The 72,089-nt window shown below is 41.4% G+C and overlaps 3 protein-coding genes and 3 pseudogenes across 3 annotated transcripts; all 6 read left to right on the forward strand.

The window, feature by feature from the left end:
- The window catches only part of LOC133367875 (olfactory receptor 8H3-like), a 4,668-nt pseudogene extending 3,960 nt beyond the window's left edge, over nt 1–708 (forward strand).
- Nucleotides 709–5,292: 4,584 nt separating this feature from the next.
- Nucleotides 5,293–6,225, forward strand: LOC133367876 (olfactory receptor 8S1-like). The gene has a single exon (XM_061591965.1). The coding sequence runs from the start codon at nt 5,293–5,295 to the stop codon at nt 6,223–6,225; it is 933 nt and encodes a 310-aa protein (XP_061447949.1).
- Nucleotides 6,226–18,652: 12,427 nt separating this feature from the next.
- LOC133367878 (olfactory receptor 1G1-like) lies at nt 18,653–32,051 on the forward strand (annotated as a pseudogene).
- LOC133367877 (olfactory receptor 5A2-like) lies at nt 20,240–21,160 on the forward strand (annotated as a pseudogene).
- Nucleotides 32,052–49,110: 17,059 nt separating the features above from the next.
- On the forward strand, nt 49,111–50,043 carry LOC133367879 (olfactory receptor 8S1-like). The gene has a single exon (XM_061591966.1). The coding sequence runs from the start codon at nt 49,111–49,113 to the stop codon at nt 50,041–50,043; it is 933 nt and encodes a 310-aa protein (XP_061447950.1).
- A 5,502-nt stretch (nt 50,044–55,545) lies between these two features.
- LOC133367881 (olfactory receptor 8S1-like) lies at nt 55,546–56,478 on the forward strand. The gene has a single exon (XM_061591967.1). It carries the CDS (start codon nt 55,546–55,548, stop codon nt 56,476–56,478), a length of 933 nt encoding a protein of 310 aa, XP_061447951.1.
- The last annotated feature ends 15,611 nt before the right edge of the window (nt 56,479–72,089 follow it).

Here is a 72,089-nt window from a genome sequence, read left to right on the forward strand (position 1 = left end):
TCTAGAGCTGCTGCTGTACCACAGAAGGAGAGTGTTGTTGCTACACTCTGAGGAGAAGAGCTTTTCCTGACTCATTCTAAGATCCTTACATGAGAAAAGAGTATAATTCACAAGAGTGACTTTGTTAGCAAAAGGTGCTGCACTACAACTCAAGATGTGTGCTTCGACTAAGTTCTTGTTATGCAAAGTTTCCCAATAACTTTTCCACAACAGTTTACAGAACAATAACTCAGAACAAATAATAACCTCAGTGACAGCTGCAGAATTGGGTAAGTATGACACTGTCAGGAGGACCCCAAAACTGGCAAAGCATTAGCAGCTCAAGTGTGAGCTCATTCTCACATTAGGTTGTTGCCATGGGACACTATGACAACATTCTCACTTTGAATATCCCATCTCTTTCAAGTCAAGGTTTTCTCCCCCTCCCAATATACAAACAAATAAATATAGAGGCACCACAGAAGTACATGTATTATTTAATTAGAAAGTGGGAATTCAAAACAAAAACAAGAATAAAAGAAAAATATAAAATTATAAATTATAATTGTAAAATTATACCATATATAATTGGTAAATGTACACCTCCTCCCTTTAATATTAAACTGATGTATGTTTGTGTTTGACTTTTGCTTTTCTTTGCTTTTCTTGAAGAGCAGACTCATCAGCGTAATGGCTTTGATTATAAATGGCTCCCCAATGGGATTTTAGATTACTTAGAGGAATGTCCTGGGATGAATTCCTGAAGGAAATATGAAATGGCATGATATCATTCATTAATCCCCCATATTGCTCAATAAAAGCCTCTTGAATCCTTAGTGTGGAACGAGAGCAATCTAAAATTGGACCCAAGGCATACCACCTTATTCAGCGTACCTTATGATTCAGGTTTTGTGGTGGAGAAGGCTTAAGAAAAAATAATTCTTCAAAAAAAAGAAAGAAATTCTTTGAGACTTTAAATGTACGACATAGCTGGAGTAACAGTGGATGAATCTTACGTAAGTAACAATCCAATCATGGAAGGTTTATCATAGGATGAAGAAAAAAAACTTTCATTGTAAAAATGAATGTATGGTCTTATGGCATCATAGCACAACTAACCTCCATGGAAAATTAAGTGGGCAGTAATTGTTGGCCACATGTATATAAAGGAATTTGGCTTGAATGTATTGCTGCCTCCACACCATTATCATCCATTCCAATCAGGAATAGATTAAGGACACAATCCAAACCCAAGATCTGCCAGGATGAATGAGTTAGGATTTGACTGATCTCCAGCTCTGCCAGCTGGTCCCAAGCTCAGTGGAGCTACAATGGTGTAACTTCCTCATCCCAGCTCATTCAGCGATAGACCACCTTAACTTGCTTATGCTGGCTCAGCCAGGGATCAGCCAGTGGAGTTAACACTGGTTTAACTTATGTTGGCATCAGCCCCCAAAATGGGCATTCCAAGGGAGTGGTGTAGGCCGAGGGAGGATGCTGGATCCTAACTCCATTCAGCTCAGTCATGTGACCTGCAAAAGTGCCTGAACTGAGCTGGGAACTTTCTGCCCCCAGACTCCATCTCCCTGCCTCACCTGAGCTCTGAGAAAGGGCCAAAGGGATTTTTCTTCTCAGACTTAAGCATTCTGGGTGGTCAGGAAAATGCATGTGCCACCACCCCAGTTCTCCAGCTGTGGTGGGAAAAGGCAGCTAGAAAGACGTTTTTGATTTTTCTTTTGCTTTTAAAAATATCTTTCTAGTTGCTGCTGTAAACTACTTCACCCAGAATGCCACACGCTAAAGAAGAACATTTTTCTCAGAGCCCAGGTGCTGACAAACCCAGGTGCTGGAGATGGCAAAGAAGCTGCCAGTGATGCTGCTGCTATTGCAATGGCAAGGAATACATTTTTAAAAAACAGTAAAAGAGGCGGGCAGGGGAGATGAGGAGGAATGAGAGTGGCCAATGGGAAGAGGAGGACAAAGAGAATGGGGGACAAGCAGTATCAGGGGTCATCAACCAATGTGCATGGGCCTTCCTCAGATGTTCCTCTCATACACAGGTAAGCTGCAGATCAATCTGTTGAGCTATTTTCAGAGTATAAGCCATTGCATGTGCCACCACCCCAGTTCCCCAGCTGTGGTGGGAAAAGGCAGCTAGAAAGACGTATTCGATTTTTCTTTTGCATTTAAAAATATCTTCTAGTTGCTGCTGCAACCATCTAGTAAGTTCTTTATGTTAAAAGCATGCAGATTTTTAAAAGGATGCTTTCTATAAACTATAGCAGAGACCTGGGGAAGAATGGGTCTTGCAAAAGATAGCATGTACAAAAGGGACATGAACTCGCAGAAGACCATTCTGCCTACCCCTAATTAAGATCACAGTAGATAATATGAGCTAGAGAAAGGAATGGTCTGAGTAAGGAAACTACAAGTGTACAGGAGCTTACTCTTACACATAAGAACATAAGAAGAGCCTGCTGGATCAGGCCAGTGGCCCATCTAGTCCAGCATCCTGTTCTCACAGTGGCCAACCAGGTGCCACTGTGTACCTGGTGTACCTGGTGTACACCAGGTGTACACAGACTTTATACATTTTATATCTATAATGAACATGGTTTGTTTGTTTTTTGGAAGGATGATCTTACAAAGTTGGCTTTGACTACAAAGAGATTGCCAGAGAAAATTAGATAGAAGAAGAAATTGCATGGGATGATTTCTAGAAAAAGAAAATATGGCATCACATCACCACCCTTTCTATACTTTGTTGCTCAATAAAACATTCTCCAGTACTGAGACAGAATGAAGACTGAACAACCTACGAAAGATTTGTGACATTTATGTGTCTTGAGCAAAGGAAGGTAACTGATTATTTAAACTCTTAATGTGATTTGACCAGAGCTTGGAAAAGTTACTTTTTTGAACTACAACTCCCATCAGCCCCAGCCAGCATGGCCACTAGATTGGGCTGATGGGAGTTATAGTTTAAAAAAGTAACTTTTCCAAGCTCTGGATTTGACTCAAAATGAGATTTAGTATAAATCAAGGGTAAATCAAGACTCTAGCTGCCATGATCCCTAGCCAGCAAGTTCAGTGAAATTCAGCAACTGGTTTCCTGGGCATGATCTCAATGAGCAAAATAATATATGAGTGGCATTTCTTTTTTCTTTTCTTCTGTTTAACACAAAAGTTATTTTATTTATTTATTAAATTTATTAGTCGCCCATCTGGCTGGTTATCCAGCCACTCTGGGCGACATACAGAATAAAACATATAAACACATTAGACATTAAAAATCGCAAACAAGGATAATAAATCCTAGCCAACCCCAAAAGCCTGCCTGAAGAGCCAGGTCTTCAAAGCCCGGCGGAAACTCATCATAGAAGGGGCATGGCAGAGATCATTTGGGGGGAAGTTCCACAGGGTGGGGGCCACAATTGAAAAGGCCCTCTCCCTAGTCCTCACTAGTCTAGCTGTTTTAACTGGTTGGATGGAGAGAAGGTCTTTTGAGGCTGATCTTGTTGGGTAGCATCGTTCTGATGCTGGAGGCGCTCCTTCAGATAGACTGGGCCGAAACCGTGTAGGGATTTAAAGGAAAAACCAACACCTTGAATTGGGCCCGGCAAGCAACTGGTAACCAGTGCAACTCTTTCAGCACTGGAGTGATGTGATCTCGCGAGCAAATACATAGAATCACTTCCCAAAATTATTGTAAAACGGATGGATCTGTCTTTCTCATACAATTCTAATCAAACCTACACAGCGTTGCAGTACTTGCACGTCTGGATTCACTATTGGTTAAGTAGCAATCTGTTTCTGGTGTCTTCATTCAGTGTACTGTGTGTTTCAGACTGACTCAAATACAGTAAACAGGACAAGATACCCATGTAAGTAGATACTCAATATTATCTTCAAGACTCCTGCGTCTTGCACAGTGAAACAAGAAATCAAAGTAAACAATCAGAATTAGGAACATACGAAACTGCTTCACACTGAGTTGGATGGTTGTCTCAGTATGGTCTACAGTGACTGGCCATGGCTCTCCAGGGTTTCAGACAGGAGTCTCTCCCTGCCCTACCTGGAGAAGCCAGGAATTGAATTTGGGACCTTCTGCATGCAAGGTAGATGCTCTAACACTGATATATGATCCTTCCCCATTCGCTCAAGAGTGCCCCTCTGAATTCCTCTGGTGAAGAAATGTTGCACATTCTTAGGTCACCAGTGAATTAAACCATAGGCAAACAGACACAAATAACATGCTACATTTTGAGATTCCTTCCTGGACAGACCACCTAAGAAGGACTAAAAGAGTCTTGATGAGACAAGCAAATACACTAATTCTTTCAGTCCTTCTTAGATGGTTTGTCTAGGTAGGAATCTCAAGGCACACCTTGTTATTTGTTATTTGTGCGTTTACCTAAGGTGTAATTCACTGGTGACCTAAAGATGTTCAACCCTTCTGATCTCTGAAGAATTCTGCGATCTATGACATCTTCTGTGAATCCCTTCCAATTTTTTGCCCATGCAAAAGCCTGCAATATGCCTCAAAATTTCACTCTGAAGAAACTTAAATGTGCGCTGTTATGATACATGTAATGAACATACTTTGTTCCTGTCCCTTTCACAGCTGTATGGTAGGCAGAAATACAAAAGGATAAACCAACCTCTGAATACCTACTTTAGGAGAAAGCCCAGCTGTTGAATATTTGAATAAACTTTTCTCCATTTGTAAAAGTTGTGATATCTGTAAAATTATCCCCACTCAACTTTCTCTCTGTGGTTCTGAATGCCTGTTCTTGTACTCATTATGGAACTGATCAATAAGGAATCTTCCTTTCACCCCTCATTTTACATATCACTTTGTGCAGACAGTTTCCTTTCCCTTACTTAAGTTCACTTGATTTATCCCCCACTCACCATTATATACTAGCATGTCCATTGATACCCCCCAAAATCCAGTAATTTTGATGTGCTTATAAATATGAGTACATCAAGATTATTTTTGTGCAGTGTCTTGTCAATGTGAGTGTGGGGCTGCAGATGTGAAATATCTACAGGAGCAATTATTTCATGATAAACACCTTGCCTATGTTCACGCATCTTTCACCTTATTAGAGTGCAGTGCTCACCATAACTACTCAGAAATATGTCCTACCAAATCAATAGAGCTTACTCTCAGGTAAATTTGGTTAGGATTGCAGACAGGATTTCCTACATTGATGCTTTTATTAGCCATTGCTCAGAATTTACTGCACAATAAATAAATTCTATTTGTTTTCCATTTGCACAGATATTACAGTTGTTGAATAGTTTGAGATGGAAAATCAAACTGTAGTAACAGAGTTCATACTCTTGGGACTCTCCAGAGATCCACACCTACAAGTGATTTTCTTCTTCTTGTTCCTGATGATTTTTTTGGTAACACTATTAGGAAACTCAGCAATCATACTGGTGACCAGGACTGAATCTAGCCTTCAGAACCCCATGTTCTTCTTTCTCAGTCATTTAGCTTTTGTAGACATCTGCTATTCATCTCTTGTTGTTCCCAAGATGTTAGAAAACACCATAGGAAAACAGAAAACAATTTCCTTGGAAGGATGCATGGCACAGAGTGTCCTCTTTTTGCAGTTTGCTGGTGCGGAAGTAGTAATCCTTGCAGCAATGGCTTATGACCGATATGTTGCTATATGTGACCCATTACATTATACAACAATCATGAAAAAAGAAATTTGCAGGTATCTCGTGAGTGGAGCCTGGGCTATGGGTTTCTTGTATTCATTGGTGAATGCCCTACCTTTGTTAAATTTGCATTTCTGCAAAAGCAATATTATTGACAACTTCATCTGTGAACTTCCTTCAGTCTTGGTCCTGTCTTGCACTCAGGCCCTCACCAATTACATTGTTCTTCTTATATCTGTGTTGGTCTTTGGTTTTGGTCCCTTCCTCCTCAAACTCATCTCATACACTTACATCATTGCCACCATCTTGAAGATTCGCTCGACGGAAGGCAGGCGAAAAGCCTTCTCCACTTGCAGCTCCCACCTCATTGTGGTGGGATTATTCTACATGGCAGGATTTTGCCAGTACATGAAGCCAAGTTCAGAATCGCTCATCTATCTGGACAAGGTGACATCAATGCAGCAGGGTATATTAACGCCCATATTAAACCCAATCATTTACAGCTTGAAAAACAAGGATATTCAAAATGCTCTAGCAAAAAAGTTTGGAAAGTGTAAGTTTCTTAAATAAAGTAAGGCTCTATTCTCTAGAAAAATCTACAGTACAATAAGTTATGATGTTAAGGTTGTATAGCAGTCATGAGGAAGCTTAGCAGTCATGGAATAAGCTCATGGGGTCTGAACTGGCGGTGACCGACCAGGAGAGAGACCTCAGGGTTGTAGTGGACAGCACAACGAAAATGTTGACCCAGTGTATGGCAGCTGTGAAAAAGGCAAATTCCATGCTAGGGATAATTAGGAAAGGTATTGAAAATAAAACAGCCGATATCATAATGCTGTTGTATAAATCTATGGTGCGGCCACATTTGGAATACTGTGTACAGTTCTGGTCGCCTCATCTCAAAAATGATATTATAGAGTTGGAAAAGGTTCAGAAGAGGGCAACCAGAATGATCAAGGGGATGGAGCGACTCCCTTACGAGGAAAGGTTGCAGCATTTGGGGCTTTTTAGTTTAGAGAAAAGGCGGGTCAGAGGAGACATGATAGAAGTGTATAAAATTATGCATGGCATTGAGAAAGTGGATAGAGAAAAGTTCTTCTCCCTCTCTCATAATACTAGAACTCGTGGACATTCAAAGAAGCTGAATAGTTTTATCATGTTGTACACCGCCCTGGGAGCTGCTAGCTATAGGGCGGTTTAGAAATGCAACTAAATAAATAAATAAAAATAAAATAAAATGAATAAAATAAAAATAAATGTTGGAAGATTCAGAACAGACAAAAGGAAGTACTTCTTTACTCAGTGCATGGTTAAACTATGGAATTTGCTCCCACAAGATGCAGTAATGGACACCAGCTTGGATTCCTTTAAAAGAAGATTAGACAAATTCATGGAGGACAGGGCTATCAATGGCTACTAGCCATGATGGCTGTGCTGTGCCACCCTAGTCAGAAGCAGCATGCTTCTGAAAACCAGTTGCCGGAAGCCTCAGGAGGGGAGAGTGTTCTTGCACTCGGGTCCTGCTTGCGGGCTTCCCCCAGGCACCTGGTTGGCCACTGTGAGAAAAGGATGCTGGACTAGATGGGCCACTGGCCTGATGAAGCAGGCTTTTCTTATGTTCTTATGTTCTTAGAAAATCACCATCTTAAGGGCAAAAAAGGAGAGCTGATGCTTATTTTAAAAATGTCTTCTCTTATCACTCGAGGTACACCCTGAAAAGCAACGAAACTATATAAGGTCTGGTCAAAGAAAATAAAAACGAATCTTTGTGATATACAGTCAAATTGTCAGTACATGTTATTTGCAGAAGAAATACTTTTTTTTTTGGTTGTTGCAGAAGAACATAGAAAGCAAGGTCCACAATTCCACACTGCAGGGATGAGGAGCCTGTGGCCCACTATATAATGTTTGACTCCAACACCCATCAGCCTCAATCAGCATGATGGTCAATGATGATGAAAGTTGAAATCTAACATCATCTGGAGTGCCACAGGTCCCCCATTCCTGCTGCAGTGACCAACAATCTGTCCCTGGACATTCTCACATAGGATGTAAAGTATGTCTGTTGACAAGTCATTTGATTTTCTACTTCGCTAACCTGTTTTCTATAAAATGGACATATGTGAGAGGAGAAGAGTGGCAACTGAATTTGGTAGCCATGACTTAGATTCCAATCACTACCTCACATATAATTTGGGTTCCTGGGAAAGTCTGTTGCTTCCATCTAGTCTGGCACTGTGAATCCATTCAGTAGCCAACCAGCCAAATGCCTCTACGAAGCTTGCTAGCCAGGTTGAAGTTCAAGAACCTATGTCTTGTCTCCAGCATCTGAGCCACATAGTTAAACTGTCACTGAACATAAGGCCAGGGAAAGGAGACCTGTGTCCCTTCAGATGGTGGATAACATCTGTCATCTCTGACAATCGGCCATACTGGCTGGGGTAATGTGAAAATTATGTCTGGGGAGCCACCAGTTCTCCATCCCTGCTATGAGTATAGCTGGGTTGTGAGGTTTTATGTATCTTTTGGTGACGAAACCTGAGATAGGTTGTTATGGTATGTGGGACTTTAAAGGTGGGTAGGACATTATAATCCATATCACTCTCATTCATAAATTTATACTACTTTGTTACAAAGTGTGCATTTAAATATGTATTAAACATACTTTTGAGCATGTTTTCTCTTAAAATATGCATTTCTAAATACATCTTATTGCAAAGTACACATTTCCAAGTGTATTTGATATCAAAGTAAAAACATTATATATATTTTGATACTTTTTTTTAAAAAAATCCACACATTAATCCAATAGGTGCCATTTGAGACATTTTGCATTGTAATTTGCAAATATATTCTTTATTTTTATTTATTTATTTGTTTCATTTTTAAACCGCCCATAGCGAGTGGCTCTCTGGGCGGTGTACAAAAAGATTAAAATACAGAATATCACAATATTTAAGCATTTCTTCTACAGTATCCACATATTCTACAGTCATTTAAGTTATGGTGGCTAGCTAGCTAGCTAGCTAGATGGGGGAAATGCACACCCAACTATTACAACTGACCATTTATATCTGCTTTGGGGACAATCTTTGCAACTTTATCCATGCTCTGTATCCACATGAATGGCAAAAAAAGACATATATAATCATTGCCTATGATTTCTCTCCCCACTCCCACAACATCTTTGGTCGATTTCATTTTAAACAAATTAATTTTCCTTGGAGTCTAGACATCTTATGTTCTAGAGAATGAATCTTTCTCAAAGGGCTAATCATGCTTACACACTAGGTATACTTCTAAAAATTTCCAATTTCAAAATGGAAATAATTGTGAAGTTTGGTGACAATAACATTCTAGTTATTAAGACCAGCATGGACATTTTTGTTTGTTTGTTTAGGTTTCTGACTTTTCATATTGAAATTGCCCAATCCTTTTTTAGGCAGATATAGATTTGTAGAAAGTTCCCCATTGGAGCTGCCTACACACCCTGTTGGTTTAATCATGAGCTATGCCACCTAACAAGATTGGCCTCAAAAGACCTTCTCTCTATCCCACCAGTCAAAACAGCTAGACTGGGCAGGACCAGAGAGAGGGCTTTTTCAATTGTGGCCCCCACCCTATGGAACTCCCTTCCAAATGATCTCCGCCAGGCCCCCTCTACAATGAGTTTCCGCCGGGCCGTGAAGACGTGGCTCTTCAGGTGGGCCTTTGGGGTGGGCTAGATTTTAACATCACTGCTTTTAGATTTTAATGTTATTGTATTGGTGTGTCATTTTGTGCTATTTTGTTTATTTTGTACGTCACCCAGAGTGGCTGGATAGTGACTAAGAAAATCAATAAAATAAAAATAAATAAATAAATAAATATCTTCGCAACCTCTTCACAACCTCTAGATAGCAGTCCAATTCATCAGACACTCATCAGTGTCTCAACTACCATGTTCCTTCTTGGCACCTTCTGGTACTACCCCTATTTTATTATAGATGAGGACCAATTCTTCTGTCAAAAATAGAGCCAAATGACCAAATTAAAAATAAAGATTCATTCATTCAAATTAAAATTCCAGCCAGGACATGAAACGTGGGTCCAGTTTGTCATCCAGAGTTTATATACAAATTCCTTCCCAGCCCCTCTAAAGAGAGACGATCCAGTGTACTCTTTTACTCAGGTGAGTGAGTGAGTCACATGTACTTTTTTTCCTGCCCGATTGGTGAGAAAAGTAGGAACAGGGTCTTTATGTAGTAAGAGCCTTAGCTCAGTAGTAGAGCTTTTGTTTTACATGCAGTAGGGTCTAGGGTCTATCTCCAGCAAATTCATGTAGGGCTACAAGACACCCCTGTCTAAAACACTGGACAGCTGCTAGTAGCCATTGTAGAGAATACTAAACTAGATGGACCAATTGGGCTCACTTAGGATAAGGAAGCTTCCCATGTTTATTGGCTCCTTCACTTCATCTGCTGGAGGGTTGGGCCAGGGAGTGCCCAACTGCCCCTGATGCCCATCACCCTTTTTCACCCAACTTGCTCGAGGGGCTGTTAGGCCAGTGGGGCGATATCTCTTCTTACCACTATGAGGATCAGCTGTTTCATGCAGTGGCCCTCACATTATTTTTTGGGGCACTCAGGATTAGGGAAGTTGTGGCAGGGCCCAAATCATACTAGTCTCTACATGCCCTCCTCTGGTCAGATGTCAGTTTGGAGGGTGTTGTGCCAAGATCCAGTTAGGGTGGTCTAAGACGGATCAATGGCATAAAGGGTGCAGCATAGTGTTATCGTCATCTCCAGAGCCCAACATCTGTCCAGTGAGGGCATTGCACTGTTTCTTGGAAGCGCGGGGCACAGAGCTGGGTTATTTATTCATTCATGAGGGGGATCCCCCCTCACCAGGTTTCAGTTCTGAGCGCTTACCAAGCTAGCGTTGCAGAGTTTGGGGGTGGACTCTGTAAGGTTTGGGACTCATTCTTTCAGGATTGGGGCTGCTACCATGGCAGCTAACATTAGATTTTAACCAGTGTGAACACAGGCCATCAGGAGATGGAAATAGAGCATGTGCAAGGGTTACATTCACCTCTTGGATGGGACAGAAGGGCCTGAGGCCTTACCATTTGTAATTATTTTGGTTTTGGCAGGTTGCTGGATGGGGACAGAGCAGATGTGCATCTTACTCTGTGGCCACAGCATGGTCCTCTGGGCGGGCTGTAGGGCCGTGAAGTCACATTTTGGTTTGCAGCCAGGCCTCAGTCGGTGGGCCATGGCGCAAAGGCTGGGCTGGTGAGGGATGCACTGAGATGGGCTCCTGCTCATGTTGTTCGAGCTGTGTTTGGTGTGGACAGTTTCACATATGGTGGTCATTCACCTGGGCTGGAATGACCTCTGTTTACTTAAGGGCAAGGCCCTCTGTTTGCAAGCATGTGAGGACATGCAATTGGTGAGGCAACGTTGGCCTCTGGTGCAGCTGATATAGTCAGACATACTCCCTCACAGGGTCTGGCATTGTTTTGGGAACCCAAGGAGTACTGATAGGGCATGCAAAAAGGTCAACCAGCAGCTTCGGTTGGACCTTCTGGCACACAGGGGGTTGGCCTGTTTATTTATTTATTTATTATTTTTTAAATGGAGAATAGGAATCTTCTGTTGGGCCTTTAAAACTCAAATAAATGATAGCTCTTATAACCTATAGTTAAAACATTAAAGACTGACTGCCAACAGCTGCCACAAAATGAAGTTACATACCATATCAGATGCTATTCACTAACAGGCAAAAAACCTTGCGGTTTAAGAACATACTTATAGCCCACAGCTATTCTACCAAACTTTAAAAAGCAGGGAAATTGGGCAGCTATAGTGAATGCACCTGGGGAGCAGGAGGCCTGAACTCCTCTCTGAGATATTGGACTGCCCTATAAATTGGACAAAATGCATACACTATTTGGGTTGGTCTTTCACAGTCCAATCCACTTCCTGTGTAGCTTGGAGGAATTTGGTAAAATATGCCTCTGAGCATATGGTGAGTGTTGGCAACACTTGCCATCTCCAAATATAGAGAATTATATTTTTGTATGTTTGTTGGTGTTCTTCTTACTTTGCTTCTTTTCTCTGTTATTAATGTTTCTACAGAGAATCTACACTAGAAAATTTTATTTCCCTCATTATTCATCCCAGAAATCTGTGTCAAATTTATTTTGATTAATTTCAAAGCCTTTTCTATTGGTCAGTGTCATATGATGGTGAAGACAGCCTTTTCTGTTTCAAATTGGACGTTATGTTCTATTTCTATTTTGGGTGCATTAACAGTGGAATTTGGACCTGCAGTTTAATGAAAGATCAGACTGATTACAATATGTTGCTACTTCAGCAATGACTAGCTGTTGGAAAAAAGAGGATGCATATTTTCAGCCTGCTATGTTGAAACCACTTCATTTAAGGCAAGGTGGGCACAGTCAATTAAAAACATAGAGCACACCTAGCATTTTGCTAGAATATATTTCAGCTCCCACTGTTTTATCTTGTGCAAATTGAGACACTCCTGAGGTCCACTGGAGGCTATTCTGTAGAAGTCATTTTTTTAGTATAAATTTTGCAAAGAGTTGCTGTACTTCACATATTCACAGAAATGGAAACAAAAGAAAATGATTTCCTATAGGAAACGTCACTAAAATTGCAAAGGAAATCAGACATATTCAAAGTGACCATCTGAACATATCAACTGTCTTAATAATGCTGCTTCCTTCCTGGTAAAACAAGATCAGTACAGCACATGTCTTCTTTCTATTATTTGGGCTGATTGCAGGTGTTGCCACCACTCATCATATGCTCAGAGACACGTTACCAAATTCTTCCAAGCTACACAGGAAGTGGATTCGACTGTGAAAGACCAACCCAAATGGTGTTTACATTTTGACCAATATGTAGGGCAGTCCAATATGTCAGAGAGGAGTTCAGGTCTCCTGCTCCCCTGGTGCATTCACTATAGCTGCCCAATTTCCCTGCTTTTTAAAGAAATGGGATCCTGTCCAAGTTTGCTGAGAATGGATGGATCATTTGCATGCTTATTGAGTTCAGTGAGATTTACTCCCCTGCAATCATGCTTAGGATCGGTGAAACTGACCACAGAGGATGGGGAGGGGAGGAGGAGGAGGAGGGAGGGGAGGAAATGCAGAGGGGAGGACTGGGAGGGGAGCAGGCAGGATGGGGAGGGGAGGAGAAGGACAGGCTTGATCAATTGCATGTTTATTAAATTCAGTGTGATTTACTCCCGTGCAATCATGCTTAGGATAGGTAAAACTGACCGGGGGGGGGAGGGATGGAGGGCTTGAGTGGGCAGGGGAGGAGGAAGGGAGAGGAGAGGGTCAAAGCAGGCCTGATCATTTACATGCTTATTTTCAATGGGATTTACTCCTATGCAATCTTGGTTAGGATAGGAAACACTGACCATGGGGGAGGAGGAGTGGGAGTGGGAAGGAGAGTATTGGAGGGGGGCAAAGGAAGGTGGAGGGGAGGGCAGGTTTGATCATTTGCATGCTTACAGAGTTCAATGGTATTTACTTCCGTGCAATCATGTTTAAGATAGGTAAAACTGACCATGGGGAGGAGGAAGGGGAGGAGAGGGAAGGGGAAGGAGAAAGAGGGGATTGGAAGGGAATGGGGAGGGAGGGGCAAAGAAAGGGGAGGGAAGGGGCAAGAGGAGGGGATAGGAGGAAGGAGAAGGGAGGGTGGGTTTGATCATTTGCATACTTTTTGAGTTCAGTGGGATCTATTTCTATGCAGTCATGTTTGAAAATGAAAATGGACTGCCTTCAAGTCAATCCCCACCTATTGTGACCCTTTGAATAGGGTTTTCGTGGTAAACGGTATTGAGAGGTGATTTCACTATTGTCTTCCTCTGAGGCTGAGAGGCAGTGACTGGCCCAAGGTCACCCAGTCATCTTCATGGCTGTGTGGGGATTCGAACCCTGGTCTCCCAGGTCGTAGTCCAACACTGACCCAGGGAAGGGGCAGGAAGGGGGAGGGAAGGAGACTGGGTGGGTGGGCACTGGGCAGAGAGGAAAACCCTTTCCAAAAGGAAAACATTGTGAACAGTATTGCTGCTTTTCAGCATTTCCCCCACTTTTTTATTCTACAGCAGGCACATGTAGCCTCCTACCCAAATGTAAACCAAAGCTTTCCCTGGCCACATCCACACCAGGCCTTTATTTCACTTTGGACAGTCATGGCTTCTCTCAAAGAATCCTGGGAAGTGTAGTTAGTGAAGGGTGCTGAGAGTTGCTAGGAGACGCCCTTTTCCTCTCACAGACCTTCAATCAGAGTGGCTGACTGTTAAACCATTCTCTCAGGGGAATAGGAGTCTCCTCTCAGCACCCTTCACAAACTACACTTCCCAGGATGCTTTGAGGGAAGCCATGACTGTCTCACATGAAATCAAAGTCTGGTGTGGGTGTGGCCCCCTGATTAGCCAAGCCCAGCAGCTGTGAGGCTTTTAAAACTCTGACAATTGGTTCTTACTGAGCATGCTCCGCACTATCATTGGTTCCCAGCCAAAATTTCTTAAATTATTTAAAAATCAGCCAGGCATTTTTTAAACTTTTAAACTGCAGCAGATGAAGGTCAGAGTATGGGGCAACGTCAGCATTAGGATTACAGGTACTCTGTGAACATGGCTGATTTTTAATGAATTTCAACAGATTATAACTCTCAGAGAAAAAAAGGCCAAAAGGGCTCTGAGGTTTTTCTCTCTCTTTTTACACTTTGAACTGTCTATTCTCTCTGACTGTTTTGTGTAACGCCATGAAAATTGACAGGGTTGTTAAGCAAGCGTTTCTGAGTTCAAGACTATAAGTTATGTAAGGTTTTGTTTTGAAATGAGCTTATGGGAAGCATCAGAATGGCATGAGGGGGTATTTTCAATTTAACATTGTGGAATGTGAAAAATCCCTGCTGGCTATAGTAGTGGCTGTATAATCTAGAGCTGCTGCTGCTGCTGCATCACAGAAGGAGGCTGGTGCTGCTGCCCCACTCTGAGAAGAGCTTTTCCTGACTCATGCTAAGATCCTTACATGAGAAAAGAGAAGTATAATTCACAAGAGTGACTTTGTTAGCAAAAGGTGCTGCACTACATCTCAAGATCTGTGCTTGGACTAAGTTCTTGTTATGCAAAGTTTCCCAGTAACTTTTCCACAACAGTTTACAGAACAATAACTCAGAACAAATAATAACCTTGTGATAGCTGCAGAGTTTGGTAAGTATGACACTGTCAGGAGGATCCCAAAACTGCCAAAGGATTAGCAGATCTGAATACTTTATAGTAGTAAGTTTATTGTTCATAGCCATTGGCTGCCACAATACATATAAAACGATTACACTTGTCAAAAAGATAAAACATACATCGACAAAGAGTATGATATAGATATCTAAAATGAATTTAAAAAAATTAAAAAACATAATAATTAAGGTTGAACAATTCAAATGTTCATTCTAGAACCATTTACAGATTTGAAATAAGCAAGTTAAGGTGATTGGTTTTGGGATCTCACTCTAATCTTAGCCACTGCTAAGGCGAATTTGGCTACTTGTGTAGTTATATATGGATCCAAGCCAGCTAGGAGTATGCAGATTTGCTCCATAATTGATCTATCTGAGAGGGTTAAAAGAATAGGCTGGAGAAATTTAAGCCTTGGGGTGACATACAGCAAGCAGGTTAATAAATAATGGCCAATGTCCTCAATTTCCCCTGACTTGCATGGACATAGTGTTTGATGCATTGGAGTATTTGTGTATCTTCCTTCCAGAAAGGCTGTAGGCATTGTCTGAAAGCGAAGAGCTGTGAACGATTTTCTTAAAGATCTAGTAGTTCAAAAAAACAAAATAATGTTCCATCCCAAAACTTGTTTTGAACAGAGGATACCATAGGGAGAAGGCCGAATGAGTAACAGCATGCAAGTCCCATCTTTTAGAGTAAAGATATTGTTGCGCGCCTCCCCCAATCTCCGAGCGGTGAGATTTCGGGGGTCCCTGCGCCCATCCAGGGTTTGGTTTCCTTTGGGAAGAAGGTCAGCGGAGACTGCTGGAATTCGCCCAAGGACTGCACCCATCATAGGAGCTGCATCCCACCCCACAAGACCATTATGGGGCACCCAAGGGACAAAGTCACTTGGGGATTTTATCTCACCCATCTCTCCAGGCGCTGGTAGCTTCTCTTGGACTTGAACTCCCTTCTCAGGTTTCTCCTGCTGCACCTTTTCTTTCACAGCCATTTCTCCAGGCACTGGGAGCTTCTCTTGGACTTGAACTCCCTTCTCAGGTTTCTCCTGCTGCACCTTTTCTCTCACAGCCATTTCTCCAGGCGCTGGCAGCTTCTCTCCAGCCTCTAGTTCACCTTTGTCTGAAGCTTTTTCTTCCTCCTGCACTTTCTCTTCCACAGCTGGCACACAGGGAGCAGAGAAATCTATCAGCAGCATCTCTTCTCCAGCCTCTATTTTACTTTCTTCAAAGGCATCTTCCTCTTCTTTTTCCAGCCTGTCCTCCTTCAAATCTTGGGGCTTCACTTCCAGCTCTCTGCTGTTTCCCCCCCTGGCAGGCTCCTGGACAATCAAAACTTCTTCTTCCTCCACTACTGACTGCAACTCCTTACAGCCCACTCCCTCCAGCTGCCCATCCACTTTCTGGATCTCTTTAGCCACCTCCATCTGGGTGCTCTGCAGCTGGACTCCTGGGTCACCCTTGACCCCTTGTAGTGGCTGATCAGGCAGGGCTCTCACCTCCTCACATGGGGTCTCCTTTTTCTCTCCCCAGATGCTTTCAAATATCTCTCCCATTCGTTTCCAATGCTCCTGCCGCTCCCGTTGCCTTTGCTGCTGGTCCTCCTGGCGTTCTTTCTGCCTTTGCTGCTGGTCCAGCTGGAACATCAATCTCATCTGTTCCAGGAGAAATGCTGTTCTCCCCTCCATCTTGACTCAGGCACACCTTGCTCCCAAGGCTTCTTTTAGGAAACTCAATCCCACTTTTGACACCAGTGTTGCGTGCCTCCCCCAATCTCCGAGCGGTGAGATTTCAGGGGGTCCCTGCGCCCATCCAGGGTTTGGTTTCCTTTGGGAAGAAGGTCAGCGGAGACTGCGGTGTCTTTATGAAATATGGTTTATTTATTTACACACATTCCAACCTGAGCTTCAGAATGGAGGGGTTCAAGGCATCAGCAGTCTAATATCCAGCTTTTCCATCTAGGTGCAGGGGCATCCTATCGCCACGATCCAGGGAGCCAGCCTCTCCGCAAGCCTGCAGCCCTAGTTCTCCAGTACACCCACTTCCAGTTCCAAACACACTTCTTCCCGCCCAGGAGTGGGGGGGAGGCTCTCCTCCAGTAGAGTTTAAAATGACAAAAAGGATCTTCCTAGCCCCTTTCACCAGTTGCCGGGCAACTAAATAGGACCATTAACTACCTAGCCACTCTATTTGATTAACAAGGGAGACTCATCTGGCTAGCAGAGCCAGCCTCCCAGGCATAGGATTCCAAATCAGAGGCTGGAAAAGTGACCCACAGAAATCATCCATTCCAGCCCCCCCCATGCTCATAACAAATATATTATTTCCTTAAGAAGGGACTTAGCTCACTGCGATGGAATAGTAGGTAATATATCTATGCTTATCCCACACATCGCAAGTATTATCTTGGTCCTTTTGAACCACGAAAGCAGAGATGGATTTTGCATTTGCTCAAGTAAGCATTTCTTGGGGAGGCGCGATTCACTCATGCAAGCCAGCTTGAGCCAGTACAGGGCAAGGGCAGAGTGTGCCATTGATTGTAGTGAGTAAAGTCCTGTTTTGGTCCTCATTAGTGCTATTGGAGTGCCTTGGGGTACAGTCAAGATGGATCTTAGAAAGGAGTTCTGAATGAACTCCAAAGGAGAAAGATTTGCATACCCCCAAATCTCTGCTCCATACAGGAGCTGGGGCACTATTTTTTTCTTATAGACTTCTAAAACCGGAGCAACCAGGCCCCCGCCTTTGATGTTATAAAAGCAAAGGAGCAAATGAGTGGAAAGTGAGGCCTTCAATTTAACTGCTGAAAAATGGGGTTTCCAAATGAGATTAGCAGAAAATGTCAAACCTAGGTATCTGATACTATACTGTTGTTCTATCTTTTTGTCATTTAAATTCCAAATATGAGTTTTCCTCTTCCTGCCAAAAACTACCACCTTCGTTTTGTCATAATTAATCACTAGGTGTTCCTTACCACAGAAGTTACCTAAACTTCTAATTAGCCTTCTCATCCCAATTTGTGTGGTTGAAATTAAAACTAGAGATTAGCAGATCAAGTGTGACCAGTCGCACATTAGGTTGTTGGCATAGGAGATTATAACAACATTCTCACTTTGAATATCCCATCTCTTTCAAGTTAAGGTTTTCTCTCCTCCCCCAATAAATAAATAAATGCTAGCGGCACCACAGAAGTACATGTATTCTTTAATTATAAAAGGGGAATCCAAATAACAAAAATAAAATATATAAAATTATAAATTATAATTATAATATTATACCATATGTAATTGGTACATTTACATCTCCTCCCTTTAATATTAAACTGATGTATGTGTTTTTCTTTTCTTTTCTTGAAGAACAGACTCATCAGTGTAATGGCTTTGATTATAAATGGCTCCCCAATAGGATTCTAGACTACTTGGAGAAATGTCCTGGGATGAATTCCAGAAGGAAATACGAAATGACATCATCAGTCCCCCATATTGCTCAATAAAAGTCTCTTGAATCCTTAGTGTGGAATGAGAACAATCTGAAATTGGACCCAGGACATCCCTGTGACTCTTTCAAAGCAAATAACCTTATTCAGCATGCCTTTGGGGGGCTCTAAGCCCCCCGTTTCAGCACTCAGTTTCAATGAAAAAGGCAGAGAGAGATAATGTTTCCTCTTTTCTCTTCTGATTCAGGTTTTGTGGTAGAGATGGCTTGGGAAAATTAATTCTTCCAAAGAATATGAAATTGTTTGAGACTTCTCTTTGAAACATTCTTTAAATGTATGGCATAACTGGAGTAACAGTGGATGTATTTTAGGTAAGTGACAATCCGTTTCTGAGCTTGTCTGGTGGCTTCAGTGATTTCTCAGTGCCTTGGCTGGATATTATTCAGAGTGGCAATCATGTCAGAGACACAAAATATTCTGCTTCTGGCCACTATGGAGATTCTTCTTTAAAATAATGTCTAATCAACCAAGCAGTATTGATGTAGTTATGTCACAGTTCTCCACTTCCATAGACTGAAACAAAGCACCAGTAGGAGTCGTAAAAAGCAAAAACCTGAATATTTGGCTTGGTATTTGCTTTAGGCAGAATTCAGTGATAACTCAAGGATGTTGGGTATATTCCAGTTGTGCTCCTCCATTTCTAGAAAAGCTTATTTTATGCAGCCGATATAACTCTGCTTTCAGAAAAGGGAGACACTTTTTTTTGCCAATTCTCCTCTGCAGACTGCTCCATTGCTTGAGAGGTTTTGGGGATCCTCCAGTACAGGGTGGGTGGAGTCTTTCCAGGAGTATAAGAAAACCTTTATTTATCAAGTTGGAGCAGCATCTGGCTGCAGGTGCCACCAGGGTATGAATATTGGTATCATATAGTCATCTGGAGATCTTCACTCTGGCTCCTATGTAGCTCCTTGCTGACAAATGGGCCAGTGAAAAAACTAGCATAGAAATAAGTAAGTACATCTTAGCTGCCCAAGAGTCCCCCCCACACATGTCCTTGTATACCAATTAACACCACTGATATATGAGTGGCAAACTGTCTCTAAATGAACTATGGTCTTAGAGGTAGATCTAGGGACTCTTAGCACTTCAGACAGGAACTTTTGCTGTACCGATTCCAATGTTGCAATGTCCAAGTGGGCTGATACTGGTGCTCCCTATAACATCTTCCCACCTAGACCAGACAAAAAATGAAGGGTAGTATTTTCTGTTACATTGGACGCCAGAGCTGTAGCTTTTAGGTGTGCAGTCCAGGTTCCTGAGCTTTTAAATGTCACTTTTATCCAAGCAGGAAGTTCCCTTTATTTGCCTCCAAAATGTGATTTTAGGTGAGATATTGTGTTAGTTTTGCTTCTTACATCCTATCAAACTGTAGCACAGTATGAGGATTCTTTATCAGACATAGCCTCAAAAAAAATTGAATAAGAGGCAGATGAAACCCATTGAGAATTTGGGGAACTGTGTTGCCCTTTCTTCCCCCCCCCCTTTTTTTACCCCAGATGAAACTGAAAGGGACCCCCGTCTAAGAAATATTGATAGTCTTCGTGTGTGAGAGTATTTTCCATTTCCTCAACATTCTTTCAATATCTTGCCTTTTCAGAAATCTCTATAATTACTGTACAATTGCAGTTTAGGCGAAGCTTTGCAGAAAATCTTTTCTTTTTCTTTTTTAAAGTGTAAGTAACTCTAGTTCTATTACTGTAAGATGTCAGTTGGAAGATTACATTCAAGCATAACCCCAATCCAAATCATTGGTTTTTTTCTCTAGAGATGATCATGTTTGTTGATTTTTAACTTTTTCTCATTTTATAGACGTGCATCATCAAAATAATTGCCAATGGGAAACCAAACTGCTGAGTGCTACTTTTATCTTCTCGGCCTCTCCAACAATCTGCAGCTCCAGATTTTCTTCTTTTCCTTTTTCTTGTTGATCTATCTGCTAACCCTGGTGGGGAATATAATGATCATGCTGCTTGTAAGGACCAGTACTCATCTTCAGAGTCCTATGTACTTCTTCCTGAGTCACCTTTCTTTCCTTGATGTGTGTTATTCATCTGTCACTGTCCCAAAGTTGTTGGAGATCATCACTGCCAAGCAGAAGACCATCTCTGTCAGTGGATGCTTCACTCAGGCTTTCTTTCTTTTGTCTTCAGCTGTTACTGAGGTTTTTATTCTCTCTTCAATGGCTTTGGACAGATATTGTGCTATATGTAAACCACTGTGATATATGGAAATAATGAATGTGGCATTCTGCCAAAAACTGGTGGCCAGTGCATGGATGCTTGGTTTCATTTATGCACTTGCAAACATCTTGCCACTGTTGAAGTTACGATTCTGTGGATCAAACATCATAAGGCATTTCAGTTGTGAGCTGCCTTCCATCCTCTCTCTCTCCTGCACTGAAACTTTCTCAAACAAAATGTTCTTTATTTCTGGGAACACAGTTGGGATGGCATCCCTTGTCCTCACGGTGCTGTCTTACATTCATATCATCTCCACCATCTTGAGAATTAACTCCTCGGAAGGGAGACGTAACACTTTCTCTACATGCAGCTCCCACCTTACTGTAGTTACTCTCTTCTACGGAACAGGTTCCTTCCGATATCTAAAGCCAAGCTCAGCTTCATCAGTACTTTTGGATGAAATATTGTCTATTCAATACTGCATCCTCACGCCTTTGCTAAATCCCATCATCTACAGCTTACAGAACAAGGAAATGAAAGCAGCATTTAGGAAAGTATTGAGACTAAACTTTTGATATTATCTTCCGATTTAAAAGATCCAATGTGGTATAGTGGTTAAGGTGTTGGACTATGATCTGGGAGAACAGGGTTCAAATCCCCACACAGCCATGAAGCTCACTGGGTGTTCTTGGGCTAGTCACTGCCTCTCAGCCTCAGAGGAAGGCAGTGGTAAACCCCCTCTGAATACTGCTTACAATGAAACCCTATTGATCTGCCTGTTTGGAATTACAAATATGGCAGTGGGAGGCAGTATCAAGCACATGGCAGGCCACATCCTGCACTGTGCAGCTCTGGCATGGAAGAATTTGAAAATTTAATTATTGAAAAGAAGAGCTGAGAGCTCCTTTAGGACTCATTCAATCTAAAAGGGCACAAAGCCATCCATTCACTAGACGATTAGCAGGGGCAAGGAAGAGGGCTTTTTCTGCGGTGGCCCCCTATATCTCTAGACCTGTTGACATCTTACAGTCCATCACATTTCACTTTTATGGAACATTGTGAAAACCTGTCTATTTCAGATGTCTTTTAGATAGGCAATACCATTCAACTGTGGGGATCCTTTACTCCTTTTTTTAATGAACTATTTATTATAGATTTTTTAATTTCAATTTGCCTCTAGGAGTTTCAGGGGCAGAATGTTATTATTGTACAGAGGATGTTCTTTTAATATGTAGGCTGCCCTGAAAGAATTTATGTTCAGAAACTGGTATATAAATGTTTTACATTAAATTATATAATAGTGACATTGAATTTGGCCTGAAGCTGAATGGATTTTTTTTTTTTTAGCAAGTGCATGTTTTGGGTGTGTGTTTGTAATGTTTGTTTCTGGGAAGCTCTGAAACTTGCTTGCTGAAGATGGTTTGCAGTCTAATTCATTGTATTCTTAATTACAGCTTCTTTGTTCTCTTAAAAACAAGAAGATTATTTATCTTTGCGTGAGTGTTTCTTTAGAAATAGAAAAGAATTATATACATTTTCCTAAAAGACATCTTTGCCTGAGTGTTTCTTTAGAAACAGAAAATAATTATATACATTTTCCTAAAAGACGTGATGAAACCTAATGCAGAAGAGTAACTTAATTGGACCAAAAGGGGCAGCATCCTGGTTTCATAGTCCCATAACTAGTTCCATAATTAGGCCTGAACACAGGCTGGAATGGGTCAAGATAATCTGTTTCATCCATGAGTACTTGCAATTGCTGCACCACAACCCTCTCAATCACCTTCTGTAAGAAGGGGGTATTTGCGACCAGTAGGAATTTTCGAAAACCAATGGGTCCAGAATGGGGTTTTTCAGGAGCAGTCGGATCAGCACCTCTTTCAGGGTGGCTGGAACCACTCCCTCCTGTAATCATGGATTGATCGCACCTTGGATCCACCTAGTCAAACCACCTCAGCAAGCTTTAATAAGCCAAGAAGGGCAAGGTTCAAGAGGACACATTGCTGACCACATCATCACAAGCACCTTGTCCACATCATCAGGCCGCATCAACTGAAACTGTTCCCAAGAACTACAAACTATATCAGAAGGACAGGGAAGGACGTATTGGTGGCGGAGTCGCTCTATACGTGAAAGAAGGCATTGAATCCAGCAAGCTCGAAACCCCAAAAGAGGCAGACTCCTCCACAGAATTGTTGTGGGTGGTGATACCATACCCCAGGAGGGACTTAATACTGGGAACGATCTATCGTCCCCCTGATCAAAATGCTCAGGGAGACCTTGAGATGAGATATGAAATTGAGGAAGCATCCAAACTAGGAAATGTGGTAGTAATGGGTGACTTCAACTGCCCGGACATAGACTGGCTGCATATGTGTTCCAGTCATGACAAAGAAGCAAAGTTTCTAGATATTCTAAATGACTATTCCCTAGACCAGTTGGTCATGGAACCGACCAGAGGGACGGCAACCCTGGACTTAATCCTCAGTGGGGACCGGGACCTGGTGCGAGATGTAAATGTTGTTGAACCGATTGGGAGCAGTGACCACAGTGCTATTAAATTAAACATACATGTAACTGGCCAATTGCCAAGAAAATCCAACACGGTCACATTTGACTTCAAAAGAGGAAACTTCACAAAAATGAGGGGATTGGTAAAAAGAAAGCTGAAAAACAAAGTCCAGAGGGTCACATCACTCGAAAATGCTTGGAAGTTGTTTAAAAACACTATATTAGAAGCTCAACTGGAGTGCATACCGCAGATCAGAAAAGGTACCGCCAGGGCCAAGAAGATGCCAGCATGCTCAACGAGCAAAGTCAAGGAAGCTCTTAGAGGCAAAAAGTCTTCCTTCAAAAAATGGAAGTCTTGTCCAAATGAAGAAAATAAAAAAGAACACAAACTCTGGCAAAAGAAATGCAAGAAGACAATAAGGGATGCTAAAAAAGAATTTGAGGAGCACATTGCTAAGAACATAAAAACCAACAACAAAAAATTCTATAAATACATTCAAAGCAGGAGACCATCTAGGGAGGCGATTGGACCCTTGGATGATAAGGGAGTCAAAGGTGTACTAAAGAACGATAAGGAGATTGCAGAGAAGCTAAATGAATTCTTTGCATCTGTCTTCACAGTGGAAGATATAGGGCAGATCCCTGAACCTGAACTAACATTTGCAGGAAGGGATTCTGAGGAACTGAGACAAATAGTGGTAACGAGAGAGGACGTTCTAAGCTTAATGGACAATATAAAAACTGACAAATCACCGGGCCCGGATGGCATCCACCCGAGAGTTCTCAAAGAACTCAAAGGTGAAATTGCTGATCTGCTAACTAAAATATGTAACTTGTCCCTCGGGTCCTCCTCCGTGCCTGAGGACTGGAAAGTGGCAAATGTAACGCCAATCTTCAAAAAGGGATCCAGAGGGGATCCCGGAAATTACAGGCCAGTTAGCTTAACTTCTGTCCCTGGAAAACTGGTAGAAAGTATTATTAAAGCTAGATTAACTAAGCACATAGAAGAACAAGCCTTGCTGAAGCTGAGCCAGCATGGCTTCTGCAAGGGAAAGTCATATCTCAGTAACCTATTAGAATTCTTTGAGAGTGTCAACAAGCATATAGATAGAGGTGATCCAGTGGACATAGTGTACTTAGACTTTCAAAAAGCGTTTGACAAGGTACCTCACCAAAGGCTTCTGAGGAAGCTTAGCAGTCATGGAATAAGAGGAGAGGTCCTCTTGTGGATAAGGAATTGGTTAAGAAGCAGAAAGCAGAGAGTAGGAATAAACGGACAGTTCTCCCAATGGAGGGCTGTAGAAAGTGGAGTCCCTCAAGGATCGGTATTGGGACCTGTACTTTTCAACTTGTTCATTAATGACCTAGAATTAGGAGTGAGCAGTGAAGTGGCCAAGTTTGCTGATGACACTAAATTGTTCAGGGTTGTTAAAACAAAAAGGGATTGCGAAGAGCTCCAAAAAGACCTCTCCAAACTGAGTGAATGGGCAGAAAAATGGCAAATGCAATTCAATATAAACAAGTGTAAAATTATGCATATTGGAGCAAAAAATCTTAATTTCACATATACGCTCATGGGGTCTGAACTGGCGGTGACCGACCAGGAGAGAGACCTCGGGGTTGTAGTGGACAGCACGATGAAACTGTCGACCCAGTGTGCGGCAGCTGTGAAAAAGGCAAATTCCATGCTAGCGATAATTAGGAAAGGTATTGAAAATAAAACAGCCGATATCATAATGCCGTTGTATAAATCTATGGTGCGGCTGCATTTGGAATACTGTGTACAGTTCTGGTCGCCTCATCTCAAAAAGGATATTATAGAGTTGGAAAAGGTTCAGAAGAGGGCAACCAGAATGATCAAGGGGATGGAGCGACTCCCTTACGAGGAAAGGTTGCAGCGTTTGGGGCTTTTTAGTTTAGAGAAAAGGCGGGTCAGAGGAGACATGATAGAAGTGTATAAAATTATGCATGGCATTGAGAAAGTGTATAGAGAAAAGTTCTTCTCCCTCTCTCATAATACTAGAACTCGTGGACATTCAAAGAAGCTGAATGTTGGAAGATTCAGGACAGACAAAACGAAGTACTTCTTTACTCAGGGCATAGTTAAACTATGGAATTTGCTCCCACAAGATGCAGTAATGGCCACCAGCTTGGATGGCTTTAAAAGAAGATTAGACAAATTCATGGAGGACAGGGCTATCAATGGCTACTAGCTGTGATGGCTGTGCTCTGCCACCCTAGTCAGAGGCAGCATGCTTCTGAAAACCAGTTGCCGGAAGCCTCAGGAGGGGAGAGTGTTCTTGCACTCGGGTCCTGCTTGCGGGCTTCCCCCAGCCACCTGGTTGGCCACTGTGAGAACAGGATGCTGGACTAGATGGGCCACTGGCCTGATCCAGCAGGCTCTTCTTATGTTCTTAAGAAGTTGCAGCAGACATTGCACTGGAAACCTCACTGGGGACTACAGTAAATGTAGATGCAGCATGGGCCTCCAAAGGGTCTAAAACTCCATTTCCTGGAGTTTATGCCAACAGATCCTGACAATATGGAAAAGCTCCAGTGGAGGGCTACTTGCGGATGTGATGGAGGCAGAGAAGTGAGCCTTTTTCACTGCTCTCACTGCCACACAGTAGGTATGATTATGGTGTTTTACTCATGCCTAATCAGCCTCATGTCTTTCACCACTTTCGCTCTAGCTGTCGTCCAGCCTGTTTCATTGCCCTTAGCTCACTGGGCTCCACAATACCAGAGAGGCCACTTGGGGGCAACCGTGTCAACAGCCCGACGTGTCTCGCTGTTCCACATCATGACAAAGGCTTCAACAGGGTTACCTGCTCTATCTACAAGAAACTCCCCCAGGGCATTCAGGTATCCAATGGATCCCATTAATCTCTGGGGGCTGACCATCTTAATCTGTTCACCACCCCTGCAGGGGACGATTGGGGCCATAAGTCTAAACTTTACCAGGAAGTGGTCTGACCGTGACAATGGAGTGATATCCACCCCCCCATCTCCAAACTACCCCTTCCTCCATCTGGAGCAAAAGCCAACTTGAGGGTGTGCTCTGCCCTATGTGCCAGGCTGGTGACAACTTGAGATCCTGAGAAGTCCCAAGCCAGAACACTAGAGGCAGCTTCAGCATGAACATTGAACTCATCCAGAACTATTGTTCTGGGCTCCTCCAATACTCTTTGATCTTTCACACAACATACAAGCTATTTGATCTTTCACACAATATACAAGCTAGCTCTAGAATTCTAGTGGAATATATTGTAAATTTAGCGCTAATTTCCATGATAAATGATTCCAGAAATAATCTGTTAGCAAGGCTGGTAACCGGGAAGATTGTGTGAGTTTTTCACTAGCTGCAGCCACTAATGTGACAGGCATCCCAGCATGCAATGCATTCCCGCCCTTTAGTCATACATTTGTGTTTTGTTTTGCTTTTTTGCCTGAATAAAATTGTACCGGCATTCCAGAATCAATGCAGATAGCAGCAGACTTTCCTACACACACCCCTGTGTCAATACAACAAGAATAATTTAAAAAGTCAGATCCTAAAGAAAGAGGGTTTGCATGGCAATGGGACAAGATAGTAGACCTCCTACACATTGGGGAACAGTGTGCATGTGTATAATGGGTGAAGAACAAAAACCAGTTAGATTGGTTCCAAAAACTGCTGTTCCTTAACACAACAGGTACTGCAGTGTGAAAGGGATTTTAGAAATCAGGTTAGAAAGCATTACGTTTTAATCCATTAAAGTACCGCAATCACCCCCATGTGTGAAACCAGCCTCAGTCAGAGCTTGGAAAAGTTACTTTTTTGAACTACAACGCCCATCAGCCCAATCCAGTGGCCATGCTGGCTGGGGCTGATGGGAGTTGTAGTTCAAAAAGTAACTTTTCCAAGCTCTGGCCTCAGTAAGGGGGTAATCCTACAGATCCAGCATAATTCATGCCAGCTTCAATTAAGGTAGTGTAAAGCATGCCTCATCCAAACCCTGTTCAGGGAAGGGCTACTGCTGGCTGAGCCAGCCCATTTTTCAGGGTTTATGCTGGCAGAAGTTACACTGGTCTCAGCTCAGCTGGCTGAGCTGCATCTAAAGTGGGATGAACAAACCAAACCAACATATCTCTTGTTGTAACATTGGAAACTGCCTTATACTGAATCAATCCAGAGGTCCATTAGCTCAGTATTGTCTGCACTGATTGGCAGTGGCTCTTCAGGGTTTTCAGGCAAGACTCTCTCCCAGCCCTACCTGGAGATGCCAAGGACTGAACTTGGGACCTTCGGCATGCAAGGCAAATGCTCTAAGGCAGGGATATGGCCCTTTCTCAAGTGGCAGATCTGCCAATACTAACTTGCTCTTCATCCTGGAGGATCTTGGATTGTGCCCTTAGCTCATTAATCTAAATGTTATTCACTGCCCTTTAAACATTTTTTTTTTTTGCAGGATAGCTTACACATACCAGACAAACCAGATGCCTATAGGAAGACTGCAAGTGGTACCTTAGCCCAACAATGCTCTGCCCTCCTGCGGTTTCCACTCTCCCTTTGTAGGAGAGTATATGCTCAAATGCATGCGGAATCTTGGGGTTATTTATGTGTTTGTTTGTTTAAAATGGAGCATAGGAATCTTCTGTTTGGCCTTTAAAAATCAAATAAATGACAGCTCTTGTAACCTATAGTTAAAACATTAAAGTCTGACTGACAATAAATGACAACAAGTTGAAACAACTGCCACAAAATGAAGCTAGATATATCATGAAATAATGAAAGAAAGCTGTCCTGTGGGAAGAAAGGAGCAGGCACTTCCTCTTCCTTATTTTAACTTGTGAAATATTTACCTTGTACAAGGGGGATTAGAAAATACATTTTCATCTATGTGAATTAGTTGTTGCAAAGGAAACAATTAGATATTTCAGATACAGCCACTGGATTACAAAACCATGTTTTAAACGAGTTACTACATATTCTGCAAAGAAGAGCAAATACAGCATTTCAGAACTAAATTAATCTCCAGAGAATTCCAGTTAGACTTTCATCTGATCCTGACATGGATAATTTTCTGTGAGTATCTGTAAAGAAAATACATGGGAAGGAGGAGGGGGAACTGCAGAAACACAACATGAAAACATTTTGTATTATATCTCCTTCTGTGATCTTGCACATATGAATGAATTCTTTGAAGACCAGGACATGATAAGAAGCAGAGTTGATGGTAATTGTGTGTAAGTTTCCCAGATGAAGCAGCAAGTTTTATAAAACTTAGAATGCATCTGAAGAAAGAGTCATTTCCAGAGAGTATAGAAATGAAACCTATATGGACCCCAATAGCTTGCTTTTCTGTTTGAATGGACTACATGGTTTTAGATAAGATGGATGGGATTTGCGTGGAGAACCATGTTTGTTTGTTTGTGAATGGAGATGTTAACATAATTATCAGTGTCTGCTTCTCCATACTACATTTACTTCTGACCTCGCTGTTTACAATCTCCCACCCAACCATGTATATAGGTACTGTTAACTCAGGACAACATTATATGCATCTGATGAAGTGGACTATAGGTCATTAAAACTTATGTCTAATAAATTTGTTACTCCTAATGGTGCCACAAGACTCTGTTTTTATAGAGCAGGAAAAACTAGTGAGACTTGGTTGTTAAGGGAAATGTTTAGATTGGATACTGAGCAAATACCTATCTAACCTGTATCAAAATAAACTGCATCTAATCTGAATGGGAAATAGGATGGCATCAAGGAATTATTCCAAAACCTCTGTACCTTTAGGATCTGAACTTCCATGTGGGGAAAACCCACTTCAGAAGTTCCTACCATTTCAAAAATAACATATCCACTATCATACATAAGTGTTGTGGACATGCCATTTTTGGATGCAATAGAAATGTCAGAGAAAGGTGTGCACATCTGTTATTGCTTGGTGAAGTATGTGTTCAACTCTAAGCTTCCATTAGAATATTGTGTTCTAGAAAAAAAGGTGCTTGATTGATGTCTACAAACATTGTGCATTTTTAGAATGGATACAGAATATTTTAATATAGGAACTGCTAACCCTTTTTTGTCCTGAAGGCCACACTGACCCATAATGAGCCCTCCACACTCCATATACCACCAGTGTATTTTGCCAAAACTGGGTGTGGCCACCCCACACTCTTTCATGCACATGCACAGGGGACACACACATACACACACCTCTGCCTACCTCAGAACTGGGTATATGTTATCTTTTGCTTTCTTTTTGCTGTTTTCATCAAAATTGGTGGGGTCTTGAGGTAGTCAGAAAAATAACTTGCAGGGCATATCAGCCCCCCTCCTGTTTTAATGAGATCTTATCAAACAAGTTCTGACTCTTTTTATTGCTTTCTTTTTTCCATAACAAGAGCAGATGTAGAATGGCAACAAAGCAAGCACTTCTGATATAGGCTGAATCTCTTACCCTGGTAGGTAATGTTATACCTAAATCTTCTCAGATACAAGGTTTGTCTTCCTTCATGAAGAAACAAGGAAGCCAAGACATTTAATCAGATTTGACACCACCTTACATATAAAGTGATTTTTTTAGATGAATTCAAAGGTTCATCTTCAGGTGAAATAAGAGAGGAATTGTGAGGGGAGGAGGTAAAGAGTTTCATTAAGTGAGGGGGAGGTGATGGCAATTGTTTTGGAGTCACATAAATGTGCTAACCAGATACAATGATCCTGTTTGTTTATTTTAACTGATACTGGTTGAGACTGCTCAATGAGCAGTTTGCTGCCTTTTTGTTCCTTACAGGTTTCCATGTGCAAAATGACATATTCACATTGATTTAAATACAATGCAGAACAGAAACTTGATGCAGTTGCACAATGTGCTTAAAATGCTTTGCAGCCAGGATGGATGAATTGTGATGTGCAGTGAAACATATGATGTTTCCTTATACTGAAACAGACCATTGTCTGTCTAGCCCTTTATTGCTTACTCTGATTGGAAGGAGCTATCCATGAGGTCTTTACCATTAATTGATGTCCGATCTTTTTGAAAGGTGGTGGAGATGGATTCTGAGCCATTTTCTATTTCCTAAGCACTTTCTTTACCACTGAATTATGATCCCTTTCTATACTTTTTACAACTATATACTATATATATACCTCTATATACTATATACTATATACTATACAACTATTTTAACGGCTCCAGATTGTGTCACCTTTTCTAGCTTGCAGCAAATTGCTTCATATGTGTGCGTGTGTTATGTGCCTTCAAGTCATGGCGACCCTCTGAGTGAGCAACCTCCAATTGCATCTGTCATGAACCACCCTGTTCAGATCTTGTAAGTTCAGGTCTGTTGATTCCTTTATGGAATTGATCCATCTCTTGTTTGGACTCCATCTTTTTCTATTCCTTTCTGTTTTTCCCAGCATTATAATATTTTCTAGTGAACCCTGTCTTCTCATTATGTGTCCAAAGTATGATAGCCTCAGTTTCATCATTTTAGCTTCTAGTGATAGTTCTGGTTAAGTTTGATCTAACACCCAATTATTTGTCTTTTTCTCAGTCCATAGTACCAGAAAAGCTCTCCTTCAACACTACATTTCAAATCAGCTGATTTTTCTCTTATCTGCTTTTTTCACTGTCCAACTTTCACATCCATACATAGAGATCAGGAATACCATGGTCTGAATGATTCTGACTTTAGTGTTCAGTGATACATCTTTGCATTTAATGACCTTTTCTAGTTGTCTCATAGCTGCCCTCCCCAGTCCTAGCCTTCTTCTGATTTCTTGACTATTATCTCCCTTTTGGTTAATGACTATGCCAAGGTATTGATAATCCTTGACAAGGATTATCCTTCATATAATCCTTCAAAGACAATCCTTCATATAGAATATACATAAATGGTCCCATCTCAAAAATCTGTTTAATCTAACTGTAATCGTACATTTAACCTAACTGTAATAGTATATTTGATCTCTCTCTCTCTCTCTTTTACAGTTTGTAGAAAAGGAAAATGGAAAATCAGACCTCTGCAATCAGTTACTTTGTTCTCTTGGGATTTTCATATGATCCCCCACTCCAGATTTTCCTGTTCATGGCATTTCTCTTTATATATGCTGTAACCCTGGGGGGAAATGTGATGATCATGGTGGTAATAAGGGGAAACAATAATCTTGACAGTCCCATGCACTTCTTCCTTTGTCATCTGGCTTTTCTTGATATCTGTTTATCTTCAGTCACTGTGCCTCAACTGCTAGTGAATTTCTGTAGAAGCCAGGCAATTTCATACGGTGGATGCATTGCCCAGTTGTTTTTCCTCATTCTTATGGGAAGCACAGAAGCTTTTGTACTTACAACAATGGCTTATGACCGCTATGTTGCCATATGCAAGCCCCTGCATAATGTAAGAGTTATGAACAGAGCATTTTGTAGGTGACTGGTGGGAGGTGCATGGACAATTGGTTTCTTCTATGCCCTATCAAATACATTACCCGTGTTGAAACTAGTGTTCTGTGGTTCAAACATTATCAGGCATTTTAGCTGTGAATTTCCATCTCTGCTTGTTTTATCATGTACAGAAACATTCTTGAACAGAATGACATTCCTCATTACTGGCAATGCAGTAGGGGCTTCTTCATTCTTTGTTATATTCTTGTCCTATGTCCACATAATTTCTACTATCCTGAAGCTTCATTCAGTAGAAGTTAAAAGAAAAACCTTCTCCACATGCAGTTCCCACCTCACTGTAGTGGTTTTGTACTATGGCACTGACTTTTTTAGGTATATGAGAACCAACACAGCATCCTCAGTTATTATGGATGAACTCTCCTCCGTTCAATATAACATTTTGACTGCCATGTTAAACCCCATTATCTACAGCTTGAAGACCAAGGAAGTGAAGGAAGCCATCAAGAAAAAAATACGATACAAACTATCTTATTTCTCTCATTTTGTAAAATGATTAAATATTAAGTAGATCAGTGGACAATAAATAGATAATTACTCCAAATGCAATAAATATGAGGGATTTACATTGATTTTGGATGAATCCCTTATCCTGAAGTGAAGCAGGTTCCCTAGGGATATTGGGCTTCTACAATGCAAAATGAGATCTCCATAAGGTGGGCAGAAGTCCAAACAGAGACCTCTGAAGTGCTTGCTAATGCCTCAGCAGTGCAGACATCCAAAAATGCTGATAAAAGATGTGTGTTGTAGGAGCGGGGAGAGAGAACAGCTTTGTATAACTGAAATGTATGTCTCTAACTTTGTGGCAGGATGTTTTACAAAGTGCCAGATCTGCATCTGAACCAGAGCCTGTGGCTGGAGTACAGCCATAGTAAATAAATGTAAGGGCAGCACACGTAGCTCAACTCCAGAGTGTAGTATAGTGGGTTTTAAATTTTAAATTATTTGTCTGTTTATTTTATTAAATCTTTTGCCATATGTTTGAATTTGTGTATACATGACCAATTTGTGTTGCAATGGCCTATGGCTAGGCAATAAAGATTGATTGATTGTAAATAAATGCATTTCTGTAAGGTATATTTATAGTAAAGTAACTAGTACTAATGTACAATTGTCTGTTTTATTGTATGTTAAATATATTGTAAGCCCCCTTGAGATATAAATGTTAGGGGTGTGCAAGCATACTGTATGGACCTTGAAACACAAGCGGAAGCAGAGGTGACTATCATGAGACATGGCATGGTGGATCAGGGATTCCAAAAAGTACCTTTGCGATTTGGGGGCCCTTCAGACAACCTTTTTAATGAGCATTTGGGATGATTTTCACTTTTGATGCCATTTGGGGTGGTCATGTACACTCATTGAAGCTGATTTTCACCTTCAAAACCTTCTCGATAATCGCATAGCAACTTGATCAATCAGGGTATGGTCCATAGCTACTAGCAAAAGTCCTGAAACTTTTCATTGCACAATGTTTGGATTTTCTTTGACCCACTTTTCTTCTGTTCAAGTGCTAAGGTGTCCTGGCAATGTGCTAAATTAACAGCTACAGAACTGGGGAACTGAAGAAGACTAGCTCTGGAAGTGAGTACTTGAGCATCTGGTGCTTGCTTGCTTGCTCCTCTGGGTTGCTGTCTCTCGAGACAGCTGAGGTCCCTGGTAAGTGCTACAAGGATTAGACTGACCCTGAATCCAGAGAGAAGCTGCAATCAATTTTGTAGTCTCTTGCATCAGCTCCTGGCTAGGTCAGGGAGCATAAAAGCCTGGCTGCACTTGGGCAATGGGTCTGCTACTGGGGGTGTCACCCCTGAAGGGGTGACACTAAAGGGGGTTGTCCCTTGGGTTGTCCCTGAGGGTGCGGGTGCTACTCCCTTCTATTTTTTTTAAAAAAACTATCTAGAGAAGATTGGTAGTGGGGAGGGTGTATGACGCCTGTGCAGGGTGGGAGCCTGAATGATAGGAGAGAGTTGCCAGATGCCTCTAGAGTGAGAGTCTGCAACTGGCAGAAGGTGGGCCCTCCCTGGGTGTGAGATGGGAGGGAGAGTAGATGTGCCTTGGGTGAAAGATATTGAGAGGGTGTGACTGTTCCCAATTCTTTCAGAGGCCTACTGGAATAATTGGTTCAGGTAGGTTTTGTTGGTGGGCTTTTGTTGTGTCCATATCAGGTGTTTAGGAGGAGTCCTAGTAAGGAGCGGCATGGGTGATGCCACCCTAAACTCAGTGATCATGGGTAAAGGGAGGTATAGCCATGGGGAGGTGGTGAACTATCATAGAAGATGAAGGCAAGGCTATCTACATCTTGTTCCTCACTCCCATTCCTCCCATGGATGGGTTCCGTGTTGCTCATCTGCTGTGCCCACTGGTCTCTGTGTGCTGTTGTTTATCGCCAGATCAGTACACAATAAGACCACACTCATCCATGATTTCAGCATGGATTTGCCAATTTCGTGTGCATTACCGAGACCTGGGTGGGTGAGCTGGGAGGAGTTGATCTGACCCAGCTTTGCTCACCCGGATATGCAGTGCAACACCAGCATAGACTGCAGGGATGTGGGGGAGGGGTTAGTGCGGTCTACAGAACTTCCATTTCTGTCACCAGGAAACCACTCTGTCTTAGAGCTGGCTGTGGGGGCCTGCCCCTGGTGTTGGGCCAATGAGACAGTAAACTAGGGTTGTTGCTGGTGTACCATCCACCCTTCCACCCAGCAGCTTCTCTGACTGAGCGGGTGGATGCCATTTCGGCTGTGTTGTTGGATGAGCCCAGAATGATAGTCCTGGGTGATTTTAATGTCCATGCTGAAGCTGTCTCCAGTGTTCCTGCATGGGACTTCATGCCTTCCATGACAACAATGGGGCTGTCTCAAGTTGTCATACATAGTGTTATGAGCATGGGGGTTGGAATGGATGATCCCTGTGGGTCCCCTTCCAACCTCTGATTTGGAATCCTGTGCCTTGGAATGAGGAACTCGCTCTGCTGGCCAGATGAATTTCTTTTGTTAAACAAATAGAGTGGCCAGGTAGGATAATGGGTCTATCAGTTGCCCAGCAACTGGCGAATGGGCCAGGAAGACCCTTTTGTCATTGAAACTCTTCAGGAGAACCTTCCCCTCCCTTCCTGGCAGCTAGCAGAAGTTTGTGCTTTGAGTGTGTTTGGAAAGTGTCTAGAGAATGCCTGGGAACTGGAGGCAGCAGTGAAGCTGGTTCTCTACATCATGGCTATAGGATGCCTCCTGTAACACAGATGGAAAAGCTGGATATTGGACTGCTAATGCCTTGAACCCCTCCATCCTAAGCTCAGGTTGGAATGTGTGTAAATAAATAAACCATATTTCATAAAGACACCACAGTCTCTGCTGACCTTCTTCCCAAAGGAAACCAAACCCTGGATGAGTGCAGGGGCCCTTGAGATCTCACCACTTGGAGATTGGGGAGGCATGCAACAATAGGGCAGAGCACACCCTCAACTTGGTTTTTGCTCTAGGTGGAGAAAGTGTTGGTCTGGAGATGGGGGGTGTATGTTACCCCATTTTAATGATAAAATGATTTGCTGGTGAAGTTTAGATTTACAGCTCCTATTGTCCCCTGCAGTGGAGATAGACTGATTAAGATAGCCCTCCCTCTGAGACTAATGGAATCTACTTGATTCCTTAATGTCCTGGGGGAGTTCCCAGTAGATAGAGCAGGTGACCCTGTTGAAGTCCTTGGATGCTGTCACACTGCACTTTATTCTGTTATTCTGATGACCTGCTAATTTGCACATTATATTTGACCTTCCACATGATGTACAAGCTAGCCCCAGAATTCTAGTGGAATATAGTGCAAGTTTAGCACAAATTCCCATGATAAATGATACTAGAAAAAATCAGTTGGAAGATGACAGGGTTTTTTTGCTAGCTGCAGCTGCTCACATGACAGGCACCCCAGCAAGCAGTGCATTCCCACCCTTTAGTCACATGGGTTTGTTTGTTTGTTTGCCTGATGAAAATTGTACCGGTATTGTACTGGTATTCTGGGATTGGGGCAGATAGCAGCAGCATTTCCTACACACAACTCTGTGTTGATACAACAAAAATAATGTTAAAAGTCAGATCCTAAAGGGAGGAGGCTTGCATGGCGAAGGGACTAGATATTAGACCTCTTATGCAGTGGAGAACAGTACAAATGTGTATAATGGGTGAGGAATAAAAACAAGCCGTGTGAAAGATGAAATGCCAGTATACTGGCTGAAAAACTGTTGTTCCTTAATGCAACAGGTACTGCAGTATGAAAGGGATTTTAGAAAAGACTGGCAGTGAGCCAAGTGCCAGCCGGCAGAAGAGCCTATTTGAAAGGGAAACTTCAGCAAAAGGCCATAATAATGCCCTCAACAAAAGTCCAGTAAGCCAAGTGCTCACTGGTGAAGACAATTTGCCAGCAAAGGGCCATAATAACACCCTCAATGAAAGTCCAGTGATAGGCCAAGCACTCACTAGCAAAGAAGATTTGCCACTCCAGAGTGAAGAGGATTTGCCAGTCCAAGATGCAGCTGAAAATATTTGGCAGACCTGGTATCATCTTAGAGAAAAAAGAAGCCCTGTGCCTAGAACCCACTGCCCAAAGTGGGTGTGGCCTGGTGTTTGCTTCTGCTCTCTGGACTAATCTGGCTACTTTTCTTTTGGGAGAAGCAAGAGTGTTTCTTTGGGACTGCAGCACCATGGAGAACCCCTCCCAAAGTGTATGGTCAGGCAGACACCAATTAAATAACTCTGATATTGAAAGGTTGTTCCCCAATGACAGTTGGTGGAAAGCAAGTGCTATAGGTGATTGGTCCAAACAAGCCAAAAGGGAAGTGCATGCACACCTGTGGTATTCATACAAGAACTTTTCCCTCCAGTTTTCACATAAATATGAAGAAAATGTAAATGTCTTTAGCTGTTGGGTATGCTCACATGTGCCCCATAATTCTGAAGGAGGGGTGCCTATGATGCTTGTTCCCTTTACATGGGTAAATATGTGCACAGAGTGAAGGACTTTAAACAGGAATAATTTTATATGTAATGGGGCTGGGAAAGAAAAATTGAAAAATGGGACAAGCCCACCACAAGTGACTGGACCAAGAAAGTTCCTATGATTGGGCTGGCCACCACTGCCCAACGTCTGTTATGTTATGAAAACACTGGGCCCAAGCCGGTAGGGTGGAGCGCTTCCAATTATACTCTATTCTGTTCCAAGAATACTGCTATCATCAGAATGTATAATGCTATATTCAATATCTTAATGCCCCAATCTTTGATGCAAAGTGCAGCTTTAAACATCAGGGTATGAAAACACAGAGAACCACTTATATATGTGGGAATGATGCATACCGCTGGCTACCCATTGATTGGTCAGGGTCCTGTTATGTGGGGTACATTCTGCCAGTCATAAGACACCTCCCAACCCTGCCAAAGGGCCAACTTCAAAATAAAAGGGAAATCACTGAAGCTGAAAACCTTGGGGCTACTCTGTACCTTGCCTATGGTGTTGCTTGAACCATTAAAGAAATCAGGTTGTTGTCTACCATATTAGAACTATAATGACACAGCTGATTCCCTTGATAAGTTAACCACTGAATAATTGGCCATCAGGTCCCCCAAAACGGAATGGATTTAGATTTTATCTTGGCTAGTAAAGGATGGACTTGTGCCCTCACTGGAAAAGAAAGTTGCACATAAATCCCAGAGAAGTCTGAAATGATGTAAGATATGGCCAGCCACATTAAAAGGGAAGCTGCAAAGCTCCATCAGACTGACAAGTAGGATTTGTGCTCCTGGTTCAATTCTATTTTTGAATCAGTTGGTTTTACCATAATATATGGCTTATTAGTTTTATTAGCTGTACTAGTTGGAATTTATGCTATTATATTGCTTGTACGATGCTGCTTAAGCTGTGCTATAAAACAAATACAAAACCCCTTGAACTCGGAACAGACAGGAGGTGCATAACATGTATGTAGAGTTCATAGAAATGAAGGAAAATGAGAAGGATGAAATTGATGCACTTGGAATTTTGAGAGCTAATTGACCTGAAAAAGCTCAAAAAAAAAAAAAAGAGGGAATTGTGGAATTAAACTCTGTAAGCCTATATTTCTATATCAAAACTCTTGCAGACATGAAAGTGGTGTTGGGTATGATGCCACTGAAATGCTCCACAAAACATACAGGATGCATCAGTTTGTTCCAAAAAAAACTACTGATGCTCAGCCTCGTAAAGGCCACAAGTAGATAAGCATTGTGTGTAACGTGGGTGTTCCATTTCCAAACAGTGGAAGCCAGTTTACGTGTTGATAAGCATTCTGGGTGGTCAGGAAAATGCATGTGCCACCACCACATTACCCCAGCTGTGGTGGGAAATGGCGGCTAGAAAGACGTTTTTGATTTTTCTTTTTCTTTTAAAAATATCTTTCTAGTTGCTGCTGCAAACTACTTCACCCAGAATGCCACACGCTAAAGAAGAACATTTTTCTCAGAGCCCAAGTGCTGAGGAGCCTAGTTACTCGGGATGGCAGAGAAGCTGCCAGTGATACTACTGCTATTGCAATGGCAAGGAATATATTTTTAAAAATTGTAAAAGTGGGGGACAGGGGAGAGGAGGATGCAAGGCTGTTGGCCAATGTGAAGAGGCAGATAAACAGAATGGGGGTCAAGCATAGGGTTACTAGACCTCCATTTTTCAGCCGGAGACTCCGGTTTTGGGGGGTGAACTCTGGGTCTCTGGGTGACTCCACTTAATCTCTGAACTTTCAGCTTTCATTTTTTAAAAAATTAAGTGTCTAGGTGGTCTGGTTCCAGAGATATACACCAAAACATCAGCCACCCTGTCAGAACTTCTTAGTTGCTCTAAATTCTGCTCTAATCCCTGCCCTTTCAGGTTTTTACCCGATAAGCTAATCGGGGTTTGTGATTGGCAAAGAATTATAGAGCCAAAAATGTGAGTTAAATTGAGTTGTCTGCCTTCAAGTCGATTCTGACTTATGGCAACCTATGAACAACATTTTAATGTTTAATGTATTTGTACGTTTTATTTTGTATGTCGCCCAGAGTGGCTGGACAATCAGCCATATGGGCAACTAATAAATTTAATAATACATAAATAAATAAACATTTTCATGGTAAGCGGTATTCAGAGCAGAGCTTGGAAAAGTTACTTTTTTGAACTACAACTCCATCAGCCCAATCCAGTGGCCATGCTGGCTGGGACTGATGGGAGTTGTAGTTTAAAAAAGTAACTTTGTCAAGCTCTGATTCAGAGGGGGTTTACCATTGCCTCCCTCTGAGGCTGAGAGGCAGTGACTGGCCCAAGGCTCAGAAAAGTGCTTTTTCCTGCTTTTCTGAACATCTCACAGATTAAATAAGTAAGCTTTCAGTCTTTTTCTCTTGTGTGTAGTCTTTTTCTCTCATGTGTTTGAAGAGGGCAGTGTTTTGAAAACTTCCCAAATTGATGTTTTAATCCAGTACTTGTTTTTCCAGAGTAAACATACCCAGAGTAAACCCCATTGAATTCAATAGGACTTCATTTTGAGTAGACATGGTTAGGATTGTGCTGTAAATTGATGGGACTTTTGAGTGAACATAGGAAAGAAGTGTGTTTATGTTGTATATCTTTCTCTCTCCCTCCCATCCTATTTTTAAAGCAATTAGGCAGAGCTTACTTAGGTATCACTGTTTTTATTATGTAGGAAACTGATTTTTTTAAATGTCCTGCAATGATCAACTGGTTTTGACAATAAACTATTATATGGGGTGTATGTATTTTTACATCTCCAGTGTGTGTGTGTGTATAGGAATCTTTCCAACAACCTTTGAGGTAGGGTTGCAGTCTGGAAACCAAGACAGCTCACAATAAGAAATAAATCCCTTTAAAATCCAGTAACCATAAAAAAAAAGTATAAATAGTTACAAAACAGCTTAAAGAGGCATGATTCTGAATTTTGGGTTGCGTGAATGAAGTTGCTTATCACTTGAGGTTGCAGTTCTGTCCCTGTTTGAATAAGCCTCACTGAATACACTGGGACTTGCTTCTGAATAAATAAATGTAGGATTGCACTATAAATATTTTTACAGGTTGTGTAAATAAATATATTTGCTTATACAAATATTTCTTCATTTATCATATTTTTGGTTAAGTATCCTGACTGGTTGTGAGATGCTTAGTTTTCTGCCTTACTCATAGGAATCTAGTTGTGGTTGGTATGGTATTGCATTTAAGAAATCATCAATGCCTTTTGTTTTTATTTTTCTACTTGCATTTCATTTACCTTTATCCTCACTCCCTTTCATCCATAGAAGCAACAGTGGTTCCATGTGCTCCACTCACCCTTCTTAAACCCACTAATGATGCACCTTGTTGTTTGTTTCTTGTCCAATGACGGTAAAAGAGAATTCACATACTGGGCAGCGTGGCTGCAATTGTTGTTCCCAAGCTGCTGCCTATGAAGGTAGATCAAATCATGTGTGGTTTCCCTGTGTCAATTATATTCACTGGAATTGGGTTGGCTGATAAAGTGAGTTTATAGCAGTCCACAGGGGAGACTGAAAAGGGTAGAGAATCGTATTACTCATTACATAGACCTCTTTCTGAAATGAAGGGTCAAATCTGTAAAGAAATTTGGATATTAAAAGGTAGGGGCAGGGCATTCCAGGCATGGGGTTGCCAACCCTACTTGGATATGGATATCTTTGCAGAGGATCCTTAGTCAAGCGTTACCAACAACACAATCCAAACCATATCTACTGAGAAGTAAATCCTATTGAGTTCTATGGGGCTTAGTCCCTTAGTAAGTGTGTTTAGAATTGCAGCTCTTTGGGGGCATTTATCTTTACTCCTGAGTGCTCCCATCTAATATCTCCACAACACTAGGCTCCTTTCTTCCAACAATGGCCTTCTGGTGACTGCCCTAGCCTGGCCTGAGGGCACTTGAACCCTTTTTGCCAGAAGCGAATTGGCTAGATTAAATGTTCCCTACCCAGGCTCCATCTTTCAGCTAAGATTTCTATCTTAATTTCCAATCAGATAAATGTTTTTGCATGAATTGTATGCACCAAGTAACTGGTTGATGCTTAATGTATCATGCTTAATGACATCACTTGGACCCACCTGATAACATCACTTGGACCCACCCTGTGACATCACTTGGACCTGCCCCATTATGTCACTTGGACCTGCCCCATGACATCACTTGGACTCATCCCATGACATCACTCAGGCCAGCCCCCAAAATCTCAGGGTTTGGGATGCTTCTGACCTGGCAACCCTAAGCAGTAGTAGGGGACATCAACCAAAGTGCATGGGCCATCTTCAGATGTGCCTCTCATACACACACAAGCTGCAGATCAATCTGTTGATCATTTTGAGAGTACAAGCCATTGCACATGCTTCTTCCCACTGCCAATCTGGACAAAATGGTGTCTATCCAGTATAGTATAATAACTCTCATGCTGAATCATGTCATTTAAAGCTTGAAAAACAAGGATATTCAAAAAGCTCTGGCAAAAATGTTTGGAAAGTATACATTTCTTAAAGTTCAGCTCTACTCTCTAGAAAAATATACAGTAGAATAAGTTATGATGTTAAGGTTGCATATGCTGCTTATTTTAAAAATGTCATACTTCTCTTAACATTTGAGGTAGATCCTGAAAAACAAAGAGATGATATACTGTAGGATTAGGTCAAAGAAAATAAAAAGGAATACAGAACTGGATTCAGTTTACTTTCTTGGGGGGACAATGGGGCAATTAGCTGATGAGGAATCTGGAAGAGATAATTTTTGGAAGAGAAATCTGGGAGAAAGTAGATTTTGTTTCTGAAGAATAATGAAATCTGAGGATATGTAGTCAAATTTTCAGTACATGTAATCTACAGAAGCAATAATTGTTGTTGACTGTTGCAGAAGAACATAAAAAGACCAATAAGAGTGAGAGCAAAGACCATGATTCCACACTGCACGGATGGGGAACCAGTGGCCCCCTATGTATTATTTGATTCCAGTGCCCATCAGCCTCAATCAGCATGATGGTCAGCGATGATAGAAGTTGAAGTATAGACTTCCGGGAAGGGTGACTTCGCTTGTGCCTGCTTTTGAGACGGGCTCCCGCCTCAAAAGAAGCTTATTCAGATATAAATCAGTCAGAACATTTTTTATTTTGACTGATGAAATTTCTCCCGGGCAGGGAGAAACGTAGAGATCAACCTCAAAAGCCTGTTTTTGTTGGGAGGACTGGATTTCATTAATTTATGAGAAAAGGTCCAGCCAGCAATGCCGGATGGACTTCCGAACAAGCTCTATCTGATTAATGCGATACGTTTATCTTTTCTTCAAAGAGAAAACAGACTAACAGGCAAGCACCCTTCTTTCTATTATTTTTTTTTACTTGGTTTAAATTGTTGCAGCAAAAGGAGATTTGTCAGATTGATCGGCTTTAAAGAACTTCTGGGTGAGCTATAACTCTTCTCTGTTATTCACGAAATTAACAGCTTATCTCTGTTTCTATTGCAAAAAGCTGTCCTGGAAGTGCATTCTAAAGATATAAACAGAAGAGGGATATCTATTCCGAGGAACATTATATTGTCTGGGACTATTCTCTTTTTGGTCTATTTTATTTTGACGAATCTGCTTCTTCACGATGCCACTAACTGTTTTGATGCTGGGAACTAAATTTGTTTTGTATTCTTGAACATAGAGAGATAAGGCAGGCTGCTCTGTTTATACTGTGATGTCATCAAGCCTGGAATATTAACCCAATTGTTGCTGAAATAAGAAGTGGTTCTTCTTTATTTTTGTTTTGTTTTGTTTTCGTGGTTTTAAAAATGGCAATCAAGAAAGTGGCTGAGAATCTGGAAGTAATTATGTTTCAGAAAATAATGGATGAGATTGAGATAACGAAACAAACCCTGCGACAGGGCAGTAAGGAGCTGAAAATTGAACTGAGCAAAATGACGCAGGAGCTTAAAGAAATAGGGGATCCTGTGAGAGAGGAGAATGAGATCAGAGATGAGAAAAGAAAAAATAAAGGGAAGATACAAGCCCTGGAGATTGGAACAAATGTGGAATTGGAAAAAGATCTGGAGTTTATGGATATTAGAAATAAAATCTACTGTTTGGAATTTAACGTTATCTCTGAAGAAATTAATGAAGATATTAGAGATAAAGTTATCAATGGCTTGGATAATCTTCTGGACTGGAATGACGTGATGGAGCTTGATATAGAGAAAATCTATGGAATTAACTGCAGCCATGTGACAATGGAAAAACTCTCAAGAGATGAGCCAGTGCATTTTGTAAAAAAGAAGAACAGAGATATGACTTTACAACAATATTTCAGCAACTTATTCAAAATTGATGGCAAGAAAATATTTGGGATAGAGGAAATTCCCATCAGACTCTTATTATATGACTATGGCTATGACAGCAAGATTATTATGGAATACTGATAATGGAAGATTGGACACTGAAATTACTGGACTTAACAGGACTATTGAAGATGGAAGATGGAATTAATAGGGATAATGGAATAATGGCTATTGAAATTATTGGACCTAACAGATTTTGATGGGATGGATTAATCGATATGTTTATTTGGACTATGGTTATGACAATAAGATTATTATTATTATTAACGAGATGGATTAATTGACATGTTTATTTGGAGAAAAATTGATAGATATATTTCTTAAAGAATTGACTTTTTGTGGAAAGAATAAAGTAATGTTTATGAGATTTGATGATTAATTAATATAACTACTGGAGGAAAGTGATTTTATAATATAATTTAAGAGACAGGATTGTTATATATTGTAGACCTATAACTGATTTGATCTGCGACAAATGGGAAGTCAACATTTTATTATTTTGTTTAATCATTTTTGTTTTGTTTTGTTTTTTGTCTTTGAATGTTTTATGATTTTGTTTTGTATGTTTTATGAAAATCTGAATAAAAATTATTGTAAAAAAAAAAAAAGTTGAAGTATAACATCATCTGGAGGGCCATAGGTCCCCCATTCCTGCTGCAATAACAAGCAATATGTCCATTCACAAATAGGGTATAATGTATGTCTGTTGACAAGTTATTTGATTTCCTACTTTAATAACCTGTTTTCTGTAAAATGGACATGTGGGAAGAAAGGAATGGCAGCTGAATTTGGTATTCATGGCTTGGATCCCAATCATTGTCTCATACATAATTTGGGCTCTTAGGAAAGTTTGTTGCTTCCATCTAGTCCGGCACTGTGAATCCATCCAGTAGCCAACCAGTCAAATGTCTCTATGAAGCTTGCTAGCCAGGTAAAAGTTCAACAACCTATGTCTTGTCTCCAGCATCTGAGTCACATAGTTAAACTGTCACTGAACATAAGGGCAGGGAAAGGAGACCTGTGTCCCTCCAGATGGTGGATAACTTGTGTCATCTCTGACAATTGGCCATACTGGCTGTGGTGAGTCAACTCACTGGTGAGAAAGTGAGTTGAAGGCCAGTAACATCTGGAGAGCCACTAGTTCTCAATTCCTGTTATGAGTGTAATAATAATAATAATAATAATAATATTTAATTTGTGTGTAGCCTATCTGGCAATTAGCCACTCTAGGCGACGTACATTAAAATGAAATAAAATACAATAATATCAAATGCAGTCACATTAATAACAGTAGATAAAATAAATACTGGACAGTCATCAATACATATATAAAGCAATTATTTTAGCAGCATACGATAAAATACTTGTGAGAGTGACTGGCAAAGAGTGTGTGGCAAAGAGTGAGTGAACTCAAACACCATGGCTGAATATATAAAAATGAAAAGAGAGGAGCTGGTGGAGAAGTGCATAACATTCAATTTACCTCACGAGGGTAAAGGGGTAGATGAATTGAGGGTAGCACTTATAGGATTTGCAACTGCCCAGCGAAAACGACCTTTCAGAGAAGAGACCCCAGAAGGATACTTAAGCAATCCCGCTTATATAGAGTACTTGAGAGAGAAGTTAAGATGGGAGGAACAAAGAAAGACATTTTCCCCAGAGAGACTTGTTTATATTGTTAACGCGACGTATAAATCCTGGAACAGGAATAATACTCTGCTGTTGTTTTAAGGGGGGGGGATGTGATGTTCCTGTATTAATGTAAATAGGGTAAGTGCTGTTTGTATAGGAGATACATGGTAAGTAGAATGAAAGAGGAAGGGGGAGTGAATGGGCAGTAGAATGTTGGATGATTGGCTGAATGTTTAAAATGGCTGACAGTATAAAAGGAAGAATGACAGGTAAATCTGGGTGGACGTTGGTGGACTTGAGAGGGTTGTTTTGGTGGGTTTTGAGAGGAGATTGTGTGGAGAGTTGGTGGATGTGAGGAGAGGGTGGAGTTTGGATTAATACTAAGACCAGTACCTCAGGAATAGATGTAACCATATGCTTAAGTGCCTTTTAAAGAAATCTTGTTATCTTTGTTAGTCAATAAATACTTTTGGTTTACCAAAGGCCTGATCCTTGGCTGGGGTTTCACAGACCAGAAGGGAGGGTAAGGTAAATACCAAGGCTGAAGGATAACAAATGGTGGCAGCCGCTCAGAACATTTCTTCTTTAGGTTCCTACCTGCTCGTGGTTACTGCCTGTCTCTAGGCACCACCAGGGATTCCACCAGTCCGGACTGTCCTTTTCTATGGTTTCTCTTCCTGCTCTAGCACAGATCTCAACAGATCCCCCTGCTAGGCAGCACCACCAGTCACGTCCTATAACCAGTAGTCCCAGAGACTGCTTGAGTCTCTCTATCAGGTTACCTCTGTGACTGCGTGCTTAAGCTGTCCCAATCCCTTTGATTTACTCAGACTGCTTGTGGTGTTATTCTTCCCTTCCCCGCTGCCACCATTTGTTATCCTTCAGCCTTGGTATTTACCTTACCCTCCCTTCTGGTCTGTGAAACCCCAGCCAAGGATCAGGCCTTTGCTGGATTATGAGGTTTTCTGCATGTATTGCTGAGGAAACCTGAGGTAGGAGTGCCTAGTTAGGCTATGTGGAACTTTAAAAGTGGGTAGGACATTCTAATCCATACCACTTTCATTTATAAATCCAATGTATCCTATTTCTGCATTCATCTGTGGCAACCTGTATTAAACATATTTTGAGCATGTCTTCTCTTAAAATATGCATTTCTAAACACTTTTTATTGCAAAGTACTCTGAATGTACATATCAAAATAAAAATAATAGATACATTTTGATATTTTTTTAAAAAGCCCACACATTAATCCATGAGGTGTAATTTGAGACATATTGCATTGTGATTTGTAAATATGCTTGAAGCATTTCTCCTAAAGTATCCACATATTCTACAGCCATTACATTTATGATTAGACAGACAGACAGACAGACAGACAGACAGACAGATAGATAGATAGATAGATAGATAGATAGATAGATAGATAGATAGATAGATAGATAGATAGCAGAGCTTGGAAAAGTTACTTTTTTGAACTACAACTCCCATCAGCCCAATCCAGTGGCCATGCTAGCTGGGGCTGATGGGAGTTGTAGTTCAAAAAAGTAACTTTTCCAAGCTCTGATAGATAGATAGATAGATAGATAGATAGATAGATAGATAGATAGATAGATAGATAGATAGATAGATAGATAGATAGATAGATAGATAGATAGATAGATAGATAGATAGATAGATAGATAGATAGATAGATAGATAGGCAAAATGTTCACCTAACTATTACAACTGACCATTTATATAAGCTTTGGGGACAATCTTTGAGACTTTACTACTTATAAAACACACTTATGCTCTGTATACATATGAAAGGCAAATAAAGACGTAAACTATTGCCCATGATTTCCTCCAACTACTTTGGTCAATTTAATTTTAAACAAATTAATTTGTTTTGGTGTCCAGACATCTTATGGTGTTTATACAGATGTACAGAAGGCACCTCTCACAAAGGGCTAGCCATGCTTAGAGACGAGGCATTATACAACCACAAGAGTGGCTGTATACTGTAGCTAGCATGGATTATTCGCATTCCGCAACGTTAAATTGAAAATACCCCCATGCCATTCTGCTGCTTCCAATAAGCACATTTCAAAACAAAACCTCACAAAACTTATAGTCCTGCACTCAAAAATGTTTGCTTAACAATTCTATAAATTTTCAAGGCAATACACAAAACAGAGAGAATTGAGGATTCAAAATGTAAAAAGAGAGAAAAAATCCAAACCCCTGTTGGACTTTTTCTGTCAGTTGTCTCATAATTTGTTGAAATTACTTATAAACTGTTGTTTCTAGAAAAGCCCTCAAGCCACCCAGTAAGTACTTTTTAAAAAAACAGAAATTGTTAAAAGCATGCAGATTTTTTAAAAGGATGCTTTCTATAAACATAGCATAGACATGGAGCAGAATGGGTTTTGCCAGTCAGCTTGTACAAAAGAGACATGAACTTGATTAAGACCATTCTGCTGATCCCTAACTGAAAGTCACAATAGACAATATGGGCTAGAGTAAGGAACAGTATGAGTAAGGAAAACTCCAGGTATACAAGTATCTATACCATCTTACTCTTAAACCGACTCTATAGATTTTATATCTATAACAAATATTTCCTTCGGAAGAATGAACTAACAAAGTTGGCTTTGACTGCAAAGGGATCTCCAGAGAAAATTAGCTAGAAGAAATTTCATGGGATGGATTCCAGAAAAAGAAAAAGATGACATCATATCACCATCCTTTCTATACTATCTTGCTCAATAAAAATTATCCAGTGTTGAGACAGAACAGAGACTGAACAACCTACCATAAGATGCAAGGCATTCATGTGCCTTGAGCAAAGGAAGGTAACTGATTATTTAAATTCTTAGTGTGATTCGGCTAAAAATGAGATGTAGTATAGATCAAGGGTAAATCAAGAGTGGTGACTTTCTTCTTTCTAATGTTTGGGCTGATCCTGATTTCCAATGTTGCCTTTCAGTGTGCACATTGATGCCCCCCAAATATTTTAACTTTATGGCATGGATGGGGAACCTGTGGCCTTTTAGAATTTATTGGATTTCAGCTCCCATGAGCCTCAGCCAGCAAGTTCAGGGATAAGTGTAATTCAGCAACCAGTTCTCTGGCTGTTATCTCAAAGAGCACAATAATATATGAGTAGGGTTTCTTTAAGCACAAAATTTATTTCATGGAATCAGTTCCTAGAATTATTTAAATGGGTGGATCTTTCTCATGCAAATCTAAATAAACCTACATAGAGTTGCACTATTTGCATGTCTGGATTCACTATTGGGTAAGTACCAATCTATTTCTGGTGGCTTCATTCAGTGAACTGCATGTTTCAGGCTAACTCAAATAGAGAGTAACCAGGACAAGATATCCATGTAAGGAGAAATCCAGTATTGCCTTCAAGACTCCAGTGTCTTGCACATGGAAACAAGAAATCAAAGTAAACAATCAGAATTAGAAACATAGGAAACTGCCTTACCCTGCCCTACCTGGAGAAGTCAGTGGACTGTAATTGGGACTTTCTGCATTAAATGCAGATGTTCTACCACTGAGCTACAGCCCTTCCCCATTCACTAAAGAGTGCTCCTCTGAATTCTTCAAAGTGAAGAAAGGTCACATAGCCTTAGTTCACCAGTGAATTATACCTCAGGCAAACACACACAAACAACATGGCACATTCTTTTATTCCTGCCTGGACAGACCATCTAAGAAGGACTGAAACAATTTTGATGAGACAAGCAAATGCATTAACTCTTTCAGTACTTCATAGATGATCTGTCCAGCTACGAATCTGAAAATGCACCTTGTTATTTGTGTGTTTACCTAAGGTATAATTCACTGCTGATCTGTGCAACCCTTCTTCTCTCTGAAGAATTCTATCAACATTGAAACTACTTTAATGTTCCCTGTCAATCCCCTCCAATGCTTTGCCTATGGAGAAGCCTACAATTTTGCCTCAATTTTTCACTCTGAAAATAATTAAATATGGAATGATGTACTGTATATAATGGACATACACTGTTCCTGTTCCTTTCGTAGCTGTATGCTAGGCAGAAATACAACAGGACAAACCTTTCCAATCTCTGAATATGTGTGGTAGGAGAAAGCCCAGCTATTGAATTTTTGCTTTTCATACACAGTTCATTTGATTATCCCCCACTCACCATTATATATTAACATGCACATTGATATCCTCCACTCACCATTATACATTAATATATCCCCAAAAATCCAGTAACTTTGATTACGTATAAAGTGTCTTATCAATGTGAGTCTGGGGTTGCAGATGTGAAGTATCTACAGGAGCAATTATTTCATGAATAAACACCCTGGCTATTGTTCCGCGATCCTTCACCTTATTACAATGCAGTCCTCACCATCACTACCCAGAAATAAGCCCAATCGAATCAATAGAGCTCAGTCCCAGGTAAACTGGGTTAGGATTGCAGCCAGGATCTCATTCATGCTTTTATTATCAGTTGCTCAGAATTTACTACATATTAAACAAAGTATATTTGTTTTCCCTTTGTACAGATGTTAGGATTGTTGAATTTCTTGTGATGGAAAATCAAACTGTAATAACAGAGTTCATACTTTTGGGACTCTCCAGAGATCCACACCTACAAGTGTTTTTTTTCTTCTTGTTCCTAATGATTTTTTTGGTAACACTATTAGGAAACTCGGCAATCATGCTTGTGACCAGGACTGAGTCTCGCCTTCAGAACCCCATGTTCTTCTTTCTCAGTCATTTAGCTTTTGTTGACATCTGCTATTCATCGATTACTGTTCCCAAGATGTTGGAAAACTTCATAGGAAAACAGAAAACAATTTCCTGGGAAGGATGCATTGCACAGATAGTTTTTGTTTACCAGGTTGCTTGTGCAGAAGTATTAATCCTTGCAGCAATGGCTTATGACCGATACGTTGCTATCTGTGACCCATTGCATTATACCACAATCATGAAAAAAGAAATTTGCAGAAATCTAGTGAGTGGAGCCTGGGCTATGGGTTTCTTGTATTCATTGGTGAACGCCCTGCCTTTGTTAAATTTGCATTTCTGCAAAAGCAATGTTATCGACAACTACAGCTGTGAGCTTCCTTCAGTCTTGGCCTTGTCTTGCACTCAGACCCTCACCAATTACATTGTTCTTCTTCTATCTGGGTTGGTCTTTGGTTTTGGCTCCTTCCTCCTCACCCTCATTTCTTACACTTACATCATTTCCACCATCCTGAAGATTCGCTCGGCAGAAGGCAGACGTAAAGCCTTCTCCACTTGCAGCTCCCACCTCATTGTGGTGGGATTATTCTACTTTGCAGCTTTTTTTCGGTATATGAAGCCAAGTTCAGAATCGCTCATCTATCTGGACAAAGTGACGTCTGTTCAGTATAGTATATTAACTCCCATGTTAAACCCTATCATTTACAGCTTGAAAAACAAGGATATCCAAAATGCTCTGGCAAAAAAGTTTGGAAAGTGTAGGTTTCCTAAATAAAGTTAGGTTCTACTATTTAGAAAAATGTACAGTACAATATGTTATGATGTTAAGGTTGTATAACATATCAATAACAATTTTAAGGACAAAAAAGGAGAGCAGCTCTTACATCTCTTAACACTCTTACATCACTCAAAGTAGACCCAGAAAAACAGAGAGATGATATAAGATTAGGTCAAAGAAAATAAAAAGGAATACAGAACTGGATTCAATTTACGTTCATTGGGGGCAGAAAATGCGGACAATTAACTAATGGGGAATCTGGAAAAGATATTTTTTTGGAAGGGAAATCTGGGAGAAAGTAAGTTTTGTTTGTGAAGGAGAATAATGAAATCTTGGAGGATATGTTGATTACTGCAAGGATTACTGGCTGGAGTAATGTGAGCTGAAGTCTAGTAACATCTGTAGAACCACCGGTTGTCCATCCCTGTTATGAGTATAGCAGGGTTGTGAGGATTTTTGTATGTTTCAGGAGGAAACCTGAGGTAGGAGTGCCTACCTAGGGTATGTGGGACATTAAAGTTGAGTATGCCATTCTAATCCATATCACTTTCATTCATAAATCCATTTCATCCTATTTCTACATTGATCTGTAACAAATTGCATTTAAATATGTATTAAACATATTTTGAGCTTGTTTTCTCTTAAAATATGCATTTCTAAACAGATTTATGCAAAATACTCCTTTTTGACTGTTCTTGATATCAAAATAAAAATATTAGATACATTCTGATTTTTTTAAATGCACACATTAACGCAGGAGGTGCAATTTGAGAAATTTTGCATTGTAATTTGCAAATATAATATTCTTCAAACAAGCAATTTAAGTTATGGTACCTAGCTAGCTAGGGCAAAATGTACACCTAACCATTACAACTGGCCATTTATATCTTCTTTGGGGACAATCTTTGAGACTTTACTACTTATAAAACACACATACTCTGTATCCACATGAATGGCAAATATAGACATAGATAACCATTGCCCATGATCCCCCCCCAACTTCTTTGGTCAATTTAATTTTAAACACATTAATTTTTGTTGGTGTCCAGACATCTTATGGTGTTTATACAGATGTAGAGGCATCACTCTCAAAAGGGTAGTCATGCTTAGAAACAAGGTATTATACAGCTGCAAGAGTGGCTATATACTATAGCCAGCATGTATGTTTTGCATTCCACAATGTTAAATTCAAAATACTCCCCATGGCATTCTGATGCTTCCCAAAAACACATTCAAAACCAAGTCTTTCAATACCTATAGTCCTGAACTCAGAATCACCTGCTTAACAACTCTATAGGTTTTCATGCTGATACACCAAACAGTCAGAGAGAATCAAGAGTTCAAAGTGTAAAACCAGAGGGGAAAAATCCAGACGCCTGTTGGACATATTTCTGTAATTTGGTCTCATAATATGTTGAAATTAATTAAAAATCAGCCATGTTCACAGGGTACCTGTAATCCTATTACTGACCTTGCCCCATACTCTGGCCTTCAACCTCTGCTGTTTAAAAGTTTAAAAAATGACTGGGTGATTTGTAATTAATGTAATAAATTTTGCATTGAACTGAATGATAGTTTTGGGCATGCTCAGTAAGAACCTGTCAGTGTTCTAAAAGCCAGACTCACAACTGTTTGGGTTGGCTAATCAGGGGCCAAACCCAGGCCAGATATTAATTCCACTTTAAACAATCATGGGTTCCCCCAGAGAATCCTGGGAAGTATAGTTTGTGAAGGATGCTGAGAGCTGTTAGGAGACTCCTATTCCCCTGAAAGAGCTCCAGTGGCCAGAGTGGTTTTACAGTCAGCCCCTCTTCTGGGGATCATAGCTCTGTGATTGGAAAAGGGTGTCTCCTTGTAACTCTCAGAACTCTTCACAAACTACATTTTCCTTTTTTTGGGGGGGGGGGAGCCATGACTGTCTAAAGTGAAATAAATACCTGGTGTGGATGTGGCCAGGGACATCTTTCGTTTGAATTTGCCTGCTATAGAATAAAGGGGGGCACCTGAAAAACAATGATACTGTTCACAGTGATTTCCTTTTGGAAAGGAAAGGGGCTTTCCCTCTGTCCAGTGCCTGCCCACAGTCACCTTCCCTCCCCCTCCCCTCCTGCTTCCTCAGGGAAACTCCCCTTCTTCCCCTTCTGTCCCCCTCCTCTCCTCCCCTCTTATGAGAGTAAGCATAACTTACAAAATTTATGTAAATGTGACAGTGGACAAAAGATAAATAAAGCAGCTTTGGGCAGAAGACAAACTGCAGCAGAACAGAAGCAGTGGTGCATGTAACAAAAAGTGGAAAACCATGTATTTGTACTCCCCTAGCTGCAACTGCCCAAGGCCAAGTATGTTATTTTGGTACTTAAGGAACAAAACTCCACAAGCATCTTTCACCCTCCTGTAAAACTACAACACTAATAAATAAATATCAATTTTCATCCCTTTAATGCCACCCCAAATCAGCTGCCTGAGGTAGCCAGCTTGCTTTTCCAAATGGTAGTTTTGTGAGAAGAGGGCCTGACTGTTACATCACTCTGACAATGATTGCTCTGTGAGGAGAATAGGAGCCTCCTATCAACTCTCATCACCCTTTACAAACTAAACTTCCCAGGATTCTTTGGGGAAACTGTCTTCAAAGCCAATAATAGTGGAATAAATGTATGGTCTGAAAGTGATCTATGATGAGCCATTTCTTCTTTGGTAAATATATAGACAAGATGGCTACTCTTTTCTACCTACAAGGAAATCCATTTTCCCCCATGCAACATTCTTCTAAAGCTACACTACAAGGGGGCAGCCATATTTTTCTCCATCCAATTACCCAGGAAGGGATGGAAGATCATGAAGTGTCACTGCATCCTGGACATTTTAAAATGCCTTTTCAATGAGCATGGCGAACACTGTGCATTCTAGTTGTTCCAAATGGCTTGAAACTGTTGTTTTTAGAAAAGCCCTCAAACCACCTAGTAAGTACTTTTGTAAAAAAAAGATATTGTTAAAAGCATATAGATTTTTAAAAGGGTGCTTTCTATAAACTATAGCATACACACAGAGCAGAATGAGTCCTTCCAGTCAGCATGTACAAAAGGAACATAAACTCGATCGAGATCATTCTGCTGATCCCTAATTGAAGGAGTAAGGAATGATCTGAGTAAGGAAACTCCATGTATAAAACAGTCTATACAACCTTTCTCTTAAACTGACTTTAGAGAATTTACAGCTATAATGCATATGTGTTTTTTGTTGTTGTTGTTGTTGTTGTTTTGGGGAAGGGACTCTATAGATTTTATATCTATAACAAATATTTCATTCGGAAGAATGAACTAACAAAGTTGGCTTTGACTGCAAAGGGATCTCCAGAGAAAATTAGATAGAAGAAGAAATTTCAAGTGATGAATTCCAGAAATAGAAAAAGATGACATCACATAACCACCCTTTCTTTACTATCTTGCTCAATAAAAAATCCTCCAGTGTTGAGACAGAACGGAGACTGAACAACCTACCAAAAGATGCAAGGCATTTATGTGTCTTGAGCAAAGGAAGGTAACTGCTTATTTAAATTCTTAATGTGATTTGGCTAAAAATTAGATTTAGTATAGATCAAGGGTAAATCAAGAGTGGGGAACTCTCATTTTGCCTAAAGTGGTGACTTTCTTCTTTCTAATGTTAGCGCTGTTCCTGATTTCAAACATTTCCTTTCAGGGTACACATTGGTGAGCCCCCAAAATTTTAATTTTATGGCATGGATGGGGGACCTGTGGCCCTTTAGGTGTTTTAGACTCCATCACTATGAGCCTCAGCCAGCAAGTTCAGGGATAAGTGAAATTCAACAACCGGTTCTCTGGCCATTACCTCAATGAGCAAAATAATATATGAGAGGTATTTCGTTTTCTTAGTTTTAAGCCCAAAATTTATTTCACAGAATCAGTTCCCAGAATTACTGTAAAATGGATAGATTTGTCCTTCTCATACAACTCTAATCAAACCTACATAGAGTTGCAGTACTCGCATGGCTGGATTCACTGTTGGTTAATAGCAATCTGTTTCTGGTGGCTTCATTCAGTGAACTGCATGTTTCATACTAACTCAAATAGAGAGTAACCGGGACAAGATATCCATGTAAGGAGAGATTCAGTATTGTCTTGAAGACTCCAGTGTCTTGCACATGGAAACAAGAAATAAAAGTAAACAATCAGAATTAGGAACATAGGAAACTGCTATTTACTGAGTTAGACGGTTGGTCCACCTGGCTCAGTACTGTCTACAGTTACTGTGGCTCTCCAGGGTTTCAGATAGGAGTCTCTCCCTGCCCTACCTAGAGAAGTTGGGAATTGAACTTGGGTCCTTCTGCATGTGGCGGGAGGATGAGCTGGGCTCCTGGGGGGTTGGAAGGACCAAGGTTGTTTCCTGAGTCGCATCCTGGGCCTGACAGCATGCAAGGTAGATGCTCTAACACTATATATGATCCTTCCCCATTCACTAAGGAGTGCCCCTCTGATTTCTTCAGAGTGAAGAAGGGTTGCACATCCTTAGGTCACCAGTGAATTAAACGTTAGGCAAATGCACATCAGCAACATGGTACATTTTGAGACCACTGCCTGGACAGCCCATCTAAGAAGTTTTGAAAGAGTTTTGATGACAGAAGGAAATACACTTTCAGTCCTTTAATGGTCTGTCTAGGTAGAAATCACAAAATACATCTAGTTATTTGTGTGGATACCTAAGGTATAATTCACTGGTCATCTAAGGATGTGCAACCCTTCTTCTCTCTGCAGAATTCTGCTATCAACATTGAAACTATGTTTACGTCTGCTGTCAATCCCCTCCAATTTTTTACCCATGCAAAAGCCTACAAATCTACCTCAAAATTTCACTCTGGGAAAAAAAAAAGTAAATGTGAGCTGATGTAATAAATGTAATATACATACTCTGTTCCTGTCTCTTCACAGGTGTATGGTGGGCAGCAATATAACAGGGTAAATCTTTCCAATCTCTGAATACCTTTGTTAGGAGAAAGCCCAGCTTTCATAAATTTTGCACAACGCTTTGTACATTGTTTTGCCTTACTTCAGGTCACTTGATTATCCCCCGTTCACCATTGTACACTAACAATGTCCATTTATACCCCCCCATAAAATATCCAGTAACTTTGATTGCTTATAAACATGAGTACATCAAGATTATTTTTGTGCAGTGTCTTATCAATGTGAGTCTGGGGTTGCAGGTGTGAGATATCTACAGGAGCAATTATTTCATGAATAAACGCCCTGGCTATTGTTCAGCCATCTTCCACCTTATTACAGTGTAGTCCTCACCATAACTCCTCAGAAATAAGTCCTATTGAATCAATAGAGCTTAGTCTCGGGTAGATTGGGTTAGGATTGCAGCGAGGATCCCCTTCTACATTTATGCTTTTATTATCAATTGCTCAGAATTTACAGCATATTAAACATATTCAATTTATTTTCCATTTGTGCAGATGTTAAGGTTGTTGCATTTCTTGAGATGCAAAATCAAACTGTAATAACAGAGTTTATACTTTTGGGACTCTCCAGAGATCCACACCTGCAAGTGTTTTTCTTCTTGTTGTTCCTGATGATTTTTTTGGTAACGCTATTAGGAAACTCGGCAATCATGCTGGTGACCAGGACTGAGTCTAGCCTTCAGAACCCCATGTTCTTCTTTCTCAGTCATTTAGCTTTTGTTGACATCTGCTATTCATCAATTACTGTTCCCAAGATGTTGGAAAACAGCATAGGAAATCAGAAAACAATTTCCTGGGAAGGATGCATTGCACAGATTGTCTTAGTTTACCAGGTTGCTTGTGCGGAAATATTCATCCTTGCAGCAATGGCTTATGACCGATACATTGCTATCTGTGACCCATTGCATTATACCACAATCATGAAAAAAGAAATTTGCAGAAATCTAGTGAGTGGAGCCTGGGCTATGGGTTTCTTGTATTCATTGGTGAATGCTCTGCCATTGTTAAATTTGCATTTCTGCAAGAACAATATTATTGACAACTACAGCTGTGAGCTTCCTTCAGTCTTGGCCTTGTCTTGCACTCAGACCCTCACCAATTACATTGTTCTTCTTATAAGCGCATTGGTCTTTGGTTTCAGCTCCTTCCTCCTCACCCTCATCTCTTACATTCACATCATTTCCACCATCCTGAAGATGCGCTCGGCAGAAGGTAGGCGTAAAGCCTTCTCCACTTGCAGCTCCCACCTCATTGTGGTGGGATTATTCTACATTGCATCTTTTCTCCGGTATATGAAGCCAAGTTCAGTATCACTCATCTATCTGGACAAAGTGACGTCTATCCAGTATAGTATATTAACTCCCATGTTAAACCCTATCATATACAGCTTGAAAAACAAGGATATCCAAAATGCTCTTGCAAAAAAGTTTGGTAAGTGTAAGTTTTTAAAATAAAGGTAGGCTGTACTGGCTAGGAAAATGTACAGTACAATAAGTTATTATGTTAATGTTGCATAATTAGTAACCAACTTAAGGGTATAAAAGGAGAGCAGCTGCTTATTTTCAAAATGTCTTACTTCTCTTAACACTTCAGATAGACCCTGAAAAACAGAGATGATATGTGATTAGGTTAAAGAAAATACAGAGGAGTATAGAACCTTATAAAATTTACTTTCTTAGTGGGGGGAACAATAGGGGCAATTAACTAATGGGGAATCTGGTAGAGATAATGTTTTGGAAGGGAAATCTGAGAGAAAGTGACTTTTCTTCCGGAAGCAGAAAAATGAAATATGTGAGGATATGTAGTCAAATTGTCAGTACATGTCATTTACGGAAGTAATAATTGTTGTTGGCTGTTGGAGAAGAAAATAGAAAGATCAATCTGAGTGAGAGCAAGGTCCATAATTCCACATTGCAGGGATGGGGAACCTGTGGCCCTCTATGTACTGTTTGACTCCAATGCCCATCAGCCTCAATCAGCAGGACGGCAAGTGATGATGAAAGTTGAAGTCTAACTTCATCTGGAGGGCCACAGGTCCCCCATTCCTGCTGCAGTGACAAACAATATGCCCCCAAACACTCACAAATAGGGTATGATGTACATGGCGGTTGACAATTCATTTGATTTTCTACTTTTGTAAGCTATTTTCTATGAAGGAGTGGCAACTGAATTTGGTATTCATGGCTTGGTTCCCAATCGCTGCCTCATATATAATTTGGGTTCTTAGGAATGTCTGTTGCTTCCATCTGTTCTGGTACTCTGAATCTAACCAGTTGCCAACCAGTGAAATGCCTCTAGGAAGCTTCCTAGCCAGGTAAAAGTTCAAGAACCTATGTCTTGTCTCCAGCATCTGAGTTACATAGTTAAAGTGCCACTGAACATAAGGCCAGGGAAAGGAGGCCTGTGTCCCTCCAAATGTGGATAACTTCTGTCATCTCTGACATTAGCCATAGTGGCTAGGGTAATGTGAACATCCCTCTTATGAGTGTAGCTGGGTTGTGAGGTTTTGTGTATGTATTGGTGAGGAAACCTGAGGTAGGAGTGCCTAGTTAGGATACGTGGGACTTTAAATGTGGGTAGGACATTCTAATCCATATCATTTTCATTCATAAATACATTTTATCACATTTCTGTGTGAATCCATTACAAAGTGTGCATTTAAATATGTATTGAGCATATGTTGAACATTTTATCTTAAAGTATGCATTTCTAAACACATTTGATTGCAAAGTACTCATTTCTGAATGTACTTAATTTAAAAATAAAAAATTAGATACACATTGGTGTTTTTTTTTTAAATCCACACATTAATCCAGGAGGTGCAATTTGTATTGCCACATAACCAGAAGCATCTAGATGTAACGAGGAAGCTTAGGAATGCCATGTGCATGGCCTTTGTCCCCTAATTCATGCCTCATACCCCTGAGTTATTGGGGTGTTGATTGCTTCTGCACACTGTTACTGCTTAGAATTAAAGTCTGGGAAGTTTAAAATCAGGAGACATCACCTAAGGGAGAAACCAGTCATCCAGATGATGGGAAGATATTGATCTCATAGGTACAGGGTGCCTCTCCCAGTGGGTTTTGGGGGTATAAGGATGGGACCCTTAGATTTGCAAGATTAAGCCTCCAAGAGCTGAAGAAGCCCCAAGAAAACATCAGGAAAGACCAAGCCTCCAGTGGGCTGATGTAGCCTCAAAGTATCATCAACATCAAGAAGATTGAAGACTCAACCCCTTCCAGGCAAGAATCTCCAGTGGGCTGTAGGGAGGCTTCCAGACAGAGGAAAGCATAAGACAAGGGAAGGTGGCAGAGAATGCTAGCTATGTAGCTTGTTTTAGTGCTTTATGGCCTAGATGTAAGTCTCTTTGCTCTAATAAACCCTTCATTTCTTTGCCACCAGCCATGTTAATGATCCTTTTGAAATTCTGAACTTAGAGTGGTTGTATACTATACCCAGTGTGGATTTTTCACATTCCACAATGTTAAATTGAAAATACCCACCACGACATTCTGATGCTTTCCATAAGCTCATTTCAAAACAAAACCTTACAAAACTCATAGTCCTGAACTCAGAAACACTTGCTTAATAACCCTCTAAATTTTCATGGTGATACACCAAACAGTCAGAGAGAATAGAGAGTTCAAAGTCTAAAAAAAAGGGGGGGGGAATCCAGACTCCTTTTGGACTTTTTTCCTGTCAGAGTTCATATAATCTGTTGAAATTCATTAAAAATCAGCCGTGTTAACAGAGTACCTGTAATCCTATTACTGGCCTTGCCCCATACTTTGACCTTCAACTTCTGCTGTTTAAAAGTTTAAAAAATGCCTGGGTGATTTGTAATTAATGTAATAAATTTTGCATTGAACTGAATGATAGTGTTGGGCATACTCAGTAAGAACCAACTGTCAGTGTTCTAAAAGCCAGGCTCACAGCTGTTTGGGTTGGCTAATCAGTGGGCAAGCCCATGCCAGACATTAATTCCACTTTAAACAGTCATGGGCTCCCCCTGAGAATCCTGGGAACTGTAGTTTGTGAAGGGTGATGAGAATTGTTAGGAGATTCCTACTCCCCTGAAAGACCTCCAGTGGCCAGAGTGGTTTAACAGTCAACCCATCATCCGGGGATTGTAGCTCTGTGAGTGGAAAAGGGCCTCTCCTTGTAACCCTTGCTACCACTCACCATATGATCAGAGGCACATGTTACCAAATTCTTCCAAGCTACACAGGAAGTGGATTGGACTGTGAAAGACAACCCAAATTGTCTTTGCATTTTGACAAATTTGTAGGGCAGTACAATATCTCAGAGAGGAGGTCAGAACTCCTGCTCCCCTGGTGCATTCACTATAGCTGCCCACTTTCTCTTCTTTTTAATGTTTGATAGAAATATCTGTGGGCTATTGGTACATTCTTAAACCGCAAGGTTTTTTGCCTATTAGAGAATTAGTCTTGTGCTTGGCAAAGGCATTTGGCGTTACACAATTTGAGACATTTTGCATTGTAATTTCCAAATATATTTTTCAAGCATTTCTACTAGAGTATCCACATATTCTACAGCCATTAAAGTTATGTCTAGCTAGGGCATAATGTACACCTAACTACATTTAGGTGTACTGCAACTGACAATTTATATCTGCTTTGGGAACAATCTTACTTTACTACTTAGAAACACTTACACTCTGTATCCACATGAATGGCAAATAAAGGTATAGATAATTCACTAATAGGCAAAAACCCTTGTGGTTTAAGAACGTACCTATAGGCAACAGATATTTCTATAAAACTTTAAAAAGCAGGGAAATTGGGCAGCTATGGTGAATACACTAGGGGAGCAGGAGACCTGACCTCCTCTCTGAGATATTGTACAGCCCTACAAATTTGTAAAAATGCAAAGACAATTTGGTTTGGTCTTTCACAGTCCAATCCACTTCCTGTGTAGCTTGGAAGAATTTGGTAACTTGTGTCTATGAGTGCACACACACACACACACACACACACACACACACACACACACACACACACACACACACACACTCTGAGGCTCATCTGCTGCCCACCCAGGAAAGATGGGGTACCTGAAAGTCTGTTTGTGGGCATGAAATTTTACACAGGTGTTGACTGGGGGGGAGCTTTCTTACCATGTAGCTTCCTGTTGCTCCAATGACCTCCCACCCTCCATGCCCTCACCGGCAGCCCGCCCCAGCCTCAGCCTCAGCACCAGCCCTGCACTCATCACCTCATCACTCTGTTCTCTGAGGAAAACCAGCTTGAACTTGCTCAGTGTATTGCTAAATTCATCATGGGCTCCTCCAGGCGCCGCATGGCAGGCAAGCAGAGCTGGAAGCAGGGGAAGAGGAGGAGGAAGAAGGAAGGAAGGAAAGAAGAGGAGCCAGTCAGGAAAAAGGGAGGGAAAAGCAGCCAGGTAGCTGGGCCAACTAGAAAAAGACACAGCAATAGTGGAGCTCCAGCTGCCTCAGACACAATTGCTTCATTTCTGCTCTGCAACCACGTACTTCCTTCATGGAATGAGGCAGGGAGGATGAGGTCATCCCGTGCTGTGGGAGGAAACAGTGGGAGCGTCATGAGATATCACCAACATAATGGGAAAAGTTACGTTGGCGCTGGCAGTGGGGCAGTCACCATAGAGATAGAAAAAGGGTAGAGCCAACACCCCACCCACGGCTTACCATTATTTGCAGTTCTGTTCTAAAAAACAGAAAGCAGATGTGAACATACATGTAATGCTGTTACTTCTTCCACTTGACAGTTTGCTGTAACCCAAAGGGTATTTTTGCCTGGACCAATCAATTCTGTCTCAACCCCTTTCCTGTTTCTCACAGCAGCAATGTTAACCATGGACTAAAGTGCAGGGCTGTTGTATCTCTCTCTCTTGGGCAAGGCTACTCGCATTAATGTCTTTCCTCTTCACGGCCCTCTTCATTGGATCATGACCCCCCTGGGGGCCACAGCCCACAGGTTGGAAATCACTGACCTAATGAATAATGGTGGTGGTGGTGGTGGTGGTAATAATGGTAAAAAAATGAAATACACTCTTGGGCAAACAGATAGAAGAATATGTTTTTTCCCCAGATCTAGATGATTCTCACTAGCAGTGTGTAGTGTGTATGTCCCCTGAAGACCGAACCAAAGAATCAAGGGATATTAGGCTTCCACAATGCAAAGTGAGATCTCTGTAAGGTGGGAAGAAGTCAAAATGGAGGCCTCTGAAGTACTTGCTAGTGCTTTAGCAATGCAGACATCAAAAAATGCTGCTGAAAAGATAAGTGTGTTGCAGGAGTGGGAAGAGGGAACAGCTTTGAATAACTAAAATGTATGTGTCTAGCTGTGTGGCAGGATGTTTTACAAAGTGACAGATCTGTAACTGAACCAAATCTTGTGGTTGGTGTACAGCCATAGTAAATAAGTACATTTCTGTAAGGTAAATTTATCATCATCATCATCTTTATTGTCAGACCGTAGGTCATCACAACATCACAATACCACAAAACACAGCCTATAATAAAACAGTAATATAAAACAGATTTATATACAAACAGTTAAAACAGCAGCATAAAACAAGCTTATAGACTGAACAAATTACTTTTAAAAGCTTGGGAAATATGTTTGTTTCCCCTTAGCTTCCAGTTCAAGCAGGTATTTTTCTCTCAGCCTTTGAGCCGCCAAGGCAAAAAGGGCTACCCGGTATGTAATCCAGTAGTTAGTATCCGCCAGAAGTAAATACACGATCTGGTCAACACTAAGGGATTCTCGATAGTTAATTAAAGTACTAAGAAACTTAGATCTTGGATGATCATAAAGGGGACACTCTAAAAGGTAATGAGGAAGGTCTTCCAAGTTTCCCAACTGGCATATGCATTTCCGCTGCTCCAAAGGGGACTGAAGGTAGCGACCAGCCAGGAGAGCGGTTGGCATTGTTTGAAATCTTAATGCTGAGAAGGCGAATCGTAAATGTGTCGGTATAAGGGTTGACAAGGAATTCGCTCTTGTATGATCTAATTTGTACAGCCTAAACCAGATGGAGAACTTAGAATTGATGATTGTCAGTCTATCCATCCACTCGCAATAATCTTTTATCTTGGTTTGAGTTTTTGCTTTGGACAACAATAAGGGCGAGTGTAATGGGATGTGATACTGTAGATGAATAGCCTGTAATTTTAAATTCCATTTGTCATCCCTAGCGAGCTTATCAGAACAAGCCTTTGCCAAGACCTTTGAGGGGGAATTTATTGAGAGGTACCAATATGTTAACAGTGAGTGGTGAATCCGGGCACTGAGCGGGAGGAGTCCCGCTTCAGCTCTTAAGAAAGCAGCCAGCGCAGAAGGGGGGAGATTCAGGAGCGCTCTAACAAATTTATTTTGAATAACTTCTAAAGATGGAAAGGAGGGTACTGACCATCCCCAAATAGCTGCCCCATAGGTAATCTGGGGGAGGATCTTGCTCAGAAAAACTTTCAATGTGGGGGCCACTAAGTGGCCACCTGTGGACCTGTAAAAACGGAGGATGTGACCAGTTGATCTTAAAGCTAAAAGTTTTACAGCGTCAATTTGTTGTTTCCATGACAGGGTGTCTTGGAACAGGATGCCAAGATATTTAAAGGTTTGACACTGGTCTATGGGTTGGTTCCCTATATACCATTTGTGTTTACAGAATTTTTTCCCAAAGACCATGATTTTGGTTTTCTGATGGTTAACCTGGAGTGACTCTTTTTTGCAACATGCGTCTAGTTTTGCCAGTAATCTATTGGGGTCATCAGCATATAGTAAAATAGTTTCCTAAATCCTATCGAAGGGGGGGGGAATTTTGGTCCCGCCAGGTCAGAAACTATATCGTTTAAATAAAGATTAAACAAGGCAGGCGCTAAAAGACAGCCCTGTTTTACACCCTTATTTACCAATATAGGGTCGGTTATGTTGTTGCCCACCCTAATTCTCAAGCTGTTATTGGAGTAAAGCTCTCTCATCAGATATAATAGTCGTTTGTCAATATTGGTACAGGCCAATTTGGCCCACAATCGATCTCTGGGAATAGAGTCAAAAGCAGCCGCTAAGTCGACAAAGGCGGCGTAGAGGTGTTTAGTGGGCCCATTAATTGACTGTTGAGCCAAGAAGAGAAGGGTAGCGCAATGGTCTATGGTGGACTGACCTTTTCAGAATCCCACCTGTTTGGGGTGTATAACCATATTGGCAGTTTCCCATTCTTCTAGCTTAAGTAAGAGGAATTTACTATACAGTTTAGCTCCTATGTCTAGAAGACTAATAGGGCGATAGTTGTTAGGATCTTGTTTCTCGCCTTTTTTAAAGATAGGGATAACAATACTCTGTTTCCAACCTTCGGGCATATTGCCTGTGGCATTGATATAAGTAAATAAATTTGCCAGTAGTGGACCCCACCAATCTGGAAAGTTAGAAAAAAGTTCCGGAGGTATCATGTCTTCCCCTGGTGCTTTGCCACTTTTTAGTAGGGAGATAAGAGACTTGATTTGGCCTGGAGAAACTGGTGGCCAGTTCAGAAGGTTATCCTGAATTGGCCATGGGAAGAAGGTATTTGAGACGGTTGTGGTAGAATAAAGTTTTGTAAAATGATCAATCCATCTGGAGGGGGATAGTTGACCAGAATCATATGGTCTAGGTGGATAAGTGCCGTTAGATACTATGTACCAAAATTGTCGATCATTTCCCTCCAGAAGAGCTTGATTTAATAGTTGCCATTGTACACAGGCGTGCAAGAGCTTTTTTTGTCTCAACAGGAGCCTACATGAAGAATGCAGCGAAGCAAGATGGACATAATTGAATGCTGAGGGGTCAGTTCTTCTTTTCCTAGCGTAATTGACTAAATGACGCTTAGCCATTTTGCATTCAAAATCAAACCATTTCCCTTTTTTGGGGGGAGGAGGTTTTTGGGGGCCTGGAAAACTCACCAGTGGTTTAAGCTGGGCGATTATAAACTGGTAAGAATGGAAAGCCTCCAGCTCACTCAAATCTCCCCTAGTGGGGGGAGATTTAGCGATACTCTCAAGTAGGTTTGCTATTGCCATTTGTAGAGGCATAGACCATCTGTGTCTGCGTTCAGCTAGTTGGAAGCCCATGGTTGATGTTAAAACTGAGGAGGGCCATGGGTGGCGCAGATGTAACACTGTCAAGGAGGGAAAATGGTCACTATCAAATCTGTCCAGTACATTAAACTTATAAACCTCCTTGAGAAGCGTGCTAGACACCAACGTGAAGTCTATCATGCTGGCTCCCTGGTGGGAAGAGTAGGTAAAGGTTCCCTTTGAGTGATCTAAACTTGAGCCGTGGAGGCATTCTAAACTATGCGTCTGAATTAGTTCAATGAGTCTCAGACCTTGTTTGTTCGTTACCTGGTCTTGGGAGACTCTATCGTTCAGGAAAGTACTAGTGGAGGGGTCATGGTTAGATGTAGGCCAGCTAGGCCAACCAGGTCCCATCCTGGCGTTAAAATCTCCACATATGATTATCCTACCAGAAGGGTATTGATTTTCCAGGAAGGTCAGATAATCCGAAAGGAGATCCCAGATACTTCCAGGAACCAGATAACTTGCCACATTAGGGGGAAAATAGACATTTATAATAATCAAGTCACCCGTCGTCGGTCCGTTAAGCCGGAGCCCCTGCACATAGTGGTCACAATTTGGGGTCAGAGTCTGGATGTCTATCTTGAGATCCACAGAAATAAATATACAGAGACCCCCACTCCCTCTGCCCTTGGATTTCGTTTTTATCGCAGGGAGCGTAAAGGCTCGGAAACCATTTAGAGAAATAGGTGTATCTGCAGACATCCAAGTTTCTTGCAAACAGACAATCCCATATTGAAGGAGAAAGGGAGATGGATCCTCATCCCTGAATTTATTGGACCAACCCATGATATTTCATGAAAGTATTTGTAGCTGTCAATTGGAAGATACTTTCATATGGTTTAAAGAATGAGTGTCACAAGTCGATGGATGCAATGAGGTCATGGTCCATGATGGAGAATTCATACTAATTGGCATAAGTTGGGAGGAGGCTACGAAGTGGCTTTTGTTAGTAGAAAGAAGGTCCATGTTAGTAGACAATCCCGGTTCGGCCTTTTCCTAACTGTTTGAGGCTATCACATTACACGTGTTTTCCGTTGGCTGCTCGTGAATGAGGGAAAGGCGCAAGGTGAGTTTGACCAGTCTATCTAGGATTTTATCTCTATCCGCCGCAGGGAGTGAACTGAACGACTGAAACAAGGCCTGTTCCTCTTCAATCGGAGGGTTAACTTTCCAGAAGTCAGGGAAACAGTCCTTAGAAGTTGAAATTTGAGGGTGGGTCTGAGGAAGGGGAGATAGGCTGTCGCATTCCAAGGGTGGAGGCATCGAGGGTACCAATGGCAGAATATTCGAGTTATTTGTATACGAACGGACTGTAGGTCCAATATCTCGAATTAAGACTATCGGTTCAAGTGGCTTAAGACCATTGGACCGTTGTTCTCGTGGGTCCAAGTCGATCAACAATTTACTATCACCATAGGATGGACAACTCATAGCACTTTGGGGAGAAGCACGAGGGAAAGATAATCTCATTGGGGGCATCAGATTCTCAAAAAATCTAAAGGTGAATAGACCTATTTCAGCCAGTTTGTCTTTAGAGTACCACACCTGGTAGGTTGTTTCCAATGAGGAAAAGGAGACCACCGCCCTTGCTCTTGAGTTGTTATAATAAAGATATTCAACCTGGGTGATATCTCTATTCTTTAAGGGCGTTGTCATGGCTTTGTTAACAATGGAAAGAAAATGAGTTATCCTACGACAGGAGTGAGTAAAACCCCATGGCTTTGGATAGTTTTCAAAGACCAGTTTTGATCTATTAAGGACAAGATTCCATCGTTGCAGTGGCTCAAAGGTTGGGGAATTTTGTGGGGGGTAAGCACCCACTACAACATCATTCCATGGATCCTGGTGTAGAGGACTATATGCCGGGCATGAGCTGTCAAGATTATCCTGGTTCTCCAGCTCCAAGGAAGGAAGAGGAGATTTTGTTCCAACGTCAGCGAGTTTTGGTGGAAGTCCCTTATTTAGAGGGGACTCTCGCTCAGTTGTGGATTTCTTATTGTCCATCTTCAATGGATTTTCCAGTAGCTTAAATAGTCTCTTAAAGTTCATCTTGTTATTTTTAGAAGTTTTGTAGGTTTTGGTATTTTTGATGTTTTTGGTCTTTTTTTGATGAAATGCTGGGCCCCTTTTCTTTCCCCGTTTAGGTTTTGAAAGGGTAGACTTTTTGGCCGGAGAATGACTTAATGAATGGGTCTGGTTGATCATCCGTCGCGGGGTCTGGGATTCACGAGAAAAAGCAACTAGTGTTGTTAATAATGAATTGCATTCACTTAAGAAGGTTTTAATATGCTCTAAATCGACTGCGATCATATAAATCGAACCTAATAAAATGTCTTCTCTTGGAGAGGGGGCAAACAAAGGCACTTGGTTGGTAGCCTCTGTGATGCGTCCTTCCCTGGCTCTCCCTGTCAGGTTCCTACCTGCTCGTGGTTACTGCCTGTCTCTAGGCACCACCAGGGACTCCACCAGTCCAGACCGCTCTCTCTTATGGTTTCTCTCCCCGCTCTAGCACAGATCTCAACAGATCCCCCTGCTAGGCAACCACCAGTAACGTCCCAATACTAGTATTCCCAGAGACTCTGAATACTGGTATTGTTATTCTCTTCACCGCTGCCACCATTTGTTACAGTTCCCCTTCAGCCTCACCCTCCCTTCTGGTCTGTGAAACCCCAGCCAAGGATCAGGCCTTTGGTAAACCAAATTAAGTATTTATTACAGATAACAAAGCTAACAAGATTAACAAGATTTCTTCTTAAGGCACATAAGCATATGGTTTTACTCAATACTAATCCGAACTCCACCTCCCGCCTGGCAAACAACTCTCTAAACCCCACCAAGCAATCCACTCTTTCTCTTCTCCCCCCCGATTCCACTCTCACTCTTCCTTTTATACATTCAGCCATTTTAAACACACAGCCAATCATCTCGCATTCTACTGCCCATTCACTCCGCCTCCTCTTTCACTCCACTTACCATGTATCTTCTAAAACAACAACACTTACCATATATACATTAATATAGAAACATCACATTTCCCCCCCCCCCTTAAACAACAGCAGAGTATTATTCCTGTTCCAGGATTTATATGTCGTGTTAACAAATAAAAGTCTCTATGGGGAAAATGTCTTTCTTTGTTCCTCTGTCTGGTCACGTCACTGCAGTCCCAGCCACTTGCCAGGAAAGTCCATTGGCCAGTACATTGTCCTTGCCTTTTATGAACTAGAAGTCCACCTGATAGTCCTGTAGGGCCCAAGACCACCTCTGCAGCATAGTGTTATGGTTTTTCATAGTCTGCAACCATAACAAGGCCCGATGATCCATAGTCACTGTGAATCTTCATCCCCACACGTATGGGCACAACTTGTTCAGTCCCCACACGACTGCTAGGCACTCCTTGTGGACCGACGAATAGTTTTTCTCCCTCGGCGTCAGCTTGCGACTCAGGTACGCCACTGGATGTCTGGTGCCTTCTCTCTCCTGTAGCAAGACAACTCCCAGTGCCAGGTCCGACGCATCTGTAGCCACGATGAATGGTTTCTCATAGTGTGGTGCTATTAATATGGGTCCTTGGCACAAGGCTTGCTTCAGTAGATCAAAAGCCTTCTGACATTCATCCGTCCATACCACACGCTCAGAACACTTCTTCTTTGTTAATTCATGCAAGGGGGTTGCTATTTCCCCAAAATTTCTCACAAACTTCCTATAAAATCCAGCCACACCCAGAAATGCCCTAACTTGTTTTTTGGTTAAGGGGATTGGCCACGCTTGTATTGCCTCCACCTTGCTCCATAAGGGGGTGATTTTCCCACTCCCCACCTTATGTCCTAAATAGATTACTTCCTTTAGTCCAAACTGGCATTTCTTAGCTTTATTTGTGAGGCCTGCTTTTCTTAAGGCCTCCAATACTGTTGTCAGGTGTTGGACATGCTCAGGCACCGACTTGCTAAAAATGGCTATGTCATCGATATAGGCCACTGCAAAATCTGACATGCCTCGCAACACAGTATTGATTAGCCTCTGAAACGAACTTGGTGAGTTCCTTAGTCCCATGGGTAAGGTCACAAACTCATATAACCCATCTGGTGTACTGAAGGCAGTTTTGGCTCTGGATTGCTCGTCTAGTTCCATTCGCCAAAATCCTTTACAGAGATCTAGTGTAGAGATAATGGTTGCTGCCCCCAATAACTCTAACATTGCGTCTACCCTAGGCATAGGATACGCATCTGGGACAGTAATTTTATTGATTAGCCGATAATCAATGCAAAACCTTGTCGTTCCATCTTTTTTCGGAACCAGGACAATACTTGAGGCCCAGGGACTGATGGATTCCCTGATCACTCCTAATTCCAGCATATCTTCCACCTCCTTTTTGATCTCATTCAAAACTTTCCCATTCACACGGTACGGAACAGATCTGATTGGGGCCTGATCTCCAGTATCAATGGAATGTATAACTATACTGGTTCGGCCAGGTTTGTTGCTAAAGAGATTCCTATAGGTTTTCAAAACTCTCAGAATCTCTTCTTTTACTTCCTCCTCTACCTCCTCTGACCATTCCACTTGATCTACCCCTCCTTTGTCTTTGCTTTCCTGTACCAAATCTGGAAGTTCAGGCCCACTTCCCTCAGGGAATAAGGTAACTTGCAACACCTTTGCATCCCTGGTATGGTAAGGCTTTAACATATTTACATGAACCACTTTGCTTTTGTTTAATTGGTCTGTGGTGATTACATATGTCACTGTGTCAAGCCTTTCTCTGATGGTATATGGTCCTTCCCAGTTAGCCTGTAATTTGTCATGTTTCCTGGGTATGAACGCCATAACCATATCTCCCACATCATACACACGTTCTCTGGCTGTTCTGTCATACCAGTAACTTTGCTTCTCCTGTGCATGACTCAAATTCTCTTTCACTACTTCCATCATTGATGTTAATTTATTGCGGAATTCCAATACAAAATCTACTACAGAAGTTTTGTACTCTCCCAGAGTTCCTTCCCATGAATTTTTTAGCAGTTCCAAAGGTCCCCTCACTTTTCTAGTAAACATTAGTTCAAAGGGTGAGAAGCCTGTTGACTCCTGAGGGACTTCTCTGTATGCAAACAAGAAGCATCCCAAACGTTCATCCCAGTCTTGTGGGTGATCTTGAACATAGCTTCTTATCATGCCCTTCAAAACTCCATTGAATCTCTCAGTTAGCCCATTAGTGGCGGGATGGTAAGTAGTGGTCTTTAGATGTTTTAGACCACAACATTTCCACATACATTGCATCACTTCTCCCATGAATACACTGCCTTGATCTGTGAGCACTTCATGAGGGAAACCCAGCCTCATAAAGATTTTTAATAAAGCCTCTGCCACTACAGGGGCTTCTACAGATCTCAGTGCTTCTGCGTCTGGGTACCTGGTGGCAAAATCCACCACCACCACTAGATATTTCTTGCCATGCCTTGTGGGTTTGGAAAAAGGGCCCACCAAATCTATTCCCACTCTATAAAACGGTTGTCCAATTATAGGAAGGGGCTTTAAAGGTGCCTTGGTCTTTACTCCACTCTTTCCCACCTTTTGGCATATTCCACAAGATAGACAATGTTGTTTTACATCCTTGGAGATATTTGGCCAATAATAATGTGCAGCCAATCTCCTCTTGGTCTTTTTTATTCCTAGATGTCCTGCACATGGGACATCGTGGGCTACCTCTAGCAATCTGGTTCTGTATTTGCTAGGTACTATCAATTGCTTCACTGGTTCACATTCATCCTTTCTCTCAGCAGGCATCCACAGTCTATATAAAATCCCATTCTCACACACAACTTGATTCCTCAGTTTGTCAGTGAAAGGAATCTGTTGGGTCAGAGCTTGTTCCTTTCTCTGCTTCAGACTTATATCTTGATGCAGCTCTTCCCTGAATTGCTCTGCTTCTTCCCCAGAGACCACTTGATACAGTCTGTCTCCTTCACCAGGCCTGCTAGTGGTTGCTATGGTGACCTGAGGCTGGTTAACAGATTCCACCCTGTTTGTTTCAGCCCCCCTTAATATGGCTTCTTTTTCTCTGCCAAGTTGCTGTCTGGTCACTACATAGATCTTTCCTTGGGTGCCCATTACATCCCTTCCCAGTATTACTGGTTCTTGTTGCTGGGCATTAATGCCTACTTTATATCGGCCCTCTCGGCCTCTCCAAGTCATATCCACCAGGGCCACAGGCAAACTTTCTGGTTGACCCCTCACTCCTTGGATAGTCACAGTTTCCTGAGGTAATATTACCTCAGATTTTATTAAATCTGGCCTCAGTAATGTCTGAGCGGCACCAGTATCAAGCAATGCCCAATAATTTGCCCATTGTACACTCACTTCCTCTCTCAGACTTGAATCAAGGTCTGTTACTTCTGTCCAGTTTATCTGGCAGAACTGAACCTTTTTCGCTGTTTCTAAAGCCTTGGGCTCTGTTTTCACTGCCCTTGTCTGAGCAGGATTGGCAACCTCACATTGAAAAATAGGTGCCCCGGTCTACCACATTTGTAGCATAATTTCTCCTCACTTTTAGGGTACACATATCCACTCTGGGGTGTCCTGTGCCCTTCAGATTTTAATGGAGGACTCACTCGCTGTGGTACCACATCCCTTCTGCCACCACTATATGGTCTGGGTTTAAACTCTCTTGATGTTTTCCCCACCCAGCCAGTTCTGTTGGAGGCGAAGTGATCCGCCATCTCTGCGGCCTCCTGCACAGATGTAGGGGAACGGTCTTTGACCAGGAGCCTTATTTCTGGTGGTAACTGATGGTATAATTGATCCAGTATCATGAGGCTTTTCACCTCTTCCACTGACTGAGCTTTGGCACTACTCATCCACTTTCCAAATATATCCATCAACTTTGCTCCCAGTTCCACAAAAGACCTCCCTGTCTGTATCTGGCAATTTCTGAAAAGCTTTCTAAAATAATCAGGCCCCAGTCTGAATCTTTTAAACACTGCTTCTTTGAATTCAGCATAGGTGACGGGCCTGTCTGAGGGGAAATATTGGTATACCTCAGCCAATTCCCCTTTAATCAGGTTTGATAAATACTGCATGTATTTATCTTCAGGTAGCCCCCACAACTGAGCTGCTTTTTCAAAGGTGCTGAGGTAAATTTGAGGATCTTGACCAGGCTCATAGACAGCAAAGTCCTTTGGAGTAATTTTTATTTTTGCTCCATCTCTGTCCTTTCTTGTTTCATCAGAATGAAACTTCTCTCTTTCAAATTTTAACTTTTCTACTTGTAATTCGGCATCCACTGCTCGTTGCTTCTCCCTCTCCTCAAACCCCATTCTCATTCTCTCAGTTTCCATCTTCAACTTCTCAGCTTCCAACTCTCTCTGTTTTTCCTTCCCATCAGCTTCCATCCTCAACTTTTCTCTCAAATAATCTATATAAGCGGGATTGCTTAAGTATCCTTCTGGCATCTCTTCTCTGACAGGTTGTTTTTGCTGGGCAGTTGCAAATCCTATAAGTGCTACCCTCAATTCATCTACCCCTTTACCCTCGTGAGGTAAATTGAATGTTATGCACTTCTCCACCAGCTCCTCTCTTTTCATTTTTATGTGTTCAGCCATGGTGTTTGAGTTCACTCACTCTTTGCCACACACTCTTTGCCAGTCACTCTCACAAGAAATCTTGTTTTGTTATTTCTGTTTGCCACACCACTGTTCTGGATTCTCTAGTATTCGTATCTGGATTCTCTGTTGTTCGTATCCCACTGCTACTGCCACCACATGTGATGCGTCCTTCCCTGGCTCTCCCTGTCAGGTTCCTACCTGCTCGTGGTTACTGCCTATCTCTAGGCAGCACCAGGGACTCCACCAGTCCGGACCGCTCTCTCTTATGGTTTCTCTCCCCGCTCTAGCACAGATCTCAACAGATCCCCCTGCTAGGCAACCACCAGTCATGTCCTAATACTAGTATTCCCAGAGA

This window comes from Rhineura floridana, chromosome 11, assembly GCF_030035675.1.
Source record: "Rhineura floridana isolate rRhiFlo1 chromosome 11, rRhiFlo1.hap2, whole genome shotgun sequence".
NCBI classification, from domain to species: domain Eukaryota; kingdom Metazoa; phylum Chordata; class Lepidosauria; order Squamata; family Rhineuridae; genus Rhineura; species Rhineura floridana.

Coding starts and splice junctions, on each gene's coding strand:
- LOC133367876 (XM_061591965.1), top strand. CDS start 5,293: ATGGAAAATCAAACTGTAGTAACAGAGTTCATACTCTTGGGACTCTCC.
- LOC133367881 (XM_061591967.1), top strand. CDS start 55,546: ATGCAAAATCAAACTGTAATAACAGAGTTTATACTTTTGGGACTCTCC.
- LOC133367879 (XM_061591966.1), top strand. CDS start 49,111: ATGGAAAATCAAACTGTAATAACAGAGTTCATACTTTTGGGACTCTCC.